This window comes from Urocitellus parryii, chromosome 6 (assembly GCF_045843805.1).
Source record: "Urocitellus parryii isolate mUroPar1 chromosome 6, mUroPar1.hap1, whole genome shotgun sequence".
Lineage (NCBI taxonomy): Eukaryota > Metazoa > Chordata > Mammalia > Rodentia > Sciuridae > Urocitellus > Urocitellus parryii.
The window spans coordinates 119,420,480-119,491,345 of NC_135536.1; the positions used below are offsets into that span (position 1 = coordinate 119,420,480).

Below are 70,866 nucleotides of genomic sequence, written 5' to 3' on the forward strand. Positions count from 1 at the left end.
AGAAAGCAGCAGTGGGTGGCACCCAGCAGACCCAGAGCCTGCTTCCAGGGTCCTGCACCTGTACCCTGGGGCTGCCTGGAACCCTTGCACCTCTGCCTGGCCCAGCACCACAGCCTTCTCACTGCATCGAGGCTTTCGAGGTAGCCACACCTGAGTCAGATGAGAGGCCACAACTAAAGGCACTTTCATGCTCCAAAGAAGAAAGCCCATCCCCTCCTTCACCTCCTCTAGGCATCATAACTATGCCTTTTTAACCTGGCAATGAAGACGAGGGCATGATGACGGGCGTCTTGTGTTAAACACCAGAGTATCCCCCTTTTACTGGCACTCTCCTTACCCTTTTCCTGGGGCACAGCTTGGTAAAGGTCTAATTTTTGCCTCTGGCACCTGACGTTTGCCTTGGCACATGAGCTAAACCTCTGTATGCTGGTTGACAGGTGGATACCAGGAGCCAGCTGGGAAGCCACAGGTCCGGGTGAGCTCCCGGGGGGTGTGCTCTGCTGTTGTCCGGTTCTCTACCCTCAGGAACCTGATCTGCCCTTCCCAGCCCTCCTGAGGCTCCTCGATACCCTGCCCCATCATCCCATTTGTGCAAGGTGTGACTATCTCTCTGACACATTCCAGCGATGGGACCAGCAGAACCTGGGACTGGCTGGGGCCCTCAGTGACTTCTGCTGAAGATCTGTCCAGGTGTGGTGATCTGTTCTCCAGACTCTTCTCCTCACTCCTTTTCCTCTGAATTGAGCATTTGGACACAGGAGTAAAAGGGACCCAGCAGACCCCCCCCCCAAAAAAAAAAAAAGAATGCATTTCTTTATTCCCTGTAGGAGAGACTTCTTTTTAATTTATTTTTTAGTTTTTTTTAGGTGGACATAATATCTTTATTTTTTTAATTTTTATGTGGTGTTGAGGATCGAACCCAGCGCCAGGCGAGTGTGCTACCACTTGAGCCACATCCCCAGCCCGGAGAGACTTCTTGAATGTGACACTATTTCCGTCACATCCCCAACAGGGGCAGGCCCATTCAGACCCCACAAGACCAGGGCAGTTTTAGAGGACACTCCTGGCAGGGCAGGTCCTGGCGAGGAGCTGCTGGTTCTTCCTCAGAGCTTCTCCAGGTAGGACCCAGGGACAAAACCACGCTGCCCATTCCGTTCCACTGTCCACCAGCCATCCTCCCCTTCCAGGATGACTGCCAGGATGTCCCCTGCAGTCATGTCCAGCTCATCGGAGTTCTGGGCAAGAGATGGAATGAGCATGAGACTGGAGGGGCAGCTGGGAGGGCTCTGGTCTGGCATCCCCTGCCCCAGCAGGAAATGTGAGCCAGGCTCCCAGGTGGACCGCACCTGAGACATGCCCATACCTCTTGGGACAGTCCCTTTGGGGACTGTCCTCAAGGGACTGTCCTCTTCAAATTGTCACCAGAGGCACCCCAGCCTGGTCTTCTCCCACTCTGCTCCAACCACTGGAGTACATCAGGAGTCAGCTGCTTGCCTTACCCCAAACCTAAGGGGACACTCACTCCAAAGCTCACCACTGCTGAGCCCAGAGAATCCCCACTGCCCCCTCATACAAGCACCTATCATTCTCTTGGCTGCTCTTGCCAAAGCCTGCCAAAGTCTGCGTCCCTGAGTGGCCTCAGTGGGTGCGACCCACACTTGGCCTGCCTCGCTGTGAGGGATGGCTCTGGTTTCCAATTCTGCACCCTTGCCTTGATACACAGAGCAGATTGGGCTCTGGAGATCTCAGCAGAGCTGCCCCTTCCCATCCTCTCCCCACAGACATCAGAAGACCAGCCACAGCACAGTAGAAGGACTCATTCTGGCCTTGGTGTTCTCTGTATCCATGGATGCAGAGAACAAGGCCCTGACTCAAGAGTGCACACCCTGACCCTAAAACCATTACCTACCCCAGCTCTGTCAGCCTGCATGGATGACTCGTATACATGTGTGCAGATTTGAGCAGATATGAGCCCTTGTACCTATTTGCCATATTCAGCAGATGTATGCTGAGGCCCTCTTAAGTAGAGAGTTCTGTTCTAAGGGTTCATACCCCAGCACATTCCCAGGTATACACATGTGCCCTCCTGAGCAGGGGAGGAAGGCAAAGACCTCACCTGTGCCGTGTAGTCATAGAGCGCCCTGTAGTCCTGGGCTGGTGGGGCAGCGTTTCCCAGGGTCTCCTGCACTGCAATGTCTGCGTAGACGACTTCACTCCGCTCAGGGGCAGGTGTCAGGGTCTCTGTGGAGGCCAAGATCAGAGTGAGGCCTGGACCCTGCCCCTTTAGAAGAATTGTGGTCCCTGGAGGCCCCGTTGGCATGGAGTTTAGGCTTGGCCCTGCCTTTCCACTCTCCATTTTGCTGTTGGAGGGTATACCTTTTCCCTTTGGGGGCCTCATGGCCCCAACTATGCCATATAGGAGTCCTTTCCCCTGGGGTCACAGTGTCTGGGGACCTCCCACATCACCCTCAGTTACCAGCAGGAGCTTGCAGGGATGTGGTCTTGGGACTTCCATGCAGCAGCCCAGAGAATCTTGGAGGAGGGAAGAAAGAGGATCAGCCTGGTCTGTTTGTCTGATTCTTAAGGCCCCACTGCTAAAGGAAGAACTCGCAAAGCTCTGAGAGTTCTCTGCCTCCAGGGATCCCCAAAGGGTGTTCACCGTGGCCCTTCCTTCCTGGCAACACACTCCCACAACCCCATGCTAGATCATCTCAGCGCCTGTTCCATGCAGGGCCCTGTGAGGGTTCTAAGAAAATGCTCAGGTCTCCGGGTATGGACTACACTCCGGCCTTCCTGCTGTGGCAGGATCTGCCCTTCAAAGTTCAACCCAAACATGCCACGCTGGCATCTTCACCAGCCTGGGCTAAGCCAGCCCACTTCCTCTTGGCCCCATAGTGACTGGATCCAGATGGTATATTGGGGTATAGCACTAGGACCTGGCACCTGACAGCCAGGCCAGGGAAAGGACACTACCCAGGAGAATTCTCCAGGTGCACAGGTTTTGGGCTCCTGCTGAGGAGAGTCACCTAGGGCACCAACCCAGGCTCACAGTGTGGCCAACGGGACAAGGAAGCCAGTATGAGGCCTACCTAGGGCTTTGCATGCAGTCCCTAGTGAGTAATTGGGGTGTAACTAATTGTTTAATACTTGGGTTCTCTTGGGCCAAGGGTTCCATAAAACTGGATTGAGGTTGTTGTGTCTCCACAGGGCACCCAGCACCTGAGCAGCCCCAGACACAAAGTGGGTGCTCTGCTGCCACTGGCAGAGGCCCAGCCCTCTCCTGGCCCACTGCTCTTACCCCTGCTCTGCATCCCAGCCTCTGACACCCATTTGGTGCCTCACCTCTTTATCATGCCACAGGATGGTGGTACGCCAGGGCTGCCAGATGACGGGGTGACCTCCCGGTCATAGTAGTTCTGGTAGGGCACCGGAGCTACAGACAAGCAAGCCTGTGAGGCCCAAGGTGGCGAAGGCAGGCAGAACCTCTGTTGCTCGACACCCCAACGTGTCCCCAGAGACCCAGAGTAGGGCCCTACTTTTCCACTCTTGCCCTGGCCCATCCTGTTGCTCCCATGAGAGTCCCCCACTGTTGGTGCCACTGAGATTGCCATGGATATTTTGAACTATGATTTAGGGACCAAAAGGGCTGGGCTGAAGACTCAACAGAGCTTCACCATCCTAACCTCCCTTATAAGATTTCTGGTCCCTCCTTAATTCTGGTCTTCTTTTGTCTCAGAGGAGTCAGCAGGCCAGAGACCCAGCCTAGAGATTACTGTCCCCTTCTTCAACTCCTCCTCCCACAAAGGAGCCATGAGCCATCGCCGCACTGTCCTGGCTCAAGGGATCCTTGGCTAAACCCTTGCTGTCCTAGGAGTGGGCCTTACCTGGGGGCTCAGTGCCTGTGCTCTTGGCCTGGATGAAGCCATTGATATCGGTGTCCACGCTGCAGCCTTCAAGTGTCAGCCGCACTTCCTCATAGAGCTAGGGGCAGGAAAGAGCAGAGACCGTGCGGCCAGGCTTCACCGCATTGCCCACACTTTGTGGGTCTGAACTCTGGCCAGGGACCCTGTCAGCGCCTGAAATGAGGGACCTTGGGATATAACCCAGAGAGGATAAATCCCTGGTAACAGCTTCCTGTGTCCTCCTTTCTCAAGGACCTATGCAAAGGACTTAATTCACCCTGCCCTCTGAGGCAGACACTATTTCCCCTATTTTATAGATGAGGAAACTGAGAAGGGATATGTCACAAGAATGCAATGCAGCTAGGCTTTGGATCTTGATGAGGGAGTCGAGCTCATACTTCTTCCACTGCCATGAAGAGGCCATCAGGTGGGTACATATCATTTAGAAAACAAACACCCAAAGGTCTGTGTGGAGGCTGAGATCAGAGTGATCTGGACCCTGCCTCACTCTGATCTAGGCAGGAGGGAGAAGGAGGGGGCAGGCAAGGAACAGCAGCTGGCCTCCAGGCTGCCCCAAGAGAGCATAAGGCTCAGGCCCCTTTCACAGAGTGGCAGCACTCTGCTGGGGTATAGTCAGGTCTTCCTGGAGACAGGGACAGGGGTGGGGCAGAGGGGCAACTGGACCTGGTCTTCTGCAAGCACCAGGCCTGCAGTGGAGCCATGGGGTCCTCTAGACCCTTTGCAAAGAACTTGTCTACCTGCTCTCCCCACCCCCAGCTGCCTCCACACTCCCCACCCTGAGCAGGGGGGTGCTCTAGCTGCAAGAGCAGAGCCAGGCACTCTGGAGGGCATGGGGACAGGGAGTGGATGGCAGAAGCCAGCATAACCACAAAAGCAGGGGCTTGCAGCCCTGTCTGGGCTGTGCAGGAAGCAGAGGCTGAAGTCCGAGACTCCCAGGCCAGAGCTTGGCTCACAGAGGACCAAGTGTCTGCTCACTGGCTTAGATGGACCTGGGCATGCAGGTAAGTGGCCTGGGCCCGCAGCCTGTGTCCCCCATTGCAAACGGAAGGGCACCCATCCCTGCTGTTTGAGGCCACAGGTTGGGGATGGTATTCATTCATTCACCCACTCCTTGCACCCTACCCCTGTGTCCTGAAACCCCACCTCATCGTCCTTGACACACTGCATGGAGAGCTGGTTGCAGTGCACCCACAGGGCGTTGCGGAGAATGGTCAGCCGGTCAAATTCCTGCAGCTGGAAGGCCTGGGGAGAAGGAGGAAGTGAGGAGGAGCTGCAGGGCCAGGCAGGCCCCACTCAGCTCAGCTGAGGCTGACCAGTGGGCAAGCTCTGCTGGCTGCCAAGTCTAAAGGGAAAGCCTCCTGTGGGTCCCCACCCCTGTGGCAGTCCTGAGCTGTTGGGAGGGAGGCTGAGCTGCCTCGGGGATTCCTGCCCACAGCTTCCCTCCAGACCCCACCACACACTGGATGAAGTCCCGGGAAGGGCAGCAAGAGGCGCACAGGATGTGGTCCATCAGCGGGGCCCTGGGCACAAAGCCAGGCGGGGAACACCCTGGGATAAGACCCAGCTCTGGGCCCAGTGAGTGAGCAGATGAGGGGGTGGATGAATGAATATTATCCCCAACCTGCAGCCTCAAACAGCAGGGATGGGTGCCCTTCCGTTTGCAATGGGGGACACAGGCTGCGGGCCCAGGCCACTCACCTCACAGGTGGTCCGGTGCTCCTGCTCCCACTCGACCCGCACCTTCTCCAGCTGCTCGATGTTTTGCCTGTACACTCGCTCTGGAAGCACAGGCAACCCTCAGGGAGACTGAGTGATCTGGACTCCCCATGTCCCCAGGACAGGAGCTCCTCCACACCTTTACTCCCACAGAGCCCCTTCCCCCACACCCTTCAGTCCCGCGGGCCTGCCTGGCTGCTGCTGGGCTCATCTGAACACCTGTCAGGGACACCCCTACATATAGCCCTTTTCAGGGTGACTCGGCTCCCCTACTGTGCTATGGGTGCTGGAGTGGACCCCCAGGGACACAAGTTCAGAGTCCCAGCTGCTTGCCCTCCCCAAATCCCACCCCCTCACTTTCCAGGAAACAGTTTTGAAGAGGGCAGGCGGGGGCTGGAGGGATGGGGACCCGGCAGGCTTGGGCCATGACCCCCACCCCCATATCCCTCGGGTCACCTGGTCCCCCAACCAAGGGCCCACCAGGTGTTAGAGAGGCCATGCAGAAGGGAGAGCACCTTCCTGAGGCAGGGAGGAGGTGGCTCTGTCCTAGGAGGTTTTTCAGCAGGGACAAGGGGCACTAAGGGGATAGAGAGGCCAGGGCCAGGGAGGGATGGGTGTGTGCATGTGTGCAGGAGAGAGAAATGAAGGACCTGTCTCCTAGGGACGTGGCCCTGCAAGTCCCAGGCTCTGGAGCCGGACGGTCTCTGTTCCCTTGCAGTCAACACCATTTACTGGCTGGTGACCTTGGACAAGTTACTTAAATTCTTTGTGCCTCAGTTTCCTTGTCTGCTAAAAAGGGGGACAAACCACAGCCACCTCATAGGTGGAGTGAGGACTAAATGTGCAAAGCGGCAGGAACAGCCTCTGCACAAGTGCAGGGTGGCACCCATGTGACTCATGGAGCACACTCAGGTGGAGCACACGTCCCCAGATGAGGAACAAGTTTGGTGAGGAGGATTGCCCAGGCCACTACGCCAGCCTGAGGATGGGGCCAGGGTGCACATACCTGCCTCGGTGGCCGAGTCCTTGCATTGTTTGGCCTTGTTCTGGCTCTGAGGAGACAGGGAGAGCAGCACTGAGCCCAGCCCTTGGGCTCCAACACTACCCTGGCTACTCAGAAGTGACTGTCACACCTTCTCTGGCCATCTAGGGACAGGAGTGAACTGGGGACAAATTCCATCATTCACCGGCAGCCTCACCCCGTCAAAAGGTTCCCATGACTAAAAACAGAAACCTGCAGCCCATAAAGATACTCCTGAAAAGCAGAAGTCAAGACCATGGGGAGGGCAGGTCAGGCCAGGCTGAGCCCTATGTGGCCTCTGCTGGAACCACAGGCTGGGACTCAGGCTTTGGCCCTTGACTTGCTGTCCTCACACCCCTACAAGACCCTGCCCTCCTGGGCCTCAACTCTCCCGTCTGCACATCTGGGTGATGTGATTTGGGTCCTGGTGTCTCTGACACGACCCAGAGCCTAGACCAGTCAAGAGCTTGAACTCTGGACAACTTGGGTTTGGATCCCTTCTCTGCAGCTCTGGCTCTGAGATCTGGACAAATCACTCACCACCCTGGAACGCAGTTTTCTCTGTGTGACCGGGGACTACGGAGTCCCTCTCCAAGGATTGTCTGAGGGGTAGCTCTTGCCCATCTGTGAACTTGGGGCCTGAGCTGCAGAGAGCCTGCTCTGAGGAATGGGTCCTTGAGTGCAGCCGGGAGATGGCAAAGGGGATCAAGATGACCTGTCTGTCCATGACCTGAGATTCTGGGAAGCCCATTACATAGATGCCAAGACCAAGGGTCAGAGAAGGGTGGGCAGCTGGTGTGGCCTGGATGCAGACTTTGCCTGGGGATGTCTGTAGCCCCAGCCTGGTGACACCACACGGCCCCAGTGGCCCCACGCACCTTCTCTACTTGCTTCTGGTGGCCAGTGGCACTGACGCGCTCGAAGGCCTGCTCAGCATCGTCTGCGTCCCGACACTTCTGCTCGTATGTCCTCTTGGACTAGGATAATGAAGGGGTGTGACTTGCAGGGCCCCACAGTCCTTCTCTGTGTCCCCGAGATTGAGGCTCCCTGACCCCAGCCCACCTTTTCCCTGGCGGGGGTGCGGGGCTGGGGCTAGAGCAGGACGTCCCCATCAGGGACTGGGATCTTGGGGTTGGCAATGGAGACGGAGGAGGGGACTTCTGGCAGTATTGCTGCAGGCTCTGTTTACTGGGGACAGTGGCCCTGCCTGCCCATGGCCCAGCCTTTTTGTCCCCAAAGGGACCTGTGCCACTACACTACACCTTTTCACCTGATGCCCTCTTGGGTACCCTTCTCCCCCTTCCTGCCCAGTGTCCTCTGGACACTGCTCAGGGATCCCCCCCCCCTGCTCTCCTGGGGTCCTCATCTGACTGTGGATTACCCTGTGAGCAACTGCAGGACCGTCCCTCTGGCCTTCAGCCTGAACCCCCCAAGGGGCAAGGCCCCAGCCTCACACGCACCTCCATGGCCTTCTTGTAGAGTGACAGCTTGCTCTTCTGAACACGGTCCATGACGGCCTCGTACTGCAGGGGACACGAGGCTCTGAGCAGGGGGCCACAGCCTCAGCACGCTCCCCTAGGCCAAGAGGAGGGGTTGTCCCTAGGATGAGGCAGAGCATCCTCTCCGGGCTCTAGGGCGTTGATGGGATGCCCTCCATCTCCCAGAGCTGCCCCTTCACAGTCACCCTCAGAATGGAATGCCAAGGCCACCATGGCCTGGCTGCAGAGTCCAGCCAGGACTTCAACTCTAGCCAGAGAACTTGCACCCACCCACATTCTTCATTCACAGGCCCCCGAGCACATCCCAGTTGCTCACACAGTGAGCACATACTGGTACACACGTGCATACGGAGCCCCACGAGAACACTAGGAAGTACTGACTAGCAGCCCCACTCCCCCGGCTGCTCACACTTGCACACACAGGCCTCCCTGTGCACATCCACAGACCACTCAGCACACATCACACACTCCCACGTTCACCTATGCACAACCACAGGCCAGTCTACACATGCTCAGGGCTACGCACACCATGGCCACCGTACCCCATGCTCGCCTCCTGGGCTTCCTGTTCAGACAGAGCTAGCGAAGCAGCCAGGACCAAGGCCAGGAGGAGGTAGGAGATTAGAGATGAAAGGCCCCGCATCAGACTGGAGCCAGTTTGTGCCTGGGGAGGGTCGGGTCAGCTGGGAGACCTTGGCAAGTTGCCTAGTCACAAAGATCAGGCACAAACGCACCGGCACACACAGGTGCCCACACATGCCCAGACAGGCTCCCAGGCTGGGTCACAGCTTCCTGCTCGCGGTGGCCATGGCTGCTCTGGGGAGATCGGTGCTCTGTCCTAAATACTTTTGGGAGACGTCACAGCCCCTCTGGCCACAGAGAGCTCAGAAGAGCTGGGCTAGGGCCTCCCTGTGGCACCAGGTGCTCTGCAGGCCTGCAGCAAGTCCCAGCTCAGAGAGGTCACCTGCTCCAGCACCCCAAGGCCAGGCCGCTTCTGAGGATGGCTGTGGGAACTCCCTGTCTGCTCCGGAAGCCAAATTTAGACTCCTGAAGGGCTGAGACCCAACTGGCCCGGGAGCAGGCAGGGCGGGTAGCTGTGCTGAATGTGCCGGGAGAACCACCCAGCAGAGCTGCAGCCCTTCTGTAGAGACTGGGCCCCCTCTGGGCTGCACTCCCAAGCTTGGGGGTGGATGACAGCACCCCTCCTACGAGGGGGGACGAGGCCTGGGCGGGGAGCTGCTTCTGTCAGACACCCAGGCCCAGCCTGGAGGGCACGCTTTCCTCCCCTACACAGCTCAGGGTATCTTTCTTCCATTTTCAGTTCCTCAGACCCTTGACAATGACCCTTCCTGTGCTGCCTCGCCCTCTGCAGGGAGCCCTGGGTGCCTGAGCCCCCTTCCCAGCACCAGCCTGCATCCTGCCTGCCCTCCCAGGGTGCTCAGTCTGTGGGAGTTGAGCTGTGGAGGGGAAGCCGCCACCCAGCCAGGTCCGCCAGCCTCTACCTGCACATCTCCCATGGGGGCCTCACCTTCCTGCCATGGGTAACTCTGTCTAGGTGCAGCCATGCCCCCTCAGGGAGGAGTCCCTCTGGATGCTGCTGAGCCTGAAGCCCCCTACCCCACCCTTGCTGTCTATTGGCCCTTTTGGCCTTGGGCAACCCCCCTCTCCTACTGGCTCCAACTTTTTCTTGGATAAACAACCCTGATCCTTGGGCTCAATCAGGACCAGTGTCCAGGGGCCACTCAACGCAGACTGGCTGTTCTGAGTGCCCCCAAGTTGCCCCGACTCTCTGGGTGTAGTGAGGTGGTCACAGAGACCAGTGTGCTCCCTGCTTCCTTAGCATGGACAGCTCAGGCAGGACCCTCAGGGGGCCTCTCAGGCCTTACCTGGCCTCCCTCCCTCCTTCAAGGCACTGATCCCAGGGCCCAAGCACTGCCCCTGCTCCTCGCTGGCTGCACCAGGAGGGCACGTGTCCCCACGCGGTGACCCCCTCACCTTCTTCCTCTGCTCCTTCTGCCTCTCGCGGAACTCCTCCAGGCTGCGCAGCTCCTCACGCAGGGTCAGCGCCAGCTGGATGTGTGCGCTGCCCACATTCTCCATTTCTAGGGTCAGAGGATGGCCTCAGCCACCACAGCTGGCCCTGCCTGGGCCAGCCCGTACCTCCCTCACCTTCACCCACCCCCAGATCCTCCATCAGCCCCGCAGCCCCGGTGCAAACAAAGCTGGGCCCCAGCCTCCTCTGAGGGACCTGGGTTTCCCAGAGATCCCGCCACCCTGCAGCCTGGAACAGGGACAGGTGGGACTTACGCTGCTTCAGGGAATCAAAGGAGGCCCTCAGGGAGCTGCAAAACAGGAGGGCCAGGTCAGCAGGAAGATGGCCCTGTGTGAACCCCAAGTCCCCGCTGGCCTGAGGGCCTGTGTTATTTTGGGGGGAGACGGGGACAACTCCATGGACCCCAAACTGGGATTTGTGGAAGACAAAGCTCTCGGAAATTCAACCTTCCCACTGCGGCAGAACAGGGAGGACCCGGGCCCCCTCTTCTCTAGGAACGCAGAAATCCCTGTCCTCTCCAGGTAGCCAGTGCTCCAGGATGACGGAAGCAGGAGAGGGAGCGTCCACACCTGGCTCCTGGTGCCGTGGGAAGGCTGGAGGAAGATGGATGAGGCTGGAGGTACTGGGCAGGAGGCAGGGGGAGGGGAGAGTTGCAGGTGCTGTCTGCTCTAGGGAGGGGACCGGTGGGCACCAGAGCCAGAGGGAGGGAGAGGCTGGCACTGGGTATGCGAGGCAGGGACGAGGCCCGAGCAGTAGGGGTGCCAGATTGAGCAGATGCCCAGCTCGCTTGACTCTCAGTTCAACAACAAGCACTCTGTGAGCATAAGTCTGCCCTGGGTGACGAGTGGACACACTCCCATCTAAAGAGCACCCGTGGGAGCCGAAAGTCGGTGGAATCTGGTGTCCTGTACTGTATCTGGCAGCCCAACTGGGGGCTCACCCCAGAGCCATTGACAGCTGAGTCTGAGCCAAGGTACTTGTGCCCCCACCCCAGGACCCTGTCCTGTCTACTGCAGGTGATGGAGCACCACAAGGCAGAGGGTCCCTGGCAGAAACAGGAACGTTGTGGGAGAACGCCTCTCTCTAGACCACAAGCTCTCAGGAGCAGGGCTTTCTGGGAGGGGTGAATTCCCCATCCCAGGGAGGAGGGAGGCCGTGTAGGAAGCCCACCCAGGAAACCAGCAGGACCTTCATTCAGTAGCTTCTCCCTCCCTGGACTCCCAGGTGCTTTAGAAGCAGATCCTGAAGCCAGATGGCCTGGATTCAATCCAGATACTACAATTTATTTGTTGTGTGACCTTAGACAAGTTACTTTACCTCTCTGTCTCAGTTTGCCCCCTCTGTAAAATGAGGAAAACAAAACAAAAGGAAGGCTGTGAGGGTTACGTGAGTCGACGTGTACAAAGTGCCTCTCCTAGGACCTGGAGCAATGGAGGGGTTTTACAAAGGTTGTCACTGTTGGACAACCCTCCTGGACATATCTGCAGATCCCAGCCAGCCCTGGGGACCCCTAGGCCTGTCTGATCTGACCCCCAACCTGCTCTACCTAAGAGCTTACCAGCACCTGCTCTTACCAAAACCCCCCACTGGACTTCGTCTTCAGGTAGGGGGCTCCCTTCCCACCCTCAGCAGGGAGGGTGAGGAGCAGCCCATGCTGGGCAGCATGTGAGGGATGCCTCTGCCTGCGGTGTCCCCAGCCTGGCCAGTGGTGCCAAGTCACCAAGGGCACTGGTTGCAGCTGGTCCTGGGAACGAGGCTCCCTTAACTAAGACACTGAAACACACAGTGGCGCCCTCCTCCCCAGGACACCAAGGAGCCAATCGAGGCACGCAGGGGAACTGAAGCCAGAGTGTGGCCAGGCTGGCTGGGGCCACACAGAGGCAGTGGCAGTGGCTCTGTCCCAGCGCATCCTGCTGCGGCTGGCCACCAAGCCTCTTCCTGCCTTTCTGTGGAGCAGCTCGCCTGCCCCCTGGTGGCCATGTGGCCACATGACACCCACCCTGTGACACCCTGGGCTGGGCAGGTAGGACAGAGGCTGTCAGAAGAGGCAAGATTGGCAGGTCATTTGTGCCTCCCAGCTGACAAGAGCAGGCCCCCTCTCCTCCCTGCGCTGGAGGACCACTGTGGCCACAGTGCACCCCAGAGGATCAGGGAGAATGGAGCCCACCGCAGCCCCCGTGAGCCCAGAGGAACAAAGAGAATGAAACAAGCCAACTCCTCAGGCAGGAAACCCATGGCGCTTCAGGTTTATAACAAGGGCAGGCGGGGCAGGACACAAGGGTTCAAGCTCGTGCCCCTTTTGGGGGTTCTGTCCATGCTCACGGGTAACCACTGGGGTTCACAGGAAGCGGGCCCGGCCTTGCTGCCCCTTGCAGCTCCTGGGAGCACACAGCACCCTCCCTGGGGAAGAAAGCGAGGAGGCGGCAGAGGCAACAGTTTTCAGGGGCAGGTGGCGTTTCAGGCAGACCTTTAAGGCAGGGAGAACCGAGCAGAGGAAAGGGAGGGCCGGGCTGGAGAGTCGAGGCCAACCTTCTGCAGGGCTGGACGTGGGATGTCAGGGGTCTTGATAAGCCCCCTGCAAAAGCCTAACGCTGTCTTGAACATGCATTGGAAGGCTTGTGGGGACCCCGGGGGCTGGCGGCCCAGTCCTCTTTGTGTGTCCTCCCTTGCTGCCGCCCCACAGATGTTTGCTGAGTTAACAACATGCAAAAGAGGTCCCCGCCAAAAATCATCCCAAGATGTGGCCTGACTGCAGGCCTGGGTGAGGCTCCTGCTTGCTCAAGGTCAAGGAATGATGCTGCCAAGTCTCCGGGCAGCAGAGGTGGGGCAAGCCAACCCCCCTGCCCTCTTGGTGTGCTGTGAGCTACTGAAGGGGTCACTAACCTCTTGTCCTTTGTCCTTCCTGACCACCTTCCTGCAGCAGGCTGGCTGGTGCACCTCTGGCCACATCACCCACTGGCTCCCAAGTGTCCTGCCCTTTTCCACCTCTGAGCCTTTGTCCATAGGTCCCTGGCAGGAATGCCCTCCCCTCCAGGAGGCACCTCCAGGCCACCGTACACCTCCGCCCTGCTCCCGGGGCCTGGCCTGCGGCGAGCTTGTGCAGTGCTGGCTTCTCCCACGGCCACTGACCCACTCTGCGAACCTTTTTACTGGCCCTTGTGGGTTTGTTTCTACCTTTTTTGGAGCTGCTTTGGCCCAGTTCCCCCTCCAGGCTCAGCTGGGGCTCCCTGTCTGGATTAAGGCAGCCTCCAGCCCCCTGAGTGGTTTTCCAAGGGACCTTGGCACTGGGCCAGGGCAGGGCCTGGGTCCCAAAGGAAAAGGCCTCAGCTCACAGCCAGGCCGCTCGGTCCCAAGTGAAGCAGGTGGCTCCAATTTGTCACTGAAGGTCTGCAGGGCAAGACTCGGGCACCTCTCAGGGTGACCATCCCCTTTCATAGGGCAGGCCCAAGTCTCAGAAAGGGGCAGTGGCCCTCCTGGGGTCACCAGGAAATAAGTCAGGGCAGGCCCTGTCCCATACTCAGCCTTCCACGACCATGCAGGGAGCCAGGGCCACCTGAGTGGGACAAGAATCTGTGTACTTCCCTCTTCCCGTGGCCCACCCAGCTCACCACTGCATTTCATTCTCTGCCAGGGTCATCCCTGCACTCAGTCCCATGTGACTCACGGCCCCCTGAGCATGCCTCACCCACCCGCCACTCCGGCTCCCTTGGGTGCCCGCCTGGACTCCTTTCCTGTCCCATGGCTGCAGTGGCCCTGCTACTTCCAGGAAATTCTCATTTTCCGTTGGTGTGGGAGGCCAGGGGCAGGCAGGGTCCCTGGGTGGTGCTCCCCAGCTCCAGGGCTGCACCGCCCTCCTGGCTGTCTCCTCCAGCACCACCACCGGGGCCCCCTTCCCAGAGATACAAAGAGGTTCCAACAGACACCTGTTCATTTCTTACCCTGTCCAGAGCCTTCCTCTCTGCCCAGCCTGCAGCCAGCAGCCAGCCCTGCCCTAGAGAGGCCCTCTGACCAGGCTCCTGTTAATCTGTACTATAGCCCATTAGAGGGGGCAGATGAGAAACAAACTCAGAGAGGCTAAGTGACTTGTCCATAATCACACAGCTCACAAAGGCCAAGCAGCCACTAGAGCGTATATGTTCTCACTCTCAGGACCACATGCACATCCTCTAGTCTAACATGTTGATCTGTGGGCTCTGGACATTAACCTCCCCTGGTTCACATTACTTTTAAATCTTTCTCTAACCTTTCCCATGTTTTTGTTTGTTTGTTTTGTTTTTGTTTTTGTTGTTGTTGTTTGTTTGGGTTCCTGGTTGGAAGCAGGAACTTCCAGGGTGCCCTGTGTGTTTGTAAGACCCGAGAGTGTCATATTCAGGTGCTCCCTCGGGGCAGAGCCAGGCACATTGCAGGCCAGGGAAAGGGATTAGAGTGGTAGCCCCGGCTGCCTCAGGGCCCTGAGGGGGTAGAGGCTTTCAGACCCTGGGGTCCAGGGCTGTCTGACCCTGGGCCTGCCCCCCTAGCCTTCCTAGCAGACTCCAGAGGGGGCAGCAGCAGCCCCCACACTCCATGATGACCTCCCCTGACTCAGGCCTGCGCTGAGCCCCTGAACCCACTTCATCCTCGGAGGAAGGCTGCACATCTGTCCCTTCACTGCCAATGGGTCAGAGATGCAGGGCCCACCATGTGAGGAGCTGGTGCCAGAACCAGGTATGGACCCACTTGCATCTAGGTCCTTGAAGCCCAGACAACTACAGGGGGCTCGGACAGGCAGCAGACGGGCCTGTCCCCTGCCCCTTGGGACTCTGATGGAGGCCACTGGGCTGAAAGCACCTATGGGCAGGTGGCTCCCGCCTCCGCAGCCTGCCCTTCCCCACTCTCAGTCACCCAGAACCTGCACCCCCCCACACACACACACCAGGCCCCAGGCAAGGGCCAACCGACGTCTGCTCCGTGCAGTGCAGACCCTCCCTGGCCACCAGCCTCCCCCCACAGGAGGCTTCCCCTGTGTGAGGCCAGGCGGAGGCCGCAGGGGTCGCAGGCCCAGCGCAGCTCTTACTTGATCTCCGTCTGCCCGCCCGCCTTCCGCGCGATCTGCACCAGCTCCTTCCCGTAGCGCTCCTCCGCCTGGGCCCTGCAAGGACACGGCGGGCTGCGTCCCCGGGGCTGCCAGCAGCGGCCCGGGAAGTGCCCACTGCAGAGCCGGAGGCCCACCCAACCGCCTCAGGGGCAGCAGGACCGTGTGGCAGAGTCAAGGCGCAGCCCCTCCTGGGAGTACGTGCTGGCCCACGGGCCACCTGAGGGGACAGCGAGCAGCGCCCAGCGGGACAGGTCAGGGTTGAGGGCAAACGTTGTCGCCTGGCTTCCTGCGGAGGGCAGCCCCCTCCCCCGGCCGCCCCGCCCTCCCCTGGCCATCCGCTCACCTCTGCCTCAGCAGCTCCTCCACGTCCTTGCACATCTTCCTGCCGTCCAGCAGCCGCTGCAGCAGCACCTCGTAGCCCGTGTGGGCCGTGAAGTCCCTGCACTGGAACGCAGGGCAGGCGGGTCCCTGAGCACAGCCCAGCAGGGGCCTCTGGACACCCCAGGAGGAGACCCTCCCCTGTCTCCATCTCCCCATTCACAGTCCAGCCCTTGGGTTCAGGCCCTGTCCTCACACAGGAGGTGCCCACACAGCTGTGGGGGTGACAGGTGCCCAAGTGGTCAGGGGCTGCCTGCCTGACATCAGAGTTCTCAGTCGGGGACCCCTCAATGCCACCCAGGGACAGTTGATGGGAGGGGCCACCACTGAAGCACCATGATGACAGCCCCCAAATTTAGTCCCTCTGGTGCCTGGCACTACTCATGCTGCCCACCCCCATCACCCTGTCACTCAGCTAATCAAGAAAGCAGGCACAGAGGGGTGACAGCTACCAAGTGATGGCCTGGCACTGAACGCAGGTTGGAGTTAAATTCTGCACCCCTGCGCTACCCAGCCTCTGCCGCTGCCGTGACCCAGGCGAGTCTTTGAGACTCAGCTCTGTACCCAGGGCCAGGCTGGGCCCTCTGTGGGCTCAGCTCATCTTCTTGCACCAGTCTGGGAAGGTGGGGTTTGAGGGTGGCTTCAGGGAGACCAGAGCACACCTAGAACACCCTGTGTCACCTCTGTTTTATTTTTTGTGATGCTGGGGATCAAACTCAGTGGGGTACTAGGCAAGTGCTCTGCCACTGAGCTACACCCTCAGCCCTGGGTCACCTCTCAGCTGGGCTACTGAGGGTCACCCTAGAGAATCCCCAAGGAGGGGCTGCTCCTGCACCTGGCGCTTGCCCAGCCAGTCCTGGTGGTCCTGACCCACCTGCCCCGCCCCTGCCCTTGGGTGCGGACTCTAGGTCCATCTGAGCTGCTGGCATGGGAAGCTGGGGTGGGGAGGTAGCATACGAGGACATGAGAGGACAGAAGTTCCTACAGCATCCCCAGGCCTGGGGAACGGTCCCAGCACCTGGCTGCCGACCCCAGTGCTCTGGCTCGCACATGTGGCTGATCCTAGAAGAAGAGGATAAATCCTGGTGGGAGGCAGGGGGTCTGCCCCTCACTAATCCCTGCCAACCCTTAGGTACTTGGCCAGGCAACTGCAAACCAGGGCAGCCTGAGATTCAGCACCTCCTCTGCTTTTCTGCCCCCTCAGACCCTCCCAAATCCTGAGACTGGGAAAAGGAGCCCCAGTTTCCCTGACAATAAATGTCATGTCCTCGTACATCAGAGCTCAGAGGTCAATGGGGCTCTCCCAAGTCACACACCCCTAACCTGTTTTCCAGACAAAGCCTGGCACTCCTTCCCCTTGCCCAATGCCTCTCCTCAAATTAAGGGTCTGTGGGGGAAGACTGGGTGGAGTCAAATCAAGGAGAGCTTCCTGCAGGAAGAGGCATATGAGCCAGGAAAGAAGATGTTGCATTCTTCAAGGTCTAAAAAGAATCAGACGTGGGGCTCAGGACAGAGATGGTACCAACGGCCTCACCTAGGCCTAGCCCACCCTCAACCAGCTTAGAGTAGTCAATCTGTAGGCCTGTGGGATACAGATACTTAGAACCCCAAACTCAACCTCCTCCATAAGCAGCCCTAGAAATTCCTGTGGAGGGCCTGACCCAGGCTCAGTGGCCCACAGGGTGCAAGCTGAGTGTATGGGCCTTGGCTGGCCACCAGAACCCCAACAAGACGAAGTTGTCCCCCAGTGTGCTGCGGCCTGTCCTGGGCACGGCGTTTGCCCTCAGGTCCAGCCTGGCATCGCTTAACCACACGGGCCAGGCTTCCATTCCCACGGCCTTGGTGGGCATAAACCTGACCATTCAAAGCCGGCAGACCACGCTGCCCGCCCCTCAGCTTCTGCCCTCCCTCTGGACCCCCAAGTCAGAAACCTGTGGCAGCAGGGAGAGAAAACAAATCGGGAGCCTCGGCCTCCTGCCCTCCTTGTGAGGGGTCATGCCGAGCTGGACACAGTGTTCAGGTCACAGATCACAGACTCCCAGGACTTAGAAGCATCTTTCTAGCGGCCCTCTGTCCTGGGGAAACGGAGCCCGGAGAAGGGAAAGGCTTGCCTGAGGCCAGAGTTAGGACAAGCATCTTCTGGACTCTGGGGGACCTGCTCTTACCCCTGGGGAAGATGTGGGGACTGAGGATCAGGCAAGCTGGAGTCCGGCTTAGAGCGGGCTGTGCTGCTGCTCCCGCCCGCCCGACCGCACATGGCCCTTCTCTGTCCTCACTGAGGCTCCCAGAGTGGAAAGAGAAGCCGAAGCAGACCTACGTTGGCCATTCTGGAGCGGTGGAAGGCGGCAAGGGCCCTGAAGTCTGGCCTTCAGGAGCTCAGGTCCCCACAGTGTCCAGGCTGGAGAACTCTATCCAGCCCCTGTGCAGAGCACAGTGCAGGGGCTGGGGGGAGTGCCCAGAGTGAGCCATGGTCACAAGTGGTGAGGCTGTTCTGAGGAAGTGCCTGTCCCCCCCCACTGGGGCTACTCACCATGCCACAATGCCTCCCAGCCCCTTCCACCAGCCCGCACCCTCCCCCTCCACCCCCACCCCAGCCACCTCCTCAAGGGGATGAGCTCTGACTCATTGCTCAGAGCTGGGAGAGAAGGCTCAGGAGGCTGTTGAGGGAAAAAGGAACTGAGAAGTCTTATCTAAACTGGGTTGGCAGGCCCACCGTGCGAGGCCCAGCACCAGTCAGAGGCTGCCCCAGCCTCCTTGGCCTCCTCTCACCTCCCCTCACTGCCTCCTGCTCGCCCTCAGCATCTGCCACCTGAGCCCTCCCCTGGCCTGGCCCTTCATGAAATCAAAATTGTGGCTGGATGGGCCACAGTCATCTGCTGGGCGTTTCCCCAAAGAGAGGCTCCCAGCGCTAGTGTGCACTTGTGCAGCTCAGCAGATCCTCCAGGACCCGAGGGCCGTTCTCAGGAATGAGACCTTCAAAAGAATAAGACCCCAGTCTCCGGGACCCATGAGAGGCAGCAACCTTACGTTGACCTACCCCAGCAGACACAGCCAGCCCACAGCCACCTCCCCACACCAATCAGCACTTTGCATTTGTACCTCTCCAAGGGGTCCCCCTGCTCCCCCTTAGTTATCTGCTTGTTTTTTTTTTTTTTTTTTTTTTGATTATGAATTCTGGAGGTCTCGCAGCTGAGCTCTGTCATTAGCGTCCTGCAAGCTTTGCTTAGAGAACACCTCTGACATGTGGTTACAGGTGACTGGGCTACTTGTCAAAAACTTGAAAGCCATTTCTGTCCAAACCACCAATTCTTCATTTGGGCCTGTGCAGATGTCCGATGAGGTGACCTTTAAACATCAAGAGACCCCAAACTCCACCCTCATACCAGGCTGATGCTGCTATTTTCTGAACCCAGGTCCCCATGAAAACCATAAAGTTTGGTGACATACCACAACTTCTCTTCCGGTCACCTTCCCCATGCCTTAAAATCACTCTACTTCTTTACCCCATGAATATCCCCAAGCCCTATCCTTCAGGAGGAGAATTCGAGACCTGTGTCTCCATCGCCATGCTCAGTCACTGAGAATAAACTTTTCTTTTGCAAAACTTGTCAGCTTGGTGATGATCATCATACTACGCGGCGGGTAAAAGTGGCCTGGTTCAGTAACACAGTGTCCACTGATTGAGTCCATCTGCTACATACTGAGACCATCCCAGCCACCACCTTACTGAAAAGTCAAAGACCTGGGACATAAAGATGGTAACAGGGATGTGACCCCCACCCTCAAGGCCATTCCACAGGTGAAGGGCAGAATATGGGATTTGAACCCAGGTCCGCCTGTCCCAAAGTCCCATCCCTATGTCGGTCATTCAGTAGACGGCTCAGGAACAGTTTCTCATTTTGAAACTTGAAACAAGTTATTTTCAAAAGATAACTTTTGATAATGATTACTCAATTACCTCAGAGTAAGTTTGTATTTCAGACTATAATTTAGTCACCATGGGCTGTGGGCCAGCTCTGTGCCAGGCTGGGGCAGAGAAGCGCTGCCTGGAGTAGGGGGACAGTGGGCAGCCAGAAGCCACACCCAGCCATGTGGCGTGGGGTGGGGTGGGGACGTGCCCCAGGCTAGGGGTGCCAGGTGATGAGCAGCCACAGTCCGCTCCTCAGGGAGGCCCACTAGAGCCAGATGTGACGCTGGCCTTGTCATCCCAGCTTGTGGCCACCCTGGGCTCCAGGAAACCTCCCAAGGCTCTGTCCCGAGGATGTGCTTAGGGTGGGAGGAGCATGCTCCCACACAGCCTGGAGGGGCAGTGGCTAAGGCCCTGTCCTGCCTGAACAGCCCCCAGCCCCCTTCTCAGGGTGGGCCTGGGGGTGTGCCATGTTGGGCCTGTGAGCCGGCCTGGGCCTAGCGTTCCCCAGTGGCTGGGTAGAGAAGCAGCCTCCATATCCACCACCACTTCCCCCTTTTCCTGCCCCTATGGCTGCACACACACACATAGATTTTTAGATGTTGACAGACCTTTATTTTATTCACGTATTTATATGCGGGGCTGAGAAACAAACCCAGGACCTCACACATGCTAGGCAAGTGCTTGACCACTGAGCCACAACCCCAGCCCCCCAATCACTCTGGTGGCTGCAGGGGCTGGCCACAGAGATCAAGGCCCCAAGCAAGCCACTTCCCTCCTTGGGACCTGGTTTCTTCATCAGAAAAGTGGTGGGGGCCGGAGGCTGACCTCTCCTGGCCTGATCAGCCCACCTCTCTAGGGCCCAGCCCCCTTTGAGCATGTCATAGGTCAGAGGGGGCATCTAGCCTTGTTGGAGAGACTGGCAGGAGTTGGACAGACGAGGTTCGAACCCTGCTCTGTGACCCTGGCCATACTCAGCTTCAATTCCCTTCCCTGTGAAAATGGGCCTCATGGTTCTTACCACGAAGAGTTGACCTGAGAAGCACATGAAATAGTATGACCCTGTGAGAACAGCAAACTCGGATCAGAGCTTACCCCGAAACAGGTACCAGGCTCAGCACCACGACTCCTGTTTACAGACGAGGAAAATGGAACACAGAGAGGTTCCCTAACCTGCCCAGGGACCTGCAGGTCACAGTCAGGACTTGAACCTGGATAGCCCTGGTACTTAGCCTCCATTACTTCACCTCTCGGCAAAACCCCAACCTCAAGGCTGGTCACACAGGACCAGTGCTAGTCCCCCATGCCCTGCCTCCTGCTTCCTGGCCTGCTACCCACTCACGCCACCAGGCAGAATCTTCTCCCAGCTGAGGCCCCTGCAGGGGAAAATGAACCATTCGACAACTTCCCCCATTCCCAGGTCCATTTAAAGGGAAGCAGAGCTTTTTTTCAAAGGTCCCTTGTGTGGAATTCTAGAACATAAAGCACATTAGAGGACAACTCAGCCTCTGACCCTGGAGGGAAAGGCCTGGGATTTGGTCACAGTTTTCATCTGCCAGGAATAAGGTGGGCAGCCTTGGGCAGTCACTTGTCCATTGTGAGTCTTTCTGACTATTGAAAGGGCACAGACAGAAGAGGACACTCTCCAGCAGGGGACAGATGTACGTCCTTGGGGAGACCTGGGGAGCCATGGGGACTGGTGGCTGCCTCTCACCTGGGAGTCTGGACTCAGCAGGGAGTCTGGCAGCAGCTGCTTCTGGGGTGGAGGGAAGAGGGAGGCCTGGGTAGGAGTGCACAAGAACTAGCCCTGAAATTTTACCTGGGAACAAGGTGGGGGCTGTGGAAGGTAAAGAGCTGCCTGCTAACTCTCCGTCCAGGAGAGCTTCCTGACAGGGAGAAAGGAGCCTCAAAGAGCAGCACATCTGTAACCCAGAAACTGGGGAGGCCAAGGCAGGAGGACTGAAAGTTCCAGGCCAGCCTCAGCAACTTAATGAGACCCTGTTTCAAAATAAAAAGGGATGGGATGCGGCTCAGGGGTAAAGCACCTCTGAGTTCAACCCCCAGTACTGCAGAGAGAGAGAGAGAGAGAGAGAAGCGGCTGCATGGAGTGGACCATTGGGTGGGCATCCCAGGAAGGTGGACAGACACAGGTAAGGGCAGTGGCTCCTGGGATGGGGGTGAGGGGAAGACCTGCTGTGGATCCAGGAGGAAAGAGGTGGTTCAGGGAACCTGCCACTTGGGGGCACCATCACCAGCCACAATAGCATCAGGAAGCTGAGTCCTGTCCCTGGCGCTGGCCTACAGGACTCCAGTCCATGGGACATCAGAAGTGGCTGTCGGTGCAGCGTGGGGACAACCCAGCAAGAGAAGAAACAGCCCCTTTCCTCCTTCGGCGTCAAAGGCTTCCTGTTCCAAGTTGGGAGACTTAAATTGAACGAGATTGCAGTATTAGGTTGGACTGGCCTGGAATATGTCTGGAAATGACTGGAAAAACGTAGCATGTGCCCAAGGGGTGAAGGAGCAAGATCTGGAATGTGGAAGAAAAATCAAGTTTCCTGCTTACACCCTACCAAGTCCAGATCCAATTTTGTAAAAGGCTAAGAATTCTTGTTGAAAACGTGTCCAGTGTCTAACATGCTCTTGGGTCCTTCGTGAATTAAAACCCCTTTTAAAAATCACCTTTTATAAACTTAGCACTAAAAACACCCCCAAGTAACCCAACCAATAAATGGGCAAATGAACTGAGCAGAAACTTCTTAAAATAAGTACAAATGGCCAAAGATCGTGTGAAAAAATGTTCAACATCTATAGCCATCAAGGAAATGCAAATCAAAACCACCTTGAGGGCTGGGGCTGGGGCTGGGGCTCAGTGGTAGAGCGCTGGCCTGGCATATGTGAGGGATCCATCGTCAGCACCACAGGTAAATAAATAAATAAATAAATAAATAAAAGATCCATTGACAACTAAAAAATATCTTTTTAAAAAAAACACATTGAGAATCCATCTCACCCTGGTCAGTATGGCTATCAAGAGTACAAAATAGGGCTGGGTTGTGGTTCTGTGGTAGAGCGCTTGCCTAGCACACGTGAGGCACTGGGTTTGATCTCCAGCACCACCAAAAAAAAAAAAAAAAAAAAAAAAACCTAAACAAAGTCCATCTATAACTAAAAATATTTTTTAAAAAAGAGTACAAAATGGGGTTGGGGATATAGCTCAGTTGGTAGAGGGCTTGCCTTTCATGTACCAAGGCTCTGGGTTCAATTCCCAGCACCATAAAAAAAGAGTACAAAATGCAACAAATATTTGTGAGGATGTGGGAAGAGGGAACTCGGAGACACTAATGGTTGGAATGTAAATCAGTGTGGCCACTATGGAAATCAATATGCAGGTTCCTCAAAAAACTAAAAATAGAATTATCATAAGATCCAGCTTTACGACTCCTGAGTATAAACCCAAAGGAATTAAAGACAGCATACAATAGAGATACCTACACATCCTGATACAACTATTTTTAAAATATATTTTTAGTTGTAGATGGACACAATACCTTTATTTTATTTGTTTGTTTTTATGTGGTGCCAGGGATTGAACCCAGGGCCTCCCGCATTCTAGGTTCTATCACTGAGCCACATCCACAGCCCCTGACACAACTCTTAGTAGCCAAGTTATGGAATAAGTCTATGTGCCAATGGGTAAGTAGATAAGGAAAATGTGATATATTCACACGATGGAAAATTATTCAGACATAAAGAGGAATGAAATCCTGAAATTTGCAGGAAAATGGATGGGACTAGAGATCATCACGTTAAGCAAACTAAGCCAGATCCAGGAACGACAAATATCACATGTTTTCTATCATATGTGAAATCTAGGGGGGTGGAAATGACATGAAAGGAGAAGGGAGACATTAAAGATGAAGGGGGTGGGGAAAGGCGGAGGGGTGAACGTGACCATCTGTGTGTGCCACAAGGAAACCCACTGTTCCCAGGTTCATGTGCACTAATTAAGAGACTATCTTTTTCTGGTGGGGGCAGAGACAGGACAGTGCAGGAGGACGGCCCCTCTCTCCTCCAGAAGCGGCCACCTGCATTTCTGCACCCCTGCCAAGAAGCAGCGTGGCGCTGGCTGCTTTTGCCCCTCCTGCTCACAGGGCTTTCTGGCAGGGACAGCCCACGCCTGCCATTGCCCCTTCACCACTGAGCCTTCCCTGATGCTTTTCTCCCGCAGACTGAGGTCTGTTGGAGAAGTGGGGCAGTGAGCTGGGGAGAAGGCGAGCTCTAAGAAGTGCAGGGCGCTTCTGTCTGGTTCCCGCAGGACCTGGTGGCCAGCGCGGGCAGAGGCAATGCTCAGAAGCCCGCCAAATGAAGGGCTGGATAAGCACCAAGGGAGGCCCTCAACAGGATGTGGCTTTGTGACTGCTGGTTCCTGAGGTGCCCCCAAGGGAACCAGAACACTTGCTTATGGATTCAATGACTCATTTCCCAGTCCCTTTAAATAAGCCAGACAGACTTGTCCCCTCTACTTTTCACCACTGTCCTCTGAAGTCGGTCTCATTATTCCCATTGTAGAGGTGAGGAGACTGAGGCTGAGGCAGGCTCTTTCCCCTGCCCCAGGTACTGCCCTAGAATGGTGCTCACCTCCATATGGGTTGGCAGATCGAGGAGGGCAGAGCACCCGACATGCAGGTATGATGAGGAGGGATGAGTGGGTGGCCACAGCAGGCCAGTCGCTGGCTGGGAGGATCTGGGAGGAGGGGTGAGTAAGAAGCGGGTGCCAAGCCGAAGCCCTGGAGGAAAGCTGTCTCACCTACAGGTCTCTGTGGAGCCACCAGGAGCAAAGGGAGCACTGGTGGATGGTGTCCCCCGAAGCCAACTCTCCTGCGGGTGGAGACTGGGAAGCCACCCCCAGATCAGTACAAGGAAGGGCCTTCCAAGAGCCAAGTGGCCCCAGATTCAGAACATAGGGCAAGCTGTGTCACTAGTGTCAACCACTCATGGTTCATAAGCAGGTCAGGGGGTCCTGGGAGGGGGTTCCAGCCTCAGACGATGTGTCAAACTAGGGGGTGTGTGTCTAGGTGTCTCCTGACCAAGCATTGGAGGGCCCCTGGACAAGCACGTGGATGGGGATGCTTTACAGCTTTCCTGAGATGGTCCAGGCCAGGCGTTAGGGAGAGGGCCAAGAGGGCCAAGGCAGACCTTTACCATTTAGAGAGCCCAGCACATGAATGGGTCAGTGAGCTAATCTGGAGCCAGCTGGGCCAACAGGAGCCTGAGGTCAGATGTGGGTTTCCAGAATTTCCCGGGGCTCCACCAAGTCTTAGTCTGATGGCCACTGCCCAGGCCTTGCAGGGCCTCCCCTCTACGCAGCTGGGCAGCCAGCAGGACAGGCCCTGAGGTGTCTGGACCCACACCAGGCTCCAGAGTGCTGGGGAGCCCCAGGCCTGTAGCTGACCCGTCAGCCCCCTGCCTCCGTGGGCCTCCCTCAGAGACAGCCTGGGAGCCTTCGGGAACCCCCTGCAGGACCACAAGAGCCCTGAGGAGGACCACCGTGCACCAGCTTGACATCTCATCCCAGTCGTGCTGGGCAGCTACTGCGGGTGACAAGGACGAGGAAGGCCTGGAGGACAGGTTCCTCTGGCCCTGGGGGCACACCTGGCTGGTGACCAAGGCCTGGCTCGACAGCTTTGTTCTTTGACACCGGCTCCTTCCCCTGGGAGGACGGAAGGGCTTCCAGCTCCTCTGTGGGGTCCTGGCTGCCCAAGGCTCAATCCTCCATCCAACCAGCCTCAGTCCCTGCCCTTCCTCCTGCTTTATGAATCCCAAACGTGCAGAAAAGCCAGAGACAAGGGGCAGGATGGGGAGAGGACACAAGGCAGTGCCAGTGCGAAAGCCCAGAGGTGGGACAAGGAGCTAGAGGTATGGTGCCACCCAGGCAGCGGGAGGCCCTGAGGGGAGAGGACCCGCCCAGGGGGCACGAGGGACCAGAGGCAGGTCAAAATTCAGGGGAAGGGAGCCGTGGGGCCTGGTGGGCTCAGCTGGGCACGGAGCCATCCTCTTGGTCCAACATCCCCTCTAGCCCTCCGAGAGCCCTGGGGCCATCCGCACTATCACACCCCGCATGACACAAGGCACTGAGGCCCCACAAGCTCAGTGGCCTGCCCTCGCAGCCCCTCTAGTGCCCCTGCCAGGCTGACGTGGCAGTCCAGGACTCCCTAGGTCCAGCAGAGGCCAAGGGTGGGGCAGGCATGGGAGGGAGGCGGTGGGACCGGGGTGGTTGATGCATGGAAGGAGGAAACTGAACTGCCCAGACCCTGAGCCCCCTGGAGGGGACAATGACCCTTAGAGCAAGTCAGAAGGGTCCCAGGCTGTCTTCACAGGAAGGATAGCCACCACCAGGGCCTGCCTGTGATGACCCACGTAGGGCTCCTTGCTGCAGAGGCTGCAGCCTGTGAGTGACCACAGAGGGACTGGATCCAGGCACCAGTGGTCCAGGCATTGTCCCTGCACGTTCCCATTTGCAGGCATCACTCCTCCCATGTGAGCGCTGGCCCAACTTCAGGGAGTGGAGCATAGGAAGAACTCGGGCATTGAGCCCTGGTTCTGATCAGTTCTATGTGCAAAGATGCGAGACCTTGGGCAAGTCACTTGACCTCCTGAGCACAGGTTCCCTGCTCTGTTTTTCAGAGTGAAAATAATGACTAAGTGAAATAATGCACAGAAGAGTCCAGCAAAGGCCACCCAACACCTAATGAGCTCCTGGAAAACAGTGGCCATGGATATTAGTACATAGCAACTAAAAGTTAAAAAAAAAAAAAAAGGAAATAAAAATGAGAAGTAGAACTGGGGTCGTATCTTTGCCATGACACTTCTCTGGATTAGTTGTTCCCAGTCTCTGGGCTTTTCGATCTGTAAACTGGCATGAACATGCGTACCTTGTGCCCTTATGGGGCTGTTGTGGGGCACCCTGCTCTGTTGCTAAGAAATGCTGTGGGTGCTGGACGTTGTGGTACAGCCTGTAATTCCAGCCTCTCAGGAGGCTGAGGCAGGAGGGTCGCAAGCTCAAAGCCAGCCTCAGCAATTTAGCAAGGTCCTAAGCAACTTAGGAAACTTAGTGAGACCCTGTCTCGAAATAAAAACTGAAAAGGGCTGGGGATGAGCCGGGCGCAATGGTACACGCCTGTCAAACCAGCGACTCAGGAGGCTGAGACAGGAGGATTCTGAGTTCAAAGCCAGCCTCAGCAACCACGAGGTACTAAGCAACTCAGTGAGATCCTGTATCTAAAGAAAAAATATAGGGGCTGGGGATGTGGCTCAAGCAGTAGCGCGCTCTCCTGGCATGCATGCGGCCCAGGTTCGATCCTCAGCACCACGTACAAACAAAGATGTTGTGTCCGCGGAAAACTAAAAAACAAATATTAAAGGTTCGTTCTCTCTCTCTCTCTCTCTCTCTCTCTCTCTCTCTCTCTCTCTCTTAAAAAAAAAATATAAAATAGGATGGGGATGTGGCTCAGTGGTTAAGTGCCCCTGGGTTCAATCCCCAGTACCAAAAGAAAATGAATAAATAAATGCTGTTGGTGTAAGTAAGGACTGGCAACCTCCCCTGGAGTTGGAGCTTTCTCAAGAAACAGAGATGGGCCCTTGGAGCTGCAGGAAGCCCCACACCTATCCTCATCTCCTGCCCTGAAAGTAGGGACAGACCTATGAACCTTCCAGAGAAGGCCCCTCAGAGTTCTCTGCCAGTCTCAGTAGGTCCTGTGCCTCAGAACTGACCCTGGACTCTTACTGAGACGCCTCTGATCCTGGGGTTAGATGGGTTCTCACACCTGTAGGGCTGGGGGTTGTCCATGGGGCTCCTTGCTCTTGCTTGGCCATTAACATGCACATTTCTGAGTCTCAATCTTCATAGAATAGAAGCCAATTCATACTACAGTGTTTACTGACAAGGACCAGAGGCTCAGAAAGTGGAGGGCCACCAGTGAGTGTAGCAGAATCAAAGCAGGACATTCACTGGGCTCTAAAGTCAAAGTAGGAAGCAAAGATGGCGCCCTCCAAGGAAGGCGCATTCGAATCTGGGAAATTGCTCTGCTCCAGCATGTAGTGTAGAGCCACACTGTGGGAAAGTACATCTCTAAACAGAACGAGATGCTGCCCCTTTGCCCGAAGGAGCCCTGTGCCCCCTGGAACCATTTGCCATTTAACATTTCATTTTTAGCCTCCATGTGGGTAGGACAGACTGTTGTACCCTGTGTACAAGATCCTTTTCTCTAGGGTTAGGAGTTATCTGAGAACTTGGATAAAGTTCCAGCAGCCTCATGGTCACTCTTGCACTGACCTGAAGCCTAGTCTCCGTCCCTGGTCTTTCCCTGGCCCCGCCATCAGTCATACATATTTGTTTCCAGGGTCAACTTACACCCTATTCTGCCTCTAAGTGAAAATCCTCATACCACCAACACAGCAGCTGCTCCCTGTGCTGCCCTGTGCTATGCAGAGCCCCATGGCCTATGCCAGGCGTTTAGTATTCACGACAGCACTGGGGACACCAGTCCACACCTCCACGCTGATTCTCCTACCCAGCTTCCCACCTCTGCTGGCCTGAACCACTCTCCCCTGACTTTCTGGGCATTCCTACCACCCATACTCCAATGTCTCTGTGCCTGGGAGCATGGGCTCAGAGCTGGTCCACGGCAAAGGACCCATGTTCAGAAGACACCAAGAAGGGAGCCTCTTTTTGCTTCAGAGGCTGTGGTCCTCAAAGTAAAGGAGCGGAAGTCCCGATTTTCACAATCCTCTCAAGTCCAGGTGGGACATCAGTTTCGTGCAGGGCCCACCATGATCAGTGACCTGGGCTGCCAGTCTTCCCTCCAGATCCTCTTTGAAGAAGAGTGAGAGCTGGTGGGGGCCTCAGGGAAGTCATGAGCCTACTCAGGAAGCCAGAAGGTACAGCAATCCCAGGAAGGAGTCAACCACTCCATAACACTGCGTTTGGCCATGATTTTTTGAATATGACATTAAAACATAGGCAACAAAATAAAAATCAGATAAACTGGACTTCAATAAAATGAGACTTTTGTGCAGGAAAAGACAATATCAGAGACCTCTCTAAGGTAGGTGACTCCTAAGTGTGCCCAGGGTCAGGGAGTAAAGAAGGTTTGTCAGAAAGTCCCAAGCTTCAGTTTCTTCACCTATAAAATGGGAACAACAAAAGCACTGCTACTCAGGACCCTAAATAACCAAAACAATCTTAGAGAAGAAAAAAGTTTGAGGATCGTGTTAGTCAGTTTTGTGTTGCTGTGACAAAATACCTAAGAAAAACAACTTAAAGAAGAAAATATTTATTTTGGTTTCAGAGGGTTCAGTCCATGGTAAGCTGGCTCCATTTCTTTGGGCCTATGGCAAAAGCAGAACATCATGGCAGAGGCTGTGGTAAAGAAAAGCTCCTCACCTTATGGTAGCCTGGAAAGAGAAAGAAGAAGGGGCCAGAGACAAGATATAGCCCCCCAAAGGATGCCCCCAATCAGGACACACTTCCCCCAGCTAGGCCTGCTGTACAAAGTTTTCACCACCAGCCCAAAAATTCATTCAGCTGTGACTAATTCACAGATGAGGCCAAAGCCCTTGTAATCCAGTCACTTCTTCAGATCCCCACGCCTGAACGTTGTCGCACTGAGGAATATGCCTTTAACACTCGAGCCTTTGGGGGATATTCCAGATCCAAACCGTGACAAAGACACACTTCTGATTCCTAAGCTTAGTACAAAGCTACAGTAATCAAAATAGTATGGTACCAGCAGAAAGACAGGCTTGCAGACCAAAGGAATAGAATAAAAAGTCAGAAATAAACCCTCAGACATATGGTCAATTCATGTTTGACAAGGGTGACAAGACCATTCAATGAAGACTCCTTGGAAATCTGGGAATGGAACCACCATTTGACCCAGCTATCCCTCTCCTTGAACTATACACAAAGGACTTAAAAACAGCATACTACAGGGGCACAGCCACATCAGTGTTTATAGCAGCACAAATCACAATAGCTAAACTGTGGAGCCAACCTAGATGCCCTTCAGTGGATGAATGGATAAAAAAATGTGGCATATATAAACAATGGAATATTGCTCAGCAATAAAAGAACAAAATCATGGCATTGAGGTAAATGGATGATGTTAGAGAAGATAATGCTAAATGAAGTCAGCCAATCCCAAAAAACCAAATGCCGAATGTTTTCTCTGATATAAAGGGGGTGACTCATAGTGGGGTAGGAAGGGGGAGCATGGGAGGATTAGATTAATTCTAGATAGGGCAGAGGGGTGGGAGGGAAAGGGAGGGGGCACGGGATTAGCAAGGATGGTGGAATGTGATAGACATCATTATCCAAAGTACATGCATGAAGATATGAATTGGTGTCAAAATACTTTATATACAAACAGAGATATGAATAATTGTGGTATATATATGTAATAAGAATTGTAATGCAAAAATAATCAAAGTACATATATAAAAACATAAACTGACATGAACATACTTTATATACAAGGATATAAAAAAATTGTGCTCTATATGTGTAATAAGATTTGTAATGCATTCTGCCGTCATGTATTTTAAAAAAATAAAATCAATTAAAAAGAAAGAAAAAAAAGACCATTCAATGAGCAAAAGACAGTCTTTTCAACAAACAGTGCTGGCAAAAGTGAATATGCACTTGCAAAAGAATAAAGTTGGAAGCTTACCTCACACCACACACAAAAATTAACTCAAAGTGGATCAATCACCTATACATAACACCTAAAGCGATAAAACTCTAAAATGAAAACATAAAGGAATAGTTTCACAACATTGCGTTCAGCCATGATTTCTTGAATATGATTTTAAAACACAGGCCACAAAATTAAAAATCAGATAAATTGGACTTCAATAAAATGAGGCTTTTGTGCATGAAAAGACAACATCAGGAGAGTGAAGACAATTCACAGAATGGAAGCAAATGTTTGCAAATCATATAGCTGGTAAAAGATGAGTATCCAAAATATATAAAGAACTCCTACAATTCAACAACAAATGACAAGTGATTCAGTCAAAAAATAGGCAAAGGCCTTGAATAGCCATTATCCAAAGAAGTTAAACAAATGGCCAATAAGCACATGAAAATATGCCCAACATCCTTAGTAGGGAAATGCAAATCAAAACCGCAATGAGATATCACTTCCTGCCTTCTAGGTTGGCTATATGATTTTTTAAAAAGAAAGAAATTAACAAGTGTTAGCAAAGATATGGAAAAAGTGAAACTCTTTTGCATTGCTGACGGGAATGTAAAATGGCACATTTACTCTAAAAAAGTTTGGCATTTACTCAAAAAATTAAATGTGTGGGGCTGGGTGTCAGGCGCAGCGGTAGAACACTTGCCTAGCATGCATGAGGCTCTGGTTCCATCCCTAGTACTGCAAAAATGAATACATGAACACTTCTGTAAATGAACAGTTAAGCATGCTATCACCATCTGATCCAGCAATTCCACTCCTAGATACATTCCCAAAACCAGAAATTCAGAGCCTTGTACACCAATGTTCATAGCTGCATTCTTCACAATAGCCACAAAGAAGACACAGCCCAGACATCCATCAATGGATGAATGCATAGACAAAGAAAATGATATATATATATGAATATTATTTTGCCATAAAAGGGGGGAATTCTGACAGATGCCGCAGCATGGATGAGCCTTGAAGACACTGCAACAAATCGTATAAGCCATACACAAAAGGACAATATGATCATACTCTTATGAAGTACCTAGTATAGGCAGGTTCACAGAGACAGAAAGTAGAGATGGAATGGGGAATGGGGAATGCTATGTTTGGGATCTTCAATGTCCCCAAAGGCCATGCGTTGAAAGCTTAGTTTCCTGTCTGTAATTCCATTGGGAAGGGGTAGGGTCTTTAGGAGAGGGGCTGGTCACGCGGAAGGAAGCTAGGTTCACTGGGTGTGTCCTTGAAGTACATTCTGAGCAGTGGCCTCTCCTTTCTCTCTTTGCTTTCCAGCTGCCCCAAGCTCTTCACCACATGCCACAGTGGCAGAGCCAAGCAACCATGGACTGAAATCTCTGAAACCAAAAGCCAAATAATAAACCTTTCTTCCTTATAGCTTTTTTTTTTTTTTTTTTGTGTGTGTGTGTGTGTGTATGTCACAGTGAAGGAAAACTGACTAACACAGACTGTGTGGGGAATTTACTGTTGAGAATGAAGAGCAGTTCTGAAAATAGTAAATGCTCTTAACACCACTGGACTGTACACTGGATTGCATACTTAAAAATGTTTAAAATATATTTACCAGATTAGGTGCAGTGGAACATTCCTGTAATCCCAGGAGGGAGGCTGAAGCAGGAGGATTGCAAGTTCAAAGCTAGCCTCAGCAACTTATCGAGGCCCTAACCAACTTAATAAGACCCTGTCTCAAAATAAAAAGGGCTGGAGATGTGGCTCAGTGGTTAAGACTCCCGGGTTCAATCCCCAGTACCAAAAAAAAAAAAAAAAAGAAAGAAAAAGATGATTGATAGATAGATAGATAATCTCCCCCAAAAACAAAACCTCCAAACTCTATTCATTCTCTGGTGAGTCAAATGAAGTCACACAAACAGGAAGAGCCAGACATATGCTCATGGTCAGCAACAGTGATTAATCACCTTAATCACCTACACCAGCGGTCCTCAAGCCTGCTTACATGTCTGAGGCACTGGAGAACTTTGAAATACCCAGATATCCAGGCCCCCTACCAGAAATGTAGATGTAGTTGATCGGGAGCCTGCTCTGAGCCTTGGGCTTTTTGAGAGCTACAGTCGAGAACACCTGGCTGGCTCTCCCCTCTGACCTATCTCCACCTGCTCTCTGCCTCCACTTGCTTCTCCAGCCACGCAGGCCTCCCTGATGTCCCTCGAACACCTCAAGCATGCCTCGTCGCCACCTCTTCTCTTCCTCTCCAGCAGTGGCTCAGTTTCCTGTTCCTGTGGTCACCACTGGGAGGCCCACCCATCTCCATACTGGCAGCAAGTCTCTGTGGCTACTTCCTGTTGCCCAATATAGGATGGAAGGAGCTGTCACCCGCCTACTTTCTGTCACGCACTGCTCAGGGTGCCAGGCCTGAGTAAACCACTGTCCCAGTTACTCAAAAGGCTCTGACCCCGGTCTGGGAAGGCAGCAGCTGGCCCCAGCCAGCCCCAAAGCCTATGTATGGGGCAGCCTCAGGCCCCTGGCCCTTGCCCAAGCCAGTTTCCTCTGTAAAGCAGGACTAAGAAAATGAGCCTCATAAAGATAACAATGTGCGAGATTCCAAAAAGCTAGAAGAAAGAATTTTGAAAGTTTCACTATTAAAAAAAAAATGGCAGAGGTTTGAGGAGATGAATATGTTTGGCGTGATTTGAACAGCAATGTACACTTGAATTGGTACCCCATTAATATGTCCAAGTCTATGTTATTGTCTATCAATCAAGAATAAATTTTTTAAAAGAACACTCTTATTAAAAAACAAAACAAAACAACACCAATCTCCCAGGACTACTACTGGAATTAAATGAGATGCATAGAGCATGGTTATTTGAAACCAAAGGAATGTCTGTCTCAAGGTAGAATGGAATAGGCGATGGTGGGTGGTTAAGGAGGCTTTCTGGAAAGATCCACATCCAAGGCTCAACATGCAGGCACATATCCAATTATTAATCTGGGACCCTCAAGACTGGTTCCTGGTCCAGCTCACTGTGGTGAGCAGGAGGTGACCCCTTAGCACGGCCCTGCGCCACCTCGCCCTCAAAGCCCTTATTGTAGGTAAGCACAGTTCTGATTGCCCCAACGTCCCATGGATGAGGAAACTGAGGTTCAGAAAGGGAAATGACTCTCTCCCAAGTCACCCAGTAAGTGAGAGGCGGGGCAGGTGAAGTTTCAAAAAAGCTCATTTCCTTCAGAACCTGGGGGATGGGGAGCCGCTTGGCCTCTGAGGGAGCCGACAGAGGGGATCCCCGGTGTGGGCAGCGCAGGGCAAGGGGTGCCACTGCCTCCAGCACCAAGGCAAGGCAGTTTCAGTTTCCACCCCAAGTTCCTGTCATCCTGTGGTTTGCAGCATCAGCGGGCTCCAGCAAGGAGGGGGGACATTCTGGTCATAACCTGCAGCGGTCGGGCCTTTTTGCACAAGAGGAAATAAGTGCCACCAGAAAGGTACAAAAAGGCAGAAGAAAGTGTCTCTGCCACCACTTAGGGCAGAGGTGCCTTTCACAATCCAGCTGGGGCTGTCCCTTCCTGCCAGTCACTTTGCACAATGCCCATGGCGCCCTCCGTGCCTCCCACAGCTCTGTCCCTGCTGGACTTTCCACCTGGAGTGCTGTCAACTCTCCAGCCATCTCCCCAACTCTCACCCGCCTTCTAAAGCCCAAGCAAGGCCCTCCTGCTCCATCCCAGGGGCTGCCCTATCCCAGGGGCTGCCCCAGCTGAGCTCAAGCTCCTGGGGCCTGGAACACCAAGTAAGTCATCAAAGATGCACATTTTATTTTCCACAAGCAAGGAGGCTGAGGCAGGAGGATCACAAGTTCAAAGCCAGCCTCAGCAAAAGTGAGGCACTAAGCAACTCAGTGAGACCCTGTCTCTAAGTACAAAATAGGGCTGGGGGTGTGGCTCAGTGGTACGGCGCCCGAGTTCAATCCTAGGGACCAAAGAAAAAATTGAAGGTGGAGCCTAGTTCTTAACATAGAACACTGCAGCCAGTGAACCCTGAAGGTGGCCATAGGCGGGCAGAAGCAGAGCGGACATGACCACAAACCTCTGCCAACTTCCAGCACCTTCAGATGGCTGGCTACATTCTGTGAAATGGGCACAGTAGAACCAAGTACTTGGTCCCCAGGAATCCATGTACCACAAGGTGTGCACAGAGCACGTGGAAGAGGCAAAAGTACCAAACCATGAACTTGGCCTAAAAATACCTTCTTGACCTTGAAAGCAGAAATTGCTTTGTTTTTAAATACTTTCTTTCTAATGACACACTTAATTCGTATTTACTTGCAGAAAATTGGGGGCAGGAATCAGCCTCTTCCAAATCCACAGGAGCCAACGGTAACATGCAGGAGGCCTCCCTTTCATCCTACTCGAATCATAACTGAACCAAAAACAACTAGCCGATCTGTAGAACCAAGAAGAAAAGGGTCAAGGACAGATCTAGGTTGGAGTCACTGCTCTACCCTGTACATGTGACCTTGATGTGGCTCTTGACCCGCCATAGAGACAGGAAGACACCGACACTTCATCCTTGCGGGCTGGACTTGTGGAGTGGCTGTTGCTGTACCTGGCATGTCACAGACACCAGACACACAGGCACCACTGCTGTTCCCCTGGGGATGATTTAAGAACCTGGAACTCAGAAGATAACATCTTCAATGGAACTTAAAATACAAGTCCTCTTTTCCATTTTTATTTAATTTTTTGAACAAGTAGTACATTTACATGGCTCAAAAATCAAACAGTGTATTAATACATATCACACAAATTCTCACAGCCGCCCAGCCCTGTCCCTCATCTCTCTCTTTTCTCTCATTCTCCCTGCAGCAAAGCACTTTATTTAGTCTCCAGTCTTGAGAGATTCTGCCTGTGAGGAGGAGGCTGCGCCAGGATCAGTGCTGATTCCTCCCACTTTTCTCAACAGGTTGCCTGTCAGACCCACGATCTGGCTCTGAGGGTTGATTTTGTTTTACATATACCAACACATCTTACCCACATTTGGAGAGTGTCCATCCTCATTCCTACTGAGCCACGGCCAGAGAGAGACGGGGAAAGCAGCTGGTAGCAGCAAAGGCAGGACGGCCAGAGGCTCCTGCTCCCACTGCCTGCACCACCTACAAGCCCCTGTTGCTCCTCAGCCGCTGACCACAAAGAGCCACTGGCCTCCTCAGCCTTTGAGGCCTCGGGGCCTACCCTGCAGCATGTTCTCCCTCAAAACCTGAGCAAGCTCGGTTCCTGGCCAGGCCCAGCCTCTTCCAGGTCACTCTGGTCCTTCCTTCCCACAAAGAAAGGCTCCTGCCCAGCCAGAGGGCTAGGAGAGGTTCCAAAGCAGCTGTTCCCACCCAGAACTAGAGAACTCCTGTTCCTTCACTCTGAACGCCTCCCCTCCTAGGAGTCTACCCCAGGAAGTAATCCTCAAGTGAAAACCGTTTATATTTTAAAAATCTACCCCTTATGACACTGCCCAGAATAAAAAAATAATTGGCAGTAACCTCAATGATCAACTATAGGGAACCAGACACATAAATCATAACGTCTATCAAATCCAAAAGCTGGAGAATCGTGCAGCCATTAACCACGGTGCAGTTGAAGATGAAGAACCTGCATTCACACCCATAAGCATTCACTAAATACAGGAGTGTCACACAACAGTGTGAAAATAATTAACACTCCTGAACTGGACCCTTAAAAATGGTTAAGATGGTAAATCTTGTGGATTAGTTTAGCTCTTCCCTGCCAGTCAAATTCCTAGAGGCAAATATGGGCTTTGGTATCATAGATACTACCTGTCAATCAGCTGTTGGTTATTTGGACATGGTTGGTAGCCCTTCTATCCAAACTTTGACACTACGTATTTTGCAATGCACGGATCAGCCCGGCTCTGCCCTTCACTTGGATGCATGAGCTGCAGTGGTGATACTCAGCCCCTCTTTGGTTTCCAACAGGCTCAGGTTACCCATCGTGACCCCAGCCTCAGCTTTGTGTCCCCTCTGGTTTGGTTTTTTTGAGATGGGATCTCACTCTGTTGCCCAATCTGGCCTTGAACTCATGAGCCTCATCCTCCCAAGTAGGTGGGATTACAGGTGTGCCACCACACATGTCACCTCTTGACACCCACAACGCAAATGCAAAGTCCTTCTGGAGCAAATGTAAAGTGCGAGCCCATGGAGGAGCTTGTCGCAATGCGCTGGCTTCGTGTTCGGCTGCATGAAGAGGTGCAGTGGGTTTGGAAATAATGCTTTCAATTCCTTGTTACTGTATATACCAGGACAATTTCCTGTTGACTAATATGAAAGTGTAACTTTTGGATGCAGTATATTTTAGAACAAATACTCAGAGCTAAATTCTTCAGTTGAGTAAGTCTGAGAGACAACTTATTCAGTTGATCCATTTTATGTTATGTGTATTTTACCACAATTTAAAATGAAAATTTAAATACTAGGAATAAAAGGAGGGAGAATACAAAATTATGTACACAGTGCACTTCCGCTTGTGTAAAATAATCTATGGAAACACAAACAAAAAATCATATATATGTAAAAAATACACACACACACACTACCCCCTGTCTCTGTGTGGTGACACTAAGGATGAGTTTATTTTTTAACCTATTTTTTTTTCATTTTTTCACTTTCCTTTTAGGGTCTCTTGCAGAGGTAGGTACCAGGGATTGAACTCAGCGGCACTCGAACACTGTGCCACATCTCCAGCCCTGTTTTGTATTTTATTTAAAGACGAGGTGCCACTGCATTGCTTAGTGCCTCACTTTTGCTGAGGCTGGTTTTGAACTCGCAATCCTCCTGCCTCAGCCTCTGGGGCCACTGGGATTATAGGCATGCACCACCACACCCGGCTTCCTTTTAGGGTCTTATATTTGGTATACACGTAGCTTTAACAGCCCAGGACAGAACAGGTGCCCAGGAAATGTCAGCCTCTCCCAATGCCTTGAGGCTATGGTATGTCCACCAGGGTGTCCTGGGGCAGGAAAGGCAGCTGTAGAACAGACCAAAGTGAGGCCCCCCAGTCCTCTTCTCTGTAGTTTCTGAAATAGGGAACCTCAGAGTCCCAGGACTGGGAAGGGGAAGGGGAAGAAGTTCTAGCAGCTGAGGGGACCCACAGGAAAGGGGTGGGCCCGGCGCAGCTGCAGTCTCACTGTGTGTCCCTGGTGAGTCACTCCCCACTCAGCAGTGGTATCCTCCCTGCTCAGTGGGCTTGGGAGGCTTGGGTCCCCTCAGCGTGGCACAGAGGTTTCCAGATGATGCTAGAGCCCAGCCCCTAAGGCAGAGATATGATCACATGCCAAAGGAAAAAGTCCGGACCTGCTCCCCACTTACCTACTGAGTGATGCCCACCAAATGTAGGGGAGGGGTCACTGCAGCATATGTGGCCCAGCCTCCTTCAGCCCTTGCTTTTCCTTTTAACTCTCCCCAAAGGAACAGGATGTGGATCTCAACCAAATCTGGTCCAGAACTAGATTTCCCCTCTTAAAACAGCATCCAACCATGCCTTTGCAAAGGCCGTTGGCATACAGGTTGCAGGGGAGGGACAGCTTGGATACTCTTCAGAGCACTCCTGGCCGGGTACTTCCAACTCCAGCACTGAGCTGGGACATCCTTGAAGTTAAGAAAATCTTATTCATTTGATCAGATGTGGGGGTGAAGCTTCTCAGGGGTCCAGCTCTGACCATCTAGCAGAGAACCCTACTCAAAAAATATTTGTAGACTATAACTAAAATGAAAGAAAGGAGAAAATGGGTTCAGGCAGGCAGGTGGACCATGGGGTTAGTCACTGTCTCTTCAATGACTCTGTAAATATTTACTTAGCATGCACCCCATTCACCGGTGATACTGATGAGGATGCAAACAGATGTTCATGCAGTGCAGTTCAGCTGCCCGCTGGGAGCAGAGTCATCGGCTAGCTGGGATTGGGATGAGGCTAGACTTAGCCTTCTCTAGGCTTTTTTGTCCTTTTGACTTGGTACTAGGGCAACCTATATGAGATCTAAAGGCCTCTCAGCTGGGATGCCTGGTATTCTCAGCCTTGGTCTTGTCTCACTGACAGCCACAAACTTCCTGCAGAGCAATGATGCTCTTTATCCAGTGTGTGTGTGTGTGTGTGTGTGTGTAGCAGAAATCAAATTATCCCTTCCCTCCTACTGGGTTGGCTCACTCCCACAGAAGCCTGCATCTGAATGCTCTGCCATAGCTAAAATCAGGCTATATAAAAATGCAATGTGCCCACAACTACAAAATTGCAAATATAGGCCTAATGAGGGACAGGACTGGGTCTATAACCACACTAAATGTTCCTACCACTTTTGAACCACCATATCTGCTTTTTATCATTTTTCTGTCTCCTTCTTTGCTACCAGATACTAGTGATGTGTGAGCCTCCCCCAACAGCTCAGGGCCACCAATATTTATCCATCACCAAGTATATATCAGGTTTTGACCTCTACTAATTTATTGTTCAAAGACCCCCCCATGTTCAAAATGTGAGTAAAATTATAGATCACAGGCCCTGACTGCAAGCCATGGGCATCTCTTATGAGTAAACTGTATGAGCTTTAATGAATGTTCTTAGTGACATCATCTTCAACTCCTTAGAAAGCACTTTTGCTTCCCTCCTTATTATATGAGCTAATGCCAGAAACAGGGCTGGCTCTCGCCTGTGATCTGGATCGATGACGTTTCGAGACAACTGAACTACTGAAGGATCAAAAGTGATCCGTCTCCTTCAGGGGTTTCTTTCACTATTTCTTTTTTCTTTTTCCTCTTTTTCCTCTTTTTCCCTTTTGCAGAACAAGGGGTTGAATCTGGGGCCTCATGCATGTTAGGCAAGCATTCTATCACTGAGCTACATCCCCAGTCTTTTTTATTTTGTGTTTTGAGACAGGGTCTCACCAAGTTGTGGAGACTGGTCTTGAACTGGAGCTCCTCCTCCCTCCACCTCCTGAATCACTGGTATTAGAGGTGGGCACCATTGCACCTGGCTCTCCTTCCACTATTTAAAGACTAGTCATTTTCACTGTGCTGCCAGGCTGCAGGGTTTAGTGGCAGAACATTGGGCTTGGGTGAGGGAAAGCTAGGAAGAGAGTCCAAGGGGGTCGGGCTCTGTCCCTCACATGTCCATTGTAAGAAAAGACTCTTGTCTTTTCTGTAAGTTGAGCTTCAAAAAACTGTTGTATTCATGCTCAGCTGAAATGTGACCCCTGTGAGAGGTAAGAGAAATTTTTTCGATGCGGACCCTGAGACCCAGAGATCCAGTGATATGCCAGGTGCACAGAGGAATAGCCAAACACCCCGGAAGATGCAGGCATTGCAACCCACCTGCTGGGTTTTGATCCCCGCTGTGTGGTGTGAGGCAAGTCCTGAAGTCCCTAGGCCTCAATTTCTTCATCTGAATAACAGGGAAAACAACAGCCTCTACTTTATTGGTTGTCGTAGGGATTGAGTGGATAGACACACAACTCTGAGATAGCGTCTGGCACATTTTTAGTGCTAGTAAGCGTTAGTCGTTTTTGTGCTGGGTGAGGCGAGCCCTAGAGCGAAGCATGAGAATCTACCTGGGAGCAGGTGATGCTGACAGTGACATGAGGCCTCAGCTCTGGCTTAGTGTGAAGGTTCCACTGGACACTTCTCTCCCTCTTCCTGCTCTGACCTTCCTCATCCCAGGCCCAGAGAGCAGCCACAGAGGAGGGGAGGCACCTGGAGACCAGGACACCTGCAGCAGCCCAGAAGTGGGACAGTGCAGGGAATGGGGTGGGGGGTGCCGCTCAAGGAAGCCACCACACCCTGCTCCTTACATACCATCCCCTCCGCCCAGACCCTGCCACGGGAGCTGCTCCTTGCCCCAGCTCTCTAGGGAAGGTGGGCCCAGGGCTTGGGATGGGGACAGAGGTCCTTGGTGGTAAACGATCAGGGTCTCCTGACCTGCCTGGGTTACAAAGCAGCCTAGATTTCCAGGTCCTACCTCTTTCCCAACTTTGCACTCCAAATCAGAGCAGTGATGTGGTGACTCACCCCCAGACCACCTCCTGGGGCTGTGGTTGCCAGCCTGGGCCACAAGCACCCTGGTGATCTGCCTGGGTCAAGCCATATCGGCCTCCATCAGCTCTGGGCTGGTCCCAGACCCTCTTTTGTGAAAGGGAAGAACGGAGGCCCAGCAAGACACAGGGTGCCCTCCCCAGGCAAGGCCCTCTGCTCTCTGTGCAGGGAAGCAAGCCACTCACATGCTGGCCCAGAAGGGAGGGAAGGCCTGGCTCATTAGCTCTCATCCTCCTGGCTGCAGCCCCAGGAAAGGGCCCAGGGAGGGCCAGACTGTGGCTGTGGCTGAGCGAAGGGCCAGAGTCTCCACTGTGGGGCTGGAGGGAGTGTCCTCAGGACAGCCACATTCACCAGCTCTAACCAGAGAGGTCTCAACTTGTTCCCCAAAGCCACTGGGGACAGCCAGAACTTCAGGACCAAAGGAAGGACTGAAGGACAAGTGGAAAAACCGGGGCGGGGGGAGGGGGATCGGAGTTTGAGCTGGGCTTGCGGCCACGTGGCCTGGGCCAAGGCACTTGACCTCCACCACTGGCCAGGTGCCCTCATTTCATGGGCAAAAGGATTAGATTTATGGCTGTGCTGAACTTAAGCAAGCAAGCAAGGAACTGCCCAGCCCGGCCGCCTCCTCAAGACTCCTGAGGTCTTCAGGGAGTGAGGCGCTGAGTGAGGGAAGGTGTCCCCACAAGGTGCTGGGAGCTTTAGGGCATTCGATCGCCTTCAGCTGGTGTGTTTATTTGTATTCATCTCCATTATACGGAGGGAGAAACAGAGGCGCAGAGAAAGAAAATGACTCACCAGCCTGTAAGTAACAAAGCTAAGACGGGGACCCAAGTTTGTCTGGTTCCCAGATCTCTGACCCCTTCTTTGCCCCACCAGGGTGGCCTCCTCAAGTCCCCACCCATGTTACTCTCCTGGGAAGCTCCTGCTGTGGGGTGAGGGCTCTCCCAGGAAGGAATCAGCCCTGTGGGGCCAGAGGAGATGCCCTGTCCACAGGGGTGACATTTGCAGCGAGATCAATAACCCACCCCTAAAGACCCCCTTGGCCTTCCAACTCAGAAGGAATATCAGTGGCCCAGGTCATCTCCACAACAATTAAGACCAGAACTGACCGCCCCCTGTTTTCAAGAGAAAGCTTCCCGGTAGGAACCACCACGGCATCCACTGCCTGGGGACGATTCAGACCGGCTGAACCCATTCCACTTGCTGGAGGTCTGTTCCCTCACTCACCCAAAAGGCATCTCGAAACTGCAGCTGGGGCATCATCCTCCAGGCGTCTGCTGCTGTGAAGCCTGTGCTCCTGCCTCAGGCAGGGTTGACTGTGGGCCAGGAGCCAGGAGCACCGTCCCAGTCCCGGCAGAGCTGGCCCAGGCCCTCCCTCCCTGACCGGCGCCGTCTGCAGCACTGAGAAGGCAGCCACAAGCCAGAGACAACTGCAGAAGGCAGAAAAGGGGCTCAACCTGTTTTGTTTGGGGTTAGAATCGGCAGCAAAATGAGGAAGAAGCCGTGCCCAGTGATGGATAGGCGGGCTGCGGTGTCCAGCCCAGCCCCTAGCCAGCCCCAGTAGTGGAGGACACAGGCTGGGACCCAGGGCAGGGAGCCGGGCTGCCAGCCCTGGTGAGCGGTGGGTGGCAGGGATGAGGGGGAGAGGCGGGCTGTGCACAGGCCAGGCGGGGAGGCAGTCTGAGGCCTGTGCAGGAAGGTTTGTGCAACCTTCCCCCAGGGCAGGCACCAGGGCCCTAGCCCACAGGAAGTGGAGCTGCTCTGCTCCCTGTGCAGCCCCGCCTGCCACCTGCCATCCTGCTGCCTGCCTCTGCTTGCCCCTTCTCAGCCCTGGACCAGTTTATTCTCTGAGCCATAAACTTAGGGAGTCTGAGGCCCAAGACTGTGTGGGCAAAGGAGGGGTCCAGGAACTCCTGGGGCTGTCCCCAGCTCAGATGCTCTCCAAGCCAGGGTCAAAGAAGCTAGATTCTCTGGGCATCCCAGGACCACAGCAACCATTCACCCAGCCCTGCATGCCTGACTTCCAAGAGCTCAGTCTAGGGCAGACACTGCTGTGCTCTGGGGGGCTGTGGAAGCACAGAGGTAGGATGGGGAGGAAGCCCAGGGAGAACAGCCTGAGGCCCCATGGGCACTGCCCCTTCCCACCACAAATCTCCAGATTAGATACTCTCCAGGCAGGGAAGGCCCCTTGAAAATGGAGTCTTTAGGCTCAATAAATGTGACTGGATGGAGAGAGAGAGAGAGGATTATAAGGGCACAGAGATGGGAGTTTGGAAACCCAGGTTGGGGCCCAGTTTTTTTTTTTTTTTGCGGGGGAGTCCCTTACTCTTCAATGACTGAGGGGCTCCAATGGACCCTCTAATGCTCTGAGACTCAGTCCCCCCCACCTGTTACCTCTAGTCATTGCAAAAGAGACAGTGGCAAGAACACTTCTGGAAGTTCCAGTTTGGTGGGACAGGTGCTGGGGGCCCTGCTCTGAGGAGCCAGGCCTGCCCACTCAGCACAAGATGCTGGCAGGGCGTCCTGAGCCTAGGGTGGGCTGGTGAAAAGGATGAGTCAGGGACTGTCCACAAATCACCACCCTCACCAGTGTCTGCCTGGCAATTGACTGGGGTGGTGAGATAGATGAGAGCTGCTGCAGGAGAACTAGCTAAGCTCTCAAGTGCCAGTTACACAGGCCAGGGTTTAGATGGGGGCACACCCACGCTTCTAGAATAGCCACCCAAGAGGGAACACATCAGGGAGAATTACAGAGCAGTGGGACTGCCCCTGGAAGGCCCTAACCTCCAGCCTCCTTGAACTTGAGCTAATAATAAACCTCTTTAGCACTGTGGCAACCTGTCTGGTTTTCTGTTACTTGCAGCTGCTAATCCAGTGGTGTAAAGTCACCTTGAATCCCGAAAGCCAGATGCTGAGGCTGCACCTCTCCTCTATCAGATGGCGTGATGCCCCTAGTTCTGGAGACAGACTAGAAACCCTGGGTTACTAGAAGGCTCCCTTTCATTGGCAGAAATCTTCATAGCTGGTTCCCTTCCCTGCCTCCCCAGGTGTTCTTTCCATTACCTCCCACAAACATCTGCTGCAAACAGGCCTCTTCCCTTTCCCCAGAGGCGCCCTTCACACTCCTACCTCCACACTTTTGCTTTTCTCTGACCAGCATCCTCTCTGGCATGCCTTCCTAGATCTTCCTCCCCTGCGAAAATCTCTCCATCCCTCAAGGTCACTCTCAAGGCTCCCAACCACAAGGCCTTCGTTTCCCAATTGCATTGGTACAGTCAAGGCACTGGTCTGGGTGGCCATGCTGATTGTGGACTGGAGCAATTGAGGAGGGAAATAATGGAAGGAACATTTGAAGTTCTCTGCTAGAAAAAGGTCTTCTCCCCGCCCCCAGCCCCCAGTCCCCAGCCCCCACCACTTTTTCAGCTCCTAGGACTGGGTAAACCCAACAGCCAATTTGGTTTGGGAGCATTAACTAAGTGCCAGGTGCACTGGTAAGCTTCTTTCATGCCCATCTTACTTAATCCTCACCCAGCCTGTGCTCATCCTTTACAGATGAAAAAAACTAGTGATTAGTTCATGCAACTCACATGAGGTCTCACAGCCAATAAGTGCAGGGCTGGTGTGGTTCCAGGTCTGTGTGATGCCAAAGCACATGCTCTTAGACTCCACAGCTGTCTTCTACCAACAGTCCTCTATTAAAAAGGGGTTCCTCCTTATTCAAAGATAATGCCACTGAGAGTTTCCATCTCAGAGCATTAAGTTCTGAGTGCAGCCCCCTGCTTTCTACGGTTCTCCCTTCAGAACCCTAGTCATGGGTGGAAAACAGCCCACGGAGGCTGTTGGAGCTGACAGTGCTGCTGGGTTGAGAATCCAGCATTGGCATGTGCTCTGCTGTGTTCACTGGGAAGGTGCCTCAGCTGGGGATGCTCTGGGTTGCAAGGAACAAGCCTCAGAGGGTCTAAGAGGAAGGAAGTGTATTTCACCCACAGGAGGGGTCAGGAGCAGGGTGTTTTCCAGGTGTGGCAATGAGGGCCTCAGTTCGGTTTCTCTGGAGTTTCTCTTCCACTGGTGATCTTCCTTCTTGGGAGCCAAGGAGCAGCAGCGGCTCTAGTCTATGACTCAAAGAAAGAAAAGGAACACCAGTCCTGGTGTGTCATTTTCTCCTAAGTCCTGCCCCAATCCCCAGCCCTCTGGGAAACCTCCTCTGGTGTCTCATTGGCCAGAAGTGGTCACATGCTCACACTTCACCAAAAGACCATGGGAACGGGATCCCTTGGCAGGACTGTTAAGGATGATGGGAGCCAATCAGAGAGACCTCCACAACCTTCTCCTCAGCCCACACGGCAAATGCTGCTGGGACTGGGGCCCAGGGGAGGCAGACTTGAGGGGCTGACATATAGGAAGAGAGGTTCTAAGAAGATCCCTCTCCATGGGGCGTGGCTTAGAGGGTGAAACCAGAAGAGGGTGTTGTAATGATTCTGAGGGGGGCGAGGCCTGGATGGGTCAATGGGGGCAAATAGGCGGGACATCAGAGAGGTGCCGAAATGAAGGAAGGGGGCTAAGACATCTGAGAACCCCAAAAGAAAAGGAGCTGTATGGTTTGAGGCCCCTCCCTCACCAGCCGCCCCACCCCAGGCCCAGCCCTCAGGGAGGAGAATGAGTCCTGAAAAATCACAACTTTTTAGCAACCATGCCAACTGCTTCAAAACACAATTTGCCTTGAGGTCCCGGCCCGCTGCGCCCCAGGCCAAGCTGTGGGGGAGAACCCCACCCAGGCTGAGCCCCATCCTGTTTTGCATAATATTCGAACGCATCTGTTTGAAGAATTCAAGAAGTAGCAGGTCCAAGGATTGAGAATAAATTGCAAAATCAGTCGTTTGAGGATTGATTGCCACAGCCAGGCACCTGGATCCACTCTAGCCATCCTTTGGAGCCATCATAAGTGACAAAAACAAAGGTACTAGCCACGAATGAGGGAATGTTCATATCTGGGGTGTTTCTTTAATTAGCTCTTTCATGCTGCACTCCCTTGAGCATGAGAATATTTGTGGAACAACACCATCAACAACCCCCACCCCCGCACCCCACCCCACCCCACCCCCATCTCTGCCTCTTGACTTGATGGCACATTAAACCCACCAACTGCTGGGTTTCTCTGCCAGCCACAAGATTGATGGGGAAGTTGAGCCAGGCATCTCCATGTTCCAAGGATCTTCCTCCCCAACTCACAGGGGATGGCAATCCCCAAGAGTGTTGCAGCTGCCAGGTCAGGATGCACCAAGTACCCGGGTCAGAGTAGAGCCATGGGACTGCCATGCCCTATCCTGAGATGCTCTGGACCCTGAATCTCCCGACACCTGCCCTCAGGTCTCTGCTGCAGGCAGAAGATAGTGGTGGTTGCTAGGCAGGAGTGGAGAGGAAAGGCTGAGGACCCGTCCAGGGGAGGCGAGACCACACTTTAACCAAGCCCTTGAAGCACACTTCATGGTCTGGCCAGACTGCATTTAAAAAACACAAATTCAAAGATAATGCCATTGAGAATTTCCATCTCAGAGCATTAAGGTCTGAGTGCAGCACCCTGCTGAGCAACAGGACCCTGTGTGACTGCACTTGATGCACATCTATGAAGCCAGCCCGGCTTACTGTCTGCTTTCCACATTGCAGAGTGATGTTTTCAGACCCAAATATGGTCATGTCACCTTCTTCCTGGCACCTTGCTTTGATTTCCCATTGTTCTCATTAGTCACTGTCTTGGTATAGCCTAAAGACCCTGCCTGACCTAGCCTCAGCCTATTCTTCAAAATTTCAACTCATAATACTCCTCCCTCAGCTTCTGGTACTGCTCCCTGGGCCTTCTTTCAGTTCTCTCTCTTACCTTATTCTCTTCTACTCCAGGTCCTTGGCACATGCTCTCTCCTCTGCCTAAAAGATTCTTCCTGTCCCATCCCAGTCCCTGCCTTGGCCCAGCTAATTACTCCTCATCCCTCCACTCTCTTATCAAGTGTCACCTCTTCAGGAAAACTTTCCCTGACCATCAGATGGATGCACTGATGGATAAACTTCAAACAAGATTGCAAGCAAATAGACACCACTGTGGGGGAAGTTTGCCAAGTTCTCAAAGGCTGGAAGAGAAAATGTTTTCAGAGGAACAGCCCTCGGAGGTAGGCCAGGCTGGAGGACAGGGCTGGGGGCCTGGAATCCTCACTTAAAATCCAGGAAGAGTCAGAAGCAAGAGTGTGGAGACTTCTGAAGAGAGGGGACTGGAGAGAAGGGTCTGAAAGCTCCTAGGTGACATCCAAGGAGCCAGGAGACCCTTTCCATGAATCTCACTTCATAATGGCACTGCCACTTGTCCAAGGGACATTTGTTTTGTCCCTTTTGTTGTTTACGTGCTGTCTTACTAATATCTGCCTCTCTTTGGGAATGCCAGGTGACACAGGCATCTCCTTCTGGAAGGAAACCTCTCTCTGGAGGAGTAACATCTGCTGTGCCAACAGACTGTAGCCAGAAGGGCATTGCTCAGTTGGCACTCAGATTTCCGCTGAGTATACTGCCATGATGCTACCCAGGGCTGATCTGGGATGTTTCAGTGCCTGGCCTTGGTGGCCCACTGTTCCTGGGAGAAAGGCCTATGTGTTCCCACATGGTGACCAGAGGCACACCCTCTGTGCTGGGGTACCCACTGTGAACCCCAGTTGCTCTGATGCAGAGTGGAACAAGCCCACTGCAGGGCACCCACCAGTGTTAACCCAGCCTTCCTGTCTGGGGACGGGAGTAGTGGCAGCTGTGCTGAGTCACAGCAGCGGGCACAAGGACACAGAAGGAGCCAGGCCAGGTTGTCTCCCCCAGGAGGGGAGCTCGTGAGACCAGGTGAGAAGGGAGCTGCACAGCAGCAGTACGAGCCCCTGGGTTCTGACTGCATCAGGCCTGAGCTGAGCACTACCTGTGCCCTGGGTCTCATTTAATCCTCCCAACAGCCTGTGAGGCATCATGGCTGATTCAACAGATAGAGAAACGCAGGCCCAGAGAGGCCCGTGGATACATTGGGAGTCCCATCACTAAGTAGGGTCTCTTCTCCCCAGAGTGTGGGACTAGAGGTGTGGAGCAGAAGCAGAATGAAGAGGAAGGGGGAAGAAAGAAGTCCCCACTGAGGAGGAAGTGTGGAGGCCAGGGACCATGCTGGGGGTGGGGTGAGGCTCTTAGGTGAGGGCTCTGCTCCTCCCCTGATGCTAGGAAATGTCCTTGTCCCCAGTGAGGGGTAGAGGGTGTGGCCTGGGTCCTCAGGATGTGATACAGATTCTGTTTTTTGATTTGCCTCCCCACCTGAGCAGCTGCAAAAATAAAGGCCTCTTCCTGCTCACCCGCCGCCGGGCCAAGTGGACCAGCAGCTTTCAGGTTTACTCATCTGCAGCCGCAAGAGTGTGACTCTGAGTTTCCAAGCACTGTCAGGCTTCAGAAGCCAGATGCAAGTCGGGATTCTTGAAAGACATCGAAGAGGTTCAAAGAGGCCAATTGGTGATTGGAACCAAAGCCCAGCAGATGTGGGGGAGGGATACCTCCAGGGAGTCCCAAGCCTCCTCAGCCTCACCCAGCCCTAGCCACCAGCTCTGGTTGGAGAGCAGAGACCTGCAGCGACAGCAAGAGCCAGCAGAGACCACAGGGAGGCTCTCAAGAGGCAGAAGACCTTTGGACAAACAGTCTTTTGGTGGACATTGTAAACAAAACAACAAACAAACTAACCAGAGGGCCAGGTCCCAATCAGACCTACTGATGAGGTGGGGTCGGGAGTCTGCACGGTTTTTAGGGTTCAGGCCTGCACCCTTGGACCTGAACTCCTGCTATTGCCTTACCGCCTCATTTCACAGATGGAGAAACCGGCCCCAGGTGGAGACAGAAGGACCGCCTAGACACAGGGAAGACAGCACGCACCACCCCAGCACCCAGCCTGCTTTGTCACCTTTCCAGGCCCCCTGCCTGCTTTGTCACCACCCCCAGCCACCCTGTTTGCTTTGTCCTTTCCTCTACTCTCTGGAAAACTCTCTTTCAAAAGAACCTCTAAACAGTTTCTCAGCATCCTTTCTTCAGATTGATTTTAATTTAGGTGGAAAATGTTCCAGCCCAGTTGGTGTTTAATTGTCACTGAGAGGACCAGGGATTCAGAGCGAGAGACCTTGATTTCCATCTTGGCTCCAGAAAATCGATAGGCGGAGACAGGAGGAGCACCCCCAGGGCAGGCAGCAGAACAGCCTGTGCTCAGACCCTAAACAGGGAAGCCCTGGGCCTGTCCAGGGAACTGGAGGTAAGGAGGGGGAAAGGGAATGAGAAGACAGGGTCAAAGAGCTCCAGCCTCATCTTGCTGAGGTTGAATTTCTTCAGGTGGAAAACAGGGATGATGAGTTCACTCATTTTATTTTATTATCCAAAATTTGTCTAATGAGATGTTTCCCCACTCATTTCGATTCAGGTTGCTCTTAGTGTTGCTTCTTCCCAACGGAACACCCTTCTGTAAGCCCTGCTTTTCCTCCCGCAGGCTGGCAGAGGACAGTGAGCAGCCAACACACAAAACTACCGTTCGTGCCTGGCTAAAGACTGTGGTGACCTTAGAGCGTCCCGGGCATTTCACATCCATGAAATGGGAATTGGGGCTCTGCACCAGGCGCTTCTTCTTGTGTTTCCTCTTCTCCTTTTCTGGAGAGGGATGAAGAAGATCTTTTGCAAGAGGCATATTCATGTGGAGAGGTCATCACTGCTAGAAAGTCCACATATTTTAAAAATGATGCTTCAAAGCTTATATTAGAAGTATATAATCCAGATGCAGGCCTGTAATCCCAACGGCTGGGGAGGCTGAGGCAGGAGGATCTCAAGTTCAAAGCCAGCCTCAGCAACTTAGCAAGGCCCTAAGCAACTCAGTGAGACACTGTCTCTAAACAAAATATAAAAAGGGCTGGGCATGTGGCTCAGTGGGTAAGTACCCCTGGGTTAAATCCCTAGTTCAAAAAAATAAATAAATAAAAAAGAAGTACATAACACATCAAGCCTCAGTGTTTGACAACATGAAAAGGCACCTAGGGCTGGGGATGTGGCTCAAGCGGTAGCGCGCTCGCCTGGCATGCGTGCGGCCCGGGTTCGATCCTCAGCACCACATACCAACAAAGATGTTGTGTCAGCCGAGAACTAAAAAATAAATATTAAAAATTCTCTCTCTCTCTCTCTCTCTCTCTCTCTCTCTCACTCTCTCTTTAAAAAAAAAAAAAAAGAAAAGGCACCTAGCCCATGTCCCGCCCCAGTAGGTTGGAACCCACAGTGATAGGGGCACCTTAGACCTGGCAATACTGCCACTGCTGGCCCATCCACCCAGACTCCCAGGACTTCCAATAGCAGAACCAAGCTGAGGAGGGGCAATAGCCCTCATCAGACCCACGAGACCCACCTTCTTAGGGTGGAGGTGCCCATCTCCCCAGCTTCCTCCTAAGTCCAGCTTTTGAAACGCCCTCCTTAGCTCACTTATAAGGGCTACATTTTCTCATGTTCTTTGGTTTGTTTGTAAATTTTTATTTTTATAAAATTTTCAACTTAAAGAAGGGTATAAAGAACTCCTGTTCCCACTACTCAAATTCCTTAGATTGATTTACCCCATTGCTTTATTATTATTTCTTTATGCATATTCATTTGTTATATTACTGAAGTTGAAGGCATGGTAACTTTTCACCCCTGAATTCTTCAAGTATGTATTTCTTACATAACCACAGTATAATTTTCAAAATTAAGAAATTTAATATTAGGCTGGGATGAAGCTCAGTGCTAAAGCACCTACCTAGCATGTGCAAGGCATGGGTGGGTTCAATCCCCAGCACCGAAACACCCCACCCAAAAAGAAAACAAACAAACAAAGAAATACAACATTAACACAATGCTGTTGTATAATCTGCACTCATGTTCAAATTTATTTGCATCAGCTGTAATATCCTTCGAAGCTATTTTCTTTTCTTCTGGTCTCCTTCAATCTGTGACAATTCCCCAGTGCTTCTTTGAATTTCATGACCTCAACCCTTGGGGAGACTGCAGGCCAGTTAATTTGGAGAATGTCTCTGAATTTGAATTCATGTCTAGTCCTTTCCTCAGGATTGGATTCAGAGGATGGGTTTGGGTGGGAAGACTGCATCTGCTGTGCTCCTGTGTCCTCAGGGTGTCCCATTAGATGGCACATGGTGTTGCTTCCCATGAGGGGTTGTTGACTTTCATTACCTGGCCAAGCAGGCATCCTCCAGCATTCCTCACTGTAAGGTTTCTGTCTCCCCTTTGTGATTAGTAAGTGTCTGGTAGACAAACCCTCTGAGGCTGCGTGAATATGCAGATCCTGTTCCTCTCACTAGTTTTAGCACACATTGGTGATTCTCTAATTCCTTCCTTCCATCTATATTTATTACATTATAAGGAAGAGTGTTCTCTTCTTTCCACTTAAGTGTTAATTTACTGATATATTAGTGTGGACTCCAACATCTGTGTTATTCAATGGCTTATAATTTATTGCTATTATCGCTGGTTATCAAGCACAAACTGTCCCAGAGTTGGCCAGGGTGAGCCCCTCAGGGTCTTCTGTTTCTTCCTGCTCTAGCCCCGTTACTTACTGAGCACATCCTAACTTTCTGATTCAAGATGTTTACTGTTCATCTTATAAGTCACCTGCCCCCAGCGCAGGGATCAGCATTTCTCCAAGGATCTCTGGTTACTTTCAGTGGTGAGTCCAGAAATTCTGCTCTTAATCCATTCTTCTTTACCTCTTGTGGCCCTGAAATCATCTGGAGTGGACTCTGAGGAGACAGGCAATGTTTTGTATGAACAGATAAGCCAGGAAATTTTAGGTTATTGCTGATGCTGAGCCCTTTTGAGCACCCATGGTTTGCAGTAATTTAAGGAAACATGATTCCTTTTATTGCTATTATCATTATGATAATAATAAACATTTCCATTCATTCACTGACAGGCACTGAGTCCCCACTCTGTGCCAGGCTGGGAGAAGCAGAGCCAGCTCACGCAGGCATCATGCCCGGCTGAGTTTAGACTTCAAGCTCAGGGCATGAGCAGGGCATTGGAGGCCCTGGAGCCAGAGGGTCCCTTCCCTTGACAACTCAGGTTGTGTCTCTTTTTAAGGCTGCCTCCCCTCTCCCTGACTTCAAGGCCAGCTTACACAGAAAGAAGAGAAAGGATTCTCTGTGCTTTAAATAGAACTAAAGAATGATGTGACCCTTTCATCCAGAAAAAAAAAAAAAAAAAAAAAAAAGCCTATTAACAGACCCAGGAACTAGCACAGGCGGAGGAAGAAGTGTGAGATACGATGACCGGGACATTTCAAAACTGCCATGCCAGAAAATCAGGAACCAGCAGGCTCACAGGATCTGCCTCTCCCGAGCGGAACTCCTTTGGTTATAAACACCATGACCCAGTATTTGATTTTCTTTTCCCTATTCACATTTTTCAAAGCATCTGGCAAGTCACAGGTTTGAAGACTCTAGTTTCTCTTCCACAGCCTGCTCTGTGCAGGTGGAGCATCGGGTATGATGGACATTGAGTGCATGGTCCAGATCTCCCTCAAGGAAGGACTGGCTGCAGGGAGGGTGTCAGCAGTCTCAGCGGTCCATCCTTCAAAGCTTGCCTCAGCTATAGAGAGCTGCCTCCTCCTCATGCCCTCATGTCCTTCCTGAACAGCCCACATCTGGTGACCAAATAAGGCAGGGGTGTAAAGGTGCAGGCATTAACTTGGTGCTGGACCACCCCAATGAGCTCTTCTCCTTCTGCTGATTTGCCGAGGCCTGGTGGAGCTGAAGAGCAGGTGGACTTTCCTCTGCCCCAGCCTGCTTTCTCCTACTTCCTTTCACAGGTGGGGATCCCTAATAAACACCATGTGCTCCAAACTCTATTTCAGGGTCTCCTGCAGAACCCTATTCCTCCAGCTCAGTGGTGTGAACATGGGCCTTCACTGGCCAATGCAGGCCCATTCTGTAATCTTTCCTAAGGCACAGTGTGAGCTGCCGCCCCATGCTCTCCCTGCCTGTCTTGGGGCTCCCCACTGGACACTCCCCACCTATGCCCTTCTAGGTCCAGCTGTGGTCACTCTCTTTAATTAAGCTCCTTCCCCCTGAATACTTTGTTCCAGCATTCCCCCAGAAAAGTCTTCCCATTGTTCCAAGAAACCCAGGGCAGATTTGTCTCCTTGTCCAGCAGAGAACTATCTGGGTGGATATTTAAACTTAAGTCAGATTGGGAGGGATCATTCATTTCTCCAGGGCATTACCAGGCCCGCGAATGTCCTCGATGGAGGGACAGCCAGGCACTTCTGCAGATGGGTAGATCCATTCTCTAAAAGGGCAAGGCCCTTGCCTGGGGTTGCACAATGAGCTAGCCATAGAACCAAGTGTTAGGCAGCCTGTCAGAGCCTCCTAGTGCCCGCTTGTGCCCTCCAGCCAGCCTTCAGACACTTGGTATCTGGATTCACCCTGTAGTATTAGGGATTGAACCCAGGGTCTTGCATACGCTGAGCAAGTAAGTTCTCTGTCACCGAGCTACATCCCAGACCCTTTTAAAATTATTCTGTGACAGAGTCTCACTAAGTTGCCAAGCCTCAGCTTGAGTTTGCAATCTTCCTGCCTCAGCCTCCCAAGTTGCTGAGACTACAGGGGTGTGCCACTGTGCCTGGCCTAGCTCCTGGTCTTGACCTTCCTTTTGGATCCCCCAGCTTTCTCTTCCCTCTCCTTCCCATTCTTCTTTCTTTTTCTCCCATGCAACCTGACAATCACTTCTCCCACTCTGGTCTGCCTCCAGAGACTTTTGTTTACCTTCTCATTGACCTTGGCCTTCTGCTCCAGTCTTTAGGGCTCCCGTGGGGACCAAGGCTGAGTCATTGTAGAGTCATTTATGACTGGATTGGTGGGGACCACTAAGGCCTCACCCTGCAGCATCACCAGAGGGCATGGATTTGCACAATCCCAACCTGGGAGTCCTCATACTAAACTGGTCTCAGAGAAGGAGTTGTAAACAGTTATGCTCCTACTGTGTGCCAGGCACTGAGTTGTGTACTTTACATTCACTCTCTTTGCTCCTCACAAAGTTGAATGGGGACAGTATCATCACTGTGTCACACGGGGGGGGGGGGGGGAGGGGAAGGTGTGGCCACTGCTGTATGATCAGTAAGTGAAGGCTCGACAATGCCACAGCTAGTACAGGGCACACACGGAAACCGTCTCAGAAAGCTCTGGGGCAATAATTGCTGGATTATTGAGGGATTTTAATTTTATTTATTTATTTTTATTTTTTGGAGTGCTGGGGATCAAACCTAGGGCCTTGTACACACAGGACACACACACTCTGCCACTGAACCATATCCCCAGCCCTATTAAGAGATTTTTAAATGTTGATAAAATGTATGGAATTCCATGACTAGAAGTCTATCTCAAGGAAACAACAAGAAAAATGGGAAACAATTTTAAATACAAAGATGTTCATAACAGTATTAGTATGTATCATAGAAAAAAAACTTGAAAAGAACCCAAATATCCAAGCCCCATTAAATTATGACATTACTCTACTGAAAACACATTACAGCCAGTGAAAAGGTTTACAAAGTTTTATAATAACATGGGGCAAATGTTTATGACATACTGTCAAATAAAAATAGTAGGTTATGAATGATGCAGTGGGTCTCAGCCGTAAAAACATACTCTGCAATTAAAAAAATAAAAAAGCATGAGTCTTCAGCGGCCCACTTCCTCAGGGTCTTACCCGCTTCATGCACACAGCTCCCACCGCAATTTTCACTCTGATGGTAACCTTTGCTTTGCACATCTGCTCACTGAATTGTGAGCATGGAGGCGGGGGCAATTGGGTTGTATTTATGTATTCACTCACTTATTTTGGTACTGGGGTTTGAACCCAGGGGCGCTTAACCACCAAGCCACATCCCAACCTGTCTTTTATATTTTATTTAGAGACAGGCCTCCTTAAGTTGCTGAGGCTGGCTTTGAACTTGTGATCCTCCTGCCTCAGCTTCCTGAGCTGCCAGGATTGCAGGCCTGTGCCACTGTACCCAGCTGACTATTGGGTTTTAGTCCTCTCTGAACCTCACCCAGAACAGAATGTGCCCTGAATGGTTGCTCAATCCAGCTCTGTGGACTGAATGAGCAAGTTAATTAAAAGAAGAGACAGGAAAGGGTGGAACAGAGCCTCCTGACTTAGATCCTAGAGCTTGCCCCCTCCCACCTCCCACCCCAGTCCCTTCTCCCCACCTCCCATTATCTCCCAAAGCCTTTAGCAGCTTTGTCACCTGAGGAACAGGAGGGAATTTCTTCTGAGGAGTCGGGCTGCCTTGGAGAACCATCTCCAGCCACTCAGGAACAGACGCTTTATGTGCATCATTTCCTGTAATCCTCATGGCAATAAAATATTTGACCTGAATCCTCCATTAACATTTTCAGAAACTAAGGGATTCGGGGTTGTAATTTGCTCCTATGGACAGAGCTGGGATTCAAAATTCTCTGTCTCCAAACCATATTTTTGTCTTAAAGATTGCAGAGAGATGGCGGGGCTGGGGTGATGGCCCAGTGGTAGGTACTTTCCTAGTATGTGTGAGATACTGGATTCGATTCTCAGCACCACATAAAAATAAATAAAATAAAGGTCCAATGACAACTAAAAGATATTTAAAAAAAATACTGATTGCAGAGATGACCTTGGATAAGTCCGTCTCCTGATAAGCCTTCCTTTTCCTTCTGGGAAATGAGGCTGCTGGTTCTCAGAGGGCTCAGCTATCTCCTTCCACTCAGATAGTCCATAACGATGAGGACATCCCAACTCTTACCTCCCAACATCTCCCTGACTCACTAGAGGAAATGTGGAACCTTGGGGATTGTAGGACTGAAAGCCAGCCAAGTGAGGCCATGTCCACCCAACCCCCTGCAGGTGGCCACCAGCTGGAGAACTCCTGTCCTTTCTTGATACTGGCAAGAAGCCCAGGGACATGAGTATCTCACCCACACCTCACACATGGGCACATATGCACCAGGTCACTAGCCATCACATATCACTTCTGCTGTCGGCTTAACCCCCTAGGCTGGCCTCTGGGGGTTGTGCAGGGGGCCACATATTGGCTTTGCTCAACTTTTACACCCAAGAGGCACCAAGAAACTCAGCAGTCTCACCTCTGTGGGAAACCAACACAGTAACAGCCCACCCTGCATTGTCTTCCACTGCCTTAGCCCAGTAAGGTAGCCAGGACAAGATCAAGAATGACAGTCCATTTTACAGGTGGGAATCCTGAGGCCCAAAGAAAGACAAGCAACTCTCCAGAAACCACTCAGCAATGAAGTGTCAGAGATGGGACTAAGTCCTAGCCTCCCAAGCCAAGAGCTAGCGTTTTCCTTCCGGTGCCTGCATTTGTCCTGCTTGTGTGACACATTCACTGACTCTTGCCATAGGGGCTGTGGAAAGAGCAACACAGCAGCCTTGTCCCTTGAAGAGTTTACGGTTCGGTGGAGCAGGGGGAAGGACAAGGTATCAGGCAGGAGTTGGTACTGGGGTTAAAGAGACCTGCGGAGAGTGGTGTGGTGCCAGCCCTGCCCAGGGAGCTGCCCGGGAATCTGCTGAATGAAAGCCTGACTGGATGAAGGCGCTGTTCACCAGTCGGATTGAGAGGGCTATGTACAGGGGTGGGCCATCAGAGCCACGCCCGTGGGACAAAGGTGCAGGGGAAAGAAAACCCCCCGCCCACGCATCCTCCACTTGTTTTACGTACACAGAAGTCGTGGTTGTGTCTACTTGTTGTAAGTCCATCTTGGTCCCCTGTTAGGGAGGAGAGGAAGCAGAAGATGGAGTCTCAGGGCCCGTCACTGTCATGGAGTCAGGAGAGCTCAGTAACTCTTGACCTGCATGTGCACCAAGAACAGGGGCTCCTGCGCCAGGGGAGGAGGCGGGCGCTACCGGAGCAAGGCAGGAGGCGGACAAGCTATGCTCCCAAGGAGTTGTCCAGTTGGGGTTCTGCCTGAGCTAATTTTCCTTTGATTTCCCCAAGCCTTTATTTGAGAGGTCTTCTTCATTCCTGGCACCCAACATCCAGCGGCACCCTTCACCTGGGAGCTGCATGCACTGGGCTCAGGCTCAGGCCCTCAGATGTTGGAGGAACAGCGCCCCCTGGAGACCAGTGGGGTGCGGTTGGGAAATCAGCAAGAACCCAGAGACCCAGTCTCAGGATGTGAAGAGCCTGGTGCCAGAGCCAATCTGGACACTTCCGAGCTTTATATAGTGCAAGAAGCCAGAGCTCCTGTGGTGGCTTCAGTCCAACAGGTAGTGAAGCCTCTCCCCACAGACATGCCCTAGGCCGGGGCAGTTGCAGAAATCAGGAGGCACAACCTGATCCCAAGATGTCCCTGCTCTTGTCTTCCGCCTGCCACACTCAAACCATCCTCAGTCTTGGGGAAAGATGTAGTTGCCCCCCAACCCTGAGATGTGCAGATGTGCAGAAGGGGCAAACTCCTTTCAATCCCAGGGAAGGAGTTTTGGCCTCTTCCTTGTTTGCAAGTTTCCACACTAAAACCTCCATATCAGTCTTATGACCCAGAAATTCTGTTCCTGTGTCTATGATTGGCAGAAGATGGAGTCTCAGGGCCGGTGTGAGAGTCAGCCTGAGCCCCTCAGCTGGGAGTGAATGAGTAAACTGATAGGGCCAAGGTGCTACACCACATGCAGTGACATGCATGCATCTGAAAATCAAAGTACTTAGTGAAAAAAGTGGGCAACCCGAAGAGATTCTGTAACATTACCATTTCCACACGTTAAACACCCATCCATAGATGCATGCTTACTTTTAGCATCGTGTTATTGCCTCTGGTGTTCATAAAATGAACATGTGACTCCCTGGCACCTGCATGTAAGACTTAAAATGCTTTGCTCATTTTTAGGATACTTAGGAAACATTTTAATCTAAAATCTGGACTTTATAGACCAATGTGATTGTACAACATCACACTTAGGTTAAGCATTTTTAAATTTGCACCATTTGAATATTTCCATGGATGGAAGGTATTTCTGTGGTGTTTTCAATAATTCAGTACTTTTTTTTTTTAGTTGTAGATGAACACAATATCTTAATTTTATTTATTTATCTTTATGTGGTCCTGAGGCTCGAATCCAGTGCCTCACACATGCGAGGCAAGTGCTCTACCATGGAGCTACAGGACCATCCCCAATTCAGTACTCTTTTTAACTGTACTTGAAAATTCTAGAATTTGACTGAGAAATGGTAGACCTCAGTGAGAATGTAAGGATGTGCTGTTCACCATATATTTTGCCCCTCCAAATCATTTTTCAGCTTTACGTTCCCTTGGCTCTGGGTTTGGAATAACAGGTTTATTCTAACCAGAGAGGAGATTGAAAAAGGAGGATGATTTTGAAGAGTATTTGGAGAAGTGCTGCTGTTTCTCCTCCTCCCCAAACTCCTGGAATGTCTAAAACAATAATTTGAATTCACCAAATATCAAGTGAATTTTAGAATTTCCAATGGTCTTATGTTGCAAAAATTTTAATTTTTTTTTTTACTTGTTTGGATCGTTCAAATCTCCATCTAAATAAGCTCACACATTGTAATTGGTGGTAATTTCTCTTCGTTGTCTTCTTATTTCTGGTGGTGCTGGGGATTGAACCCAGGGCCTTGCACATGCGAGACAAGCACTCTACCAACTGAGCTATATCCCCAGTCCTCTCTTAATTTTTATTTAACTATCAGTTCCCTGTTTTTTGCAATTGATTTATTTAAGAAACTAGGTAATTTATCCTATAGAGGTCCCCATAGTATAGATTTGACTGACATCCCCGTGATATCTTTTAATATGTTCTTTTGTCCCTTATATTTCCTTATATTTTAAACAGCCATTCAAATCTTGATTCTGGTTGAATTTTTTGGCAAGGATATTTTCATAAGAGAGCTGTGATGTCTGGTTTTCTCTATTTGTGATATCAGCAGACATTTCTCAGCAATGCCACTCCCAGTTGCCAACTGGTGCCATTCCAATTCTATCATTCCTTCTTGATTTAGGAGCTGAATGACTTCTGTAAAGTAAAACTTCTGGTTTGCTGTTTGGTTGCTCTTAAAGGAAAGGTGGGATAAATACCAGCTATTTCTTTTTATCTGTTTTTTAAAACACTGAATATTGCAGAGGTGACCCATTAGATTTGAATTCATGGAGTTTAAAGATATTCAATTCATTGTAGTATCACTTTTATTGATGCCAAAATATTGTCCCATCTTTGGCCAAAGGGGGCCTCTTCAAGTTAACCCTTGAGTCTTTTGGATGCTCTCCTAGTTGTCTTGGAGAACTTCCTTGCTTTCTGATATGACCAATGTCCCAGGCCCGTCTTGTCCATTTCCTGTCCTAGACCTGGAATGAACCATTTTTTCAAGGAATACTAGTTTTGGGGGGGGGGGAAGGGAAGAATGGTATTTCAACAATAATATGGACCCTGCTCATTGCTGCTAGATTAGTAATTGTTCTTAGGTCTTTTCAGAGGTCAGAGCAGGGAAAATGCTTTTTTTTTTTTTTTGGCATTAAAGATAAAATTCATCATAAGTTCATACTGATACTTTTAATTCAAATTCATGGCTACAAGGATTTTGTATAATCTTTTATTCTTCCACCTGCATTTCCTTTCTCCCATGTCACAAATCTTACTTCTCAGAGATCCTAGGGATTCTGGAATTACTGCATCCACATTATACACACAACGGTCTCAGAACACCAATGCCTATTCTCCTACCAGCCAAGTGATTGCTGGAAACGGTTTCAGGGTTTTGTTTGCTCATTTTGTGTTTGCAGTTCTTTTTGTCTGAAGTTCTATCCCAACAGGGCTGGACCGTCAAATGACCATGACTAGAACAATTCCTCTGTATGCTTCCTCCACCAGCCAGATACACATTTGTGTTCATTTATTTCTTTTTTTCATTTTAGGAATTGGTTTTTAATTTAATTTTGTTTGTTACTTACATGAAATATTTTCTTGGTTCCAAAGTCAAATATACAAAACTAGGTATATTCTAATAAACCCTGATTCCTTTTCTATCTCTTCCACTCTAATCGCTCTTCTTCCTACTTAACCACTTCCATTGCAGATGCATTTGTAGATTTGTATCCTTCCATTCCTTAGATCAATATTATACACGCATTTTTTTTTTACCTGATAACACGCCACATATGGAGATAGTTGTTTTTTTTTGTTTTGTTTTAGCACTGCCTAGTACTTTTTTTGCATGGTTGTATCATGGTTTATTGACACACATTTGAGCTGTTTTCTCTTACAACTAGCCCTGAAATTAATTACCTTTTGTATAATGTTTTAATATGTTCTTTTGTCCCTTATTTGGTTGCAAATCCTAGGCCTTGCATCATTTCATAGTCTTCCTCAACTGCAAGGTAGCCATGACTCTTCCCTGCTTAAAGCCCATCAGGGGCTCCTGATTACTTGAAGTAAGTCAGTCCTAGGCTCAGCAGATCGTGCCCTCCTAAGTCCTGCCCCATCCCACCCATCAGGCCACCTTCTGGGGCCCTCTCCCTGGCACCTCCCATGCCCCTCGCCTTCCAGGAGACAGCGCCACACTTCCCTGACTCTGCTATCAACACATGCTCCACTCTGCTTGGAAGGCTTTTAGTCCTTCTTGTCTTCACCAGACAGATGACGTAGCAGCCTGTGTGAACCAATGAAGGATGCCTGGACTGGGATTTTTCATATGTCCATCTTCCCCTCGATGGAAGGTGCCTTCAGAGTTGTAGCCAACTGAAGATATCCCTTGTTGTTTGTGCCCAGGAAATATGTGTTGAATGAATGAATTCTTGTCTTATCTTTTCAGTAAATAAAAACAGCTTGGGGTCATTGCCACGCTCTTGCCAAGCACAGAAGCCACTGCACCGTAATGTGGTCCTATTCTTGTTACCCTTCTGATGGGAACACATTTTCTGCCTGTTAGATACTTAGAGCTATCATCACTATGGGAAGAAAAGAAAAAAAGAAAAAAAAAAGAAGAAGAAGACTTTATAATCCAGAAACTCAAATCCAAGAATCTTATGACAAAATTCTGGTTCTGTTGGGGAAAAAAACAGATTCAGAGCCAGCAAATGTTGGCAGAGAAGGGGGGACCCTGGATGCCCCCTGCCACAGGTCCAAGGGCCATCTCACCTTTGGCCCCTTTGGAATTGGGGCCGTTTACTTCTGCAGCCCCACAAGGACGGGCTCAGGCAGCCTTTGGGCTACCTGTCGGATGGGTTTCCCATGGCATGGCCAAACCCTCTACCCAGGCCCAGGCTTCAGGCCTGCTTGCTTTTGCCCTGAGTACACCAAAGCTGGCTGTCATATCCTTCCAGCAAAGCTCAAATCACAGCCTCGGCTCTCTGCAGCCCCTCTTCAGCATGGAAAGCCCTCCCTGGAAAGGAGCCTGGTGGGCATGAGGCAGCTGTCCAGCACAGAATCAAAGGTCTTTCACTCCCCTGAAACAGTGTCATCTTGGTGACATCACAACCAAGGAGGGTGGCCGGCATCTCCAAAGCCTGGGAAGAGAAAAGTAGAGTCTGGTTTGAAAAGCCATCAAAGAATCATAGAATTAGAAGCTGTCCTTGGAAGGGACCATGGTACTCACCTCAGAGAATCCCAAGAGGTATCCTGAGGATAAGGGAGAGACCGAATGGATGAGCTCCAGGAACCCTATCCCAGGGATCATCAAAGAGCCCCTTCTTTGATCTGTTGTCTAAATTGAGGGACTGTAGTGTATTATCTCACTTGAAGAAAGAGTTCTGCTTAAATTTTTGCACGCCTGTAATCCCAGCAACGCTGGAGGTTGAGGCAGGAGGTTCACAAGTTCAAAGCCAGCCTCAGCAAAAGTGAGGTGCTAAGCAACTCAGTGAGACCCTGTCTCTAAATAAAATGCAAAATAGGGCTGGGGATGTAGCTCAGTGATCAAGTGCCCCTGAATTCCATCCCTGGTACCAAAAAACAAAACAAAACAAACAAACAAACAAAAAACTGGAATTGCCTCCACTGTGGCATTTCTGTCATAGGCAGAAATGGTCTTCCATACTCCCCTTTACCTCTCAGTTGCCACCCATTGTTGGGCGGCTCTGATTATACAAATGCCTCTTCCTGGTTCCCTGCCTTGGTTCCACTCCTGATCATCCTCCCCATGACATCCTTTCCCTCTCCCCACCTCAACTCTCTTCTTCATATTAAATGTCCCTGGGGCCCTGGTCTGCTCCTTTGATATTTAACACACCATTACCTGCTCTAAAGGATTCTCTTTGTCAGAGGTGAAAATGGTTTATGACTGTCACCTCAATTTGCTGTGCTGTTCCTTCAAAATAGCAGGGTTTTGTTCTTTAAATGGTGTTGGGTTTTTTTGCTCTCCCCACCCCCAGTTTCAAGTTCTCACACTTTTTAAAGGTGTGAGGATTCAGGCAGGCCCCATCAGGTTTGAGATTTCCTCCCCAGACTTCTGCAGCACTCTCTCCTCCATCCTCCCTGCCTGTCACAGAGCTGTCTGCAGACAGGGTCACAGCAGCCTGACAGTGAGGCGATTTCACGTGGCAGAATTGGGAAGCAAAGACAAAAGACTGAACTCCAGGTGAGGCTGAGCTGATGGACCACACCAGGTGAAGCACATGTTTACATCGGTGTTCCTGCCTGTGTATGAGAATTACCTGGGCGACTTGTTTAAACAGATTTCTGGGCTCCCCGACCCCCACCAGGTTGTGATTCAGGAGATCTGGGGTGGGGGCTGAGAATCTGCATGTTTGTCCTGTGCCAGTGATGCTGGTGCTGATGTCACTTGTCTCAGTACTACACTTTGAGAACTACTGAATTAGTGACTATAGGCAAACACCCCCAAGGAAAGCAAGGTGTCAAAGAATACAAATGTTTCCAAGGAACACTCCCACCCACAGCATCTCCCACCATGGCTTCTCTGGGATAGAAGTGAAATATCAGATACATCTAGAGTGGCCCTGCTGACGTTTCACCTCAGAGAGCAAAGGCAACTTCTCAGGATCTGACAATGATAATAAGAAAGAATTGACAGAAAAAAAGCCATTGCATCTCAGAGGTGGAAGTAATCAGAGTGTGCTTCTGTGGACTGCAGAACCTTCTGTGAACTTCTGTGAACCTTTCCTAGGGACCCTAAAAAGATAAATTACAAAAATGATTTTATTATTTCATTATTATTTGTGGTGCTGGGGATCAAACCCAGAGCCTCACATGTGCTAGGCCATGCTCTACCACTGAGCTACATCTCCAGCCCTGCAAAATTCCAAGAAATATGATTTCCTGGAGATGTGACCTCTAAGAGATGAAAACTACTTTAAAATAACAAGAACAACCACCTGACTGGTGCTCCTGGAGCAGGCTAGTAAGGAAGAGAAGCCGGCAGGGAACCAGGGGAGGGAGCTAGGCCATCATTAGGGGCAAAGAGGTGTTAGAATTTGGGGGATTTTGTTGGTTTTAAAATATTTGACACCACCTAAGCATCAAAGACTGACAACCAATTGTGAAATTTCCTGGATCAAGAGGGAAGGCAATTTAGTTTAAGGGGTGGGAGCCGTCAATTGGTGGCCAATATAGGTAGGAAAGGAGCCTTCATCTTTGGTGTCTTAACTCCAGCTGCCGAATTCATCTGGCCTTGCAGCCTTATCAAAGGCTTGCCCTTTTGTTGCTTAGAAAGTTGCTTTATTGTCATCTGGAAATGCCAAAGTTTTCAAACCACCATCATCTCCTATCAGAACTTAGATGGGCTTTAATGAGAACGAGTGTATTTCCACTATAACCTTTAAGAGAAACTGCTGCCGTGCCTGCTGAGGTTTGACGGGAACCCTTGTATGACAGAATGTTCCAGAATTTCCCTCACCTTGTATTTTGGCCATGCTTGCTTCATCTCTCTTTTATTACCTAGCAAGGAAAGAATTTCCTCTTATTTTTTTTTTCTAGTCTAAACATTCTCCCAGGAGAAAGACAGTCCACTTCTCGATTGAATCAGAAGTTGAAGAGCCTGTTAATAAAATTTAAAGTCCACTTAGAAGTTAAGAGTATAGAAGAATTAATATAATTCATGTTTTTGTTATCTGATGGAGCATTAAAAGGAGGTAGATCATCTTCCTGAGCTTGCTTTGAAGGAGTTGATACAAAGTTTGCTTTTTAATGATAAAAGTCAGATTAATCCTGTTGATGATTCTGCTGCCAAAATGTTCTCACCATCTGTTCCCACTGAAGTTACCCTACCCTGGGCTCATTATGCCTTCCCAAATGAGTCTACATCCTCCCAACTGATCCCCAGCCTCCTCTTTCCCTTCTGATCCTCGTAATAATTCATTCTCCACACACTTTCCCCAAACAGACCCAGTCTCCAGTTCTGCTCCTCTATCCCATAGATTCAGCTTCAGAGTCTTCCTCATGGGGGCACTGCAGAGCCTCTGTCCCAAATTGATGGCCCCTCCCGCTCCAGCCTCACCTGGCCCAGTCTCCCAGTTGAGGGTCTGACCTGCTATCCCTCCCTGTGCCCTCAGGCCTCCCAGCCTTGGCTGGATAGTCAAACAGCCAGGAGCTATTCCATCAAGTGTTCATTCCACACACAGTAAGCTCCCGGATTCTGAGAGATGGTCTTAATCACAATAGCAGCTAACATGGATTGAGGACTCTGTGGGCCACACACTGTTCTCAAGGTAAGAATTCACTTAATCCCTACAGCTAAATACAGTAATCCAGCAGCCGCATTTAGCAGTAGTAAAACAGAGACTCTGAAGCCCAGCTGCTTGCCCAGGGTCAGGCCTCACAGTTTACAAGAAAACAAGTGATTAAGTGCCCTGGTGGGTGAGAAAGTGAAGGAGGAGGCCAGGAGGCTTCCACCATTCCTTCATTCACTCATTCAACAGAGTTTTTAGAGCACCTATTATGTTCCAGCCACTCTTCTAGATGCTTAAAAACCACGAAAGAAGAAAATGGAGAAGGCTGCCCTTCTAGTGGAGGGAAATGGATGAAGGAAAACAGATATTGCAAATCAATTTGGTAGTATATTTGAAAGTGATAAGTAATTTAGAAAAAATTGCACAGGGTTAAGAATTGGGAGTCAGTATGCAGGTGACAGGTTACAGTATTAGTGGGGCAAGGGTGTCTGCATTACACAAGTGACTTTTTATCACAGAAGAATGTGAAGGAATTTCGCTGCGGCTCCCTAGGGAGTAAGCACAGCTGGGCAAGGGAGCAGCTAGTGTGAAACTCCTGAGGTGGGGACATGCCTGGGGTGTTTGAAGAACTATAATGGTGTCCAGTGTGGAAGGAGAAGAGTGAGTTAGGGGGATGTAGTTGTTGCAAGGACTTTGGCTTCTACCCCGAGTGACACAGTGAAGAGAGGAAAGTGTTATATTCTCTGGAATCCTGCAAAGAAGAGTTAATAGAGAAGGGGGTGGGAGGTCAGAAGAGGCAATTACATTAGTGCAGGCAATGACCCAGGGAGTAGCTTTGTAGGAGGTGAGACATGGCTTGGGAAATGGAGGGAAAGAGAGGAGTCAAAGCATGTTAGCCAGATTTCCATTACTGTTCCAAATACCTGAGATATATCCAATTAAAAGAGGAAAGGTCAGTGGGTGAGGCGGTACACGCCTGTAATCCCAGCTACTCAGGAGGCTAACCAAGAAGATCACAAGTTTGAGGCCAGCCTCAGCAACTTAGCCAGACCCTGTCTCAAAATAAAAAATAAAAATGCACTGGGACTGTAGCTCAGTGTTAGAATGCCCCTGGGTTAAATCCCAGTACTGAAAAATGGCAGGTGGGTTGGGATATTGACTCATGGTTTTGAAGGTTTCAATCCATGACCAGTTGGTCCCCTGGCTTTGGGCCTGTGGTGTCACAATACTTAATGGCAGGAACACATGAAAGAGCAAGCTACTCACCTCATGGCAGCTGGAAAGCGAAAGAGAAAGAGAGCAGGGGCAGAGTGATCACGTCCCTTCAAAGGTGTGCCCTCATATGACTGGAAGATTACCAACTAGGCCCCACCTCTTAAGGATCATACCACCTCCCAATGTGCCGCAGGCTCGAGACCTTTAATATTCAGGCCTTTGGGGGACACTAACCCAACCATAGCATAAGTACTGCAGGTTTTTTTGTTGGGAAAATAAGGCTCACTGAGGCCATCTTAAGAGTTCAAAGTGTTTTTTTTTTTTTAATTTTTAAAATCTGTTCTAATTAGTTATGCATGACAGTAGAATAACTTCTCATTCTTCTGATTGTACATGATGTAGAGTTACACAGGTCATGTACTCATACATGCACAAAGGATAATGATGTCCAATTCATTCTACTATCATTCCTTCCCCCATACCCTCTCCCCTCCATTCACTCCCTCTATCTAATCCAAAGTACTTCTATTCTTCCCAGCGTTTTATTGTGATTTTGTATCTGCATATCAGAGAAAACATATGGCCTTTGGTTTTGGGAATTGACTTATTTTGCTTAGTAGTGTATTTTCTAATTCCATCCATTTACCAGCAAAACCCATCATTTCATTCTTCTTTAAGGATGAGTAATATCCCATTGTGTATATAATACCACAATTTCTTTATCCATTTATCTGTTGAAAGGCACCTAGGTTGGTTGCATAGTTTAGCTATTGTGAATTGAGCTGCTATAAACATTGATGTGGCTGCATCACTGTACTATGCTGATTTTAAGTTCTTTGGGTATACACCTAGGAGTGGGAATCTCCATACCACTTTCCATAGTGGTTGCACCAATTTGCAGTCCCACTCGCAATGTATGAGTGTATCTTATCTTTTTCCCACATCCTCACCAACATTTATTGTTGCTTGTATTTTTGATCATTGCCATTCTGACTGAAGTGAAATGGAATCTCAGTGTAGTTTCGATTTGCATTTCTCTGCTAGAGATGTTGAACATTTTTTCCTATATTTGTTGATCGATTGTATTTCTTTTTCTGTGAAGTGTCTATTCAGTTCCTTAGCCCATTTATTAATTGGATTATTTGGGTTTTTTGTTTTTGTTCTTTTTGTTTTGTTTTGTTTTGTTTTGTTTTTGGTGTTAATGTTTTTGAGTTCTTTATATATCCTGGAGATTAATGCCCTAAGTTGTGTGTGGTAAAGATTTTCTCCCATTTTGTAGGCTCTCTCTTCACACGCTCGATTGTTTCTTTTGCTGTAAAGAAGCTTTTTAGTTTGAATCCATCCCACTTATTGATTCTTGATTTTATTTCTTGAACTTCAGGAGTCTTGTTAATGAAGTCAGGTCCTAAGCCGACATGGTGGAGATTTGGGCCTGCTTTTCCTCTGTTAGACAAAGGGTCTGTGTCCTAGTGCCCAAGTCCTTGATCCACTTTCAAAGTGTTCTTTACGGGTAGTTTTATACAGGGTTTTCTCTCTGATTTGACTGTTAACTCTTAAAGGGCAAGTGTGTCTCAGTCCTCTTCAAATCCCAGTGTAGGGCTGTCATTTGCCCAACTCCTGTGTGCTCCATTCACATTGAAGCCCATGGGTGATGTGGCTGCCCTGTCATGTTTCACCCATGAAGAGCTCAGTAAATGAGGAAGGAAGGAAGGAGAGAAGGGTGAAAGGAGAGAAGGAAGGAAGGCAGGCGGAAAGGGTAGGAATTTCTTTGGTTTATCACAGATCCATATGAAATCACCTACCCCCAAATGGAAATGGTTCATTTAAGTTCATTTAAGAGTAACATTATAATTTTTAATAATAACAGCTACATTTAAAAATTCCTACAGACTGGGACTGGGGCTGTAGCTCAGTGGTAGAGCACCAGCCTCACACGTGTGAGGCCCTGGGTTCGATCCTCAGCACCACATAAAAATAAAGATATTGTGTCCATCTACAACCAAAAGATTATTTAAAGAAAATTCCTACAGATATTTTTTTGCCTTTCAAAGCTAAATTGTTAAATCCATCATCTCCACTTTAAGTTCCTCTCATAAAAAGGCAGTCTTTCTTCCTGTCTGTTTAAATCATATTCCACACTGCAATTGGTTATGTAACTCAGGAATGAAAACAATGTCTTGCCTTCCTTGTAGTTTGTCCCCTGGGACGTTGGGGCGTGGGGGAGCATGCACAGGAAACTTACTGAGGTAGAGGTGAAGAATCAATAAAGTTACAACCATAAAGCAATCTAATTAACTTTTTAAAAATTAATTGAGAAGTATAAAATTCTTTTCAATAAATGTACCAAGTATAAAATGCACTCCAGTTTCAACCAGTTACTAGGGACAACAGGCAAAGACAAAATTTCAGAGCTGGAAGGAAATTTAAAGATCCACTAGTGTGATTCTCTGCTAAGGAAACAGACCTAGGAGAGAGTTGACAGACCGCTGACACAGCCTGTGCTTTCCCAGACACAGTTCTGCAGCTTCCTGGGAGAGCAGACACCGAGAACAAAATTGTTGGCTCTCCAAACCAGGTTCTTAGAGCAACATGAAGCAACTCAGAGCAACTATTACCAGTGATTTTCATATATTTTAATAGATTGAAGTAGAGCACAGCTCTATTTATTTTAATAGATTTTAACAGATTTAAATAGAGCATAGCTCAGTGGTAGCCCGTGTGCTTAGCGTGAGTTAGGCCCTGAGTTCAATCCCCAGCACAAAAAAATAAATAATCAAGGTGTGATTGACATTTCTGTCTGTTACAAAGTGGGGTGGGGTCTGGCATCCTCTAAGTACAGGCCAGGGATGCAGGGAAACCTCCTACTGTGCGCAGGACAATACTCTCCTGCTCCCAACAAAGAATTAGCTCAAAATGTCAACAGTGTGAAGGGTGAGAAACCCTGAACTAGACCAAGCCTTTCCACCCTCATTGCAGATTAGGACCACCTAGGACCACTTAGGCCACCTCCTGACCAACTGAATCAAAACCTCTAGGGATGGGGGTGGAGGCACCGGTGTTTTTGAAAAGCCCTCCAAATGATCTCATCGTGACACAAGTTTCAGAATCACTGCTTAGACTCCCAGAAATTGGAAAAGGAAGCAATCAAGCAAGCAAGCAACCAAAGAAGACATATAGCCCCTACTCTGTCTGACAGAAACCTAAGGAAATATAACGAAGTTAACAACACAGTTCCCAACTCTGGGAGTTTGTGGTAAGAAGAAGAAACAAAAACAAAAAAATCCCTGCAGATTTATTGAAAGGTTAGGCAACAAATGAAGAGCCAGGGTAAGAAGTTCTATGCAAAGATGCAAAGAGGAGGCAGCAGAGAACAAGAGGACCAAAACAAGAGACCCCTGTGGCCTTCACCAAAGTTAAGTTTGTTGGTGGACACTACTTTCTCTCTGTTTTTCAGTACTGGAGATTGAATCTGGGACACTTTGCCATTGAGCTACATGCCCAGATCTTTAAAAAATTTTTTTGTTTTATTTTTAAAATCCCAAACAGATCTGGCTAAGTTGCTGAGGATGGCCTTGAACTTGTGATCCACCTGCTTCAGGTTCCCAAGAAGCCAGGTTTACAGGCATGTGCCACTGTGCCTGGTTCATTTTCTACTTTTTAAAAAACATTTACTTCTATGATGAGAAAAATAATTGTTTTTTTTCTGTGCTAGAGCTGGTTTCATCTCTTATGATATATTATTATTCTTCCAAACTAAAATCGTACATGATTTAATAATATTAAACATAATGTGTTTGTATTACTAAGTCCAGAGACACTGTTTTATTGTTTTTAAACATTATAAAACTTATTTTGGGTAACTGAGACATTTAAATAATTTTCCGCCAACAGTGAGAGTGCTAAACCTATCTTTCCCCTGGAAAGTAGGTTCCTTTAGTCTATCTTGGTCCAATTCTTTAAAATGTCTGTCATTTTTTTATGGTGAAAATTCCATCACTTCATTTAGGACACAGTATTTAAGATGCTGTCTTGTTTCATTATTAAATTAGTCTGTATTCAATACCTATTTCCTTCTTGCCTGGGCAGTGATTTCCAGTCCTCAATAGACCCAGTACTTCCTTGTTAGGATCATTCTGTTGTAACCTCTATTTTACTAACTTGAAATGAAATTCATTAGTAGTATGACCTATCTATGTATTCAATATGTATTGATCACCTGCCTTTCCCCATCTGTCCTCTGTCCTCTGACCTGCTTCTGGCTCAGTGGCTTACACAGGGCAGCACCCAGGCTCCCGGGCCCTGGGCTTCCTTTTGCTTTAGGCCAGTGTGCAGACAGGAAGTGAGGTAGCAGGAGGAAAGAGATGAGGCTGTGTATTCCCTCACTCTTGGAGATACATACACAACTGGCATATCTCTATGGTCACAGCGACTATGCAGGGGGAAAGGGACTGGGTCTCACCAGCACCATCCAGGCTCCAGACCCCTCCAGGCCAAAGGCGTTAAAGCCTTTCTGCTGTTGATTGTCCCTGACTGCATTACCAACCCTTGTTGCTTCCCTTAAACCTGCCCTTGTCTCTGTAATGTGCCACCTGTTACTTGGAGGGCCCAGACTGATGCACACTCTAATGCTCTCACTCTAATAGGAGAAACTCCTCTAGGGAAAGACTATATCACAAGACTTATTGAAGTACTGCTGTCCAACAGTGGCACTGGGAATGGGCTAGATACATATGCAGAAGGCAGCGACAGTGTCATTGGGAGCTGGTTTTCTCAATGGTGAACAACTCCTGGGAAAGTTTGAATTGAGCAAAGCATTACTTACCTTTGGTGTATACACTAGCTGAATTTATGAAAATGCAGTGTACATTAAAAATGTGTAAAACATATTTTGTTTAAATTAGAATTTGATTTTAGGCTCAGGTGATAACAAACAGGTCTTTCACCTACATCAGTGTCCACCAGGGCATTCTAACACCATTCAGGACAAAGGACAGTCATTTCTTGTGCAAGACTGTCCCATAAATTGCAACATGCCTAGATGCCATACCCTGCTCTTTAAATGCTCTTAAATTGCCCTCAAGGGCTCTCCCACTTGAACACTAAATTTTAGGGATTGTAGTCGGGGTGGGGTAGCTGAGTCTGCTGGTCACAGGTTGAGGGTAGGTGTGACACTCACTATTCTTGTCATGAAGCAGCTCTTTGGTGAGGAAACCATTTTTTTTTCATTCTTAAGTGGCCTATTAGGACATAATTCACATATTATAAAATTCATCCATTTAAAAAGCACAGTTCAATGGACTTTAGTATATTGGGAGTAAGTATTGGGCCACTATCACCACAATCCGATTTTAGAAGATTTTTATCACCCCAAGAGGGAATCAGGTACTCATTAGTCAACCCTCTTAAGACCCCCATCCCCAAACACCAATCTACGTTTCTGTACAGTTCACATAAATGTAATTATACATTACATGACATAATTCACATCAGTGACATGATTCTTTAGAGACAAGAAGACAAGAACAGACTAAGAGACATACAAAAAGAAATACAGCAAAATAAACTGGTATGATGTCAGCTCTCTCTTCCCCTA

General features: G+C 50.8%; 1 protein-coding gene and 1 pseudogene across 1 annotated transcript; both read right to left on the reverse strand.

The window, feature by feature from the left end:
* Nucleotides 1-871: 871 nt before the first annotated feature.
* On the reverse strand, nt 872-42,002 carry Pstpip1 (proline-serine-threonine phosphatase interacting protein 1). Its single transcript, XM_026387806.2, has 15 exons — nt 41,593-42,002; nt 15,630-15,730; nt 15,266-15,340; nt 10,467-10,501; nt 10,155-10,261; nt 8,121-8,183; nt 7,539-7,637; nt 6,646-6,691; nt 5,622-5,701; nt 5,067-5,165; nt 3,885-3,981; nt 3,343-3,433; nt 2,477-2,532; nt 2,117-2,241; nt 872-1,235 (listed from the first exon to the last, which is right to left on the reverse strand). The coding sequence occupies exons 1-15, from the start codon at nt 41,626-41,628 to the stop codon at nt 1,104-1,106; spliced, it is 1,242 nt and encodes a 413-aa protein (XP_026243591.1). The 5' UTR covers nt 41,629-42,002; the 3' UTR covers nt 872-1,103.
* A 6,834-nt stretch (nt 42,003-48,836) lies between these two features.
* Nucleotides 48,837-49,155, reverse strand: LOC113182072 (small ribosomal subunit protein eS27 pseudogene; annotated as a pseudogene).
* Nucleotides 49,156-70,866: the final 21,711 nt, after the last annotated feature.

What these genes read in the sequence shown, in the direction of transcription:
- Pstpip1 (XM_026387806.2), bottom strand. Translation starts at nt 41,628, where the DNA reads ATGATGCCCCAGCTGCAGTTTCGAGATGCCTTTTGG. An exon ending in CTTTGATTCCCTGAAGCAGC is followed by an intron (nt 10,262 to 10,466) that starts GTAAGTCCCACC and finishes CTCTGACCCTAG; the next exon opens with AAATGGAGAATGTGGGCAGC. An exon ending in ACCAGAAGCAAGTAGAGAAG is followed by an intron (nt 6,692 to 7,538) that starts GTGCGTGGGGCC and finishes CTGTCTCCTCAG; the next exon opens with AGCCAGAACAAGGCCAAACA.